Raw genomic sequence first — 63,698 nt, forward strand, 5'->3', positions numbered from 1 at the left:
AACCATTTTAGATTCACGTACAACACTTATATAATTATTTTATACATCTATATAAAATAGATGGATAACGTTATATATTAATTAATAAAGTGGCACGATTGTATTGATTGAGTAATGTGAGTGTAAAATAATTATGGGTATATCATTACTCATTATACATTTAACATCTGGTTTAGAGGGTTGATTACTCAAAATTGCTGGCATTATCACAAATATTAAATCTGACACATTTCTCGCGTGAGGAGTAAAGCACGCACGTGCGATTCTCAACTAGTTTCTAAATAAAATTAGAGATATCATTTCTATTTTTTTTATCAAAAAAAAACTGGGCATCCCAACTTTTCGCGTGAAATAAAGTGGCAGTGGGTCAAATTCTAGGGATCACCCATATTCTCTGGTCTTTTGTTAGGCTTGCTTAATATTCTGTGGTAAATTTTGTGTAGACTTTTACAAAGGTTATAATTAAAAAAAATATACGCGTTGAAATTGATTTTATAAAATTAAACTTATAAAGTGATTTTATGTACGTTAGATTTATGCTGCGTTTAAATGTTAAATTAAGTTGAATTGAGTTAAATTAAGATAATAAAATATTATTAAAATATTATTTTTTAATATTATTATTATTTTAAAATCTGAAAAAATTAAGTTAGTTATTATATTTCGTGTTGAGATTTAAAAAAGTTGTAATAATGAGTTGAAATAGATTTAGGTACCAAACGAAACCTAAATAATAAAAATAATTTTCCAATCTAACATGTCAGATCAAATCACATCAGTACATAAATTTACTTTCATAAAAGGAAACTGCTATGGGTCTCGAATTCGGGACCCAAAATGTGTCCCGAATAACTTTTTTTTTTCATGTATTTTTTTAATCATCATAAATACTTTTTAAAAAATAAAAAATTACAACATTATTAAAAAATATTTTTTTAATCATTTGGTAAAAAAAATAAAAAAATCTCAATCGAGACACATTTTAGATTCCGAATTCGAGACCATTTCCCTTCATAAAATCTCCTCTATGACCAAAACATTTCTCAATTGAAAAACATAGGTATTGGGCTTCGATCATGCTGAATTCTGACAAAAGGACATAGCTAATTTTAATTTAGCATTAGAACGAGGAATATATAGTCATTGAAAAACACTATTATGCTTCCTTTGTTTGACACCTCTATTTAATCGTTGGTCTTTTTTTTATTTTTACTTAAGAAAGTAATTTTAAATATATTGATATATTTTTTTTTATTTTTTAAATATATTTAAATATGTGAAAAAAAAAAAAAAAAAAAAAAATTTTTACGCTGGGCATACCGCCCAGCGGTCAAGTTGGGGCGGCAGAGGACTTTTTACCATAAATCGTATCATTTGTCTCATCAATGTCATAATACCACATGCACAGGACATGTAAAGCACGCACCTTTTACGAAAGAAATTAGCAAGTAGGTTCATGGAGGACGTAAACGTTGTAAGGAAACTTCAACAGATTTGACCATTAAAAAAAAAAGTACAAATACTCAATTTCAGCACTATAGTATCCAAGATGCAAGCTTTTGGCTAGCTTTGTGGAGCACATGGCAGCAACATTTGCATTGACTTGCAAGGCTCGGCTGGAATGAGGTATTTTCACTTATATGTTACCACTGATATACTGCTGACTGACTGCTGAGGTACCGTTCTTATTTTAGTACCACTGAGTGAGCTCCCAATATGCAAACTAACAACCTGGACAAAGTAAATGAGTTCCCAAAAAAATTTGGAAAAATAAAGTCGATCACTGGTCGTCGTCACTTTCATAGTTTTGGCAGAGCGATAGTAGTCCTGTACTTGTATCAGCAATTTTATGCTCTTGGCTATTATCTCCCAGCCTGGCCGGATTGTTACCACCGGAGGTCACAGCCTGTAGTGCACTTGTATTGGTTCTAGCCCCTTGTTTGTTCCCTTCCATTTTCACTAAATTACTGTTATCGGAAGCGGTTTCCTGACCGAAATCCTTACTGCTGAAGACTTGAATACAAACTTGGGATTGTCAGCAGCCCCTGAACCACCTAGATTTTCTGTTAACAATTTATAAACATGAATATAAATTTGTAAGTCTCCAAAGGAAAATATTGTCGAGTTTTGGCAAGCGTCCAAATATAATTTGTCGTGGTGTGACAAACAGGTATCAAATCAATATTTTCCACCATTAATCTAATATTAAAGAATAAAGGGATCAATTTGTTATGTGAAGCATGCCCAATATATGATATATTTTTCTAAAATTTATTACAGCAGGGACTAACGTATAATTAGTGCAATGCCAGGTATTATCTCTAAAATAGATTACTTGAACAAACCCAGAGAAACTGAAAAAGAAAATAACATGAGTTAAACTCGAGTACTATATTTACATTGCCCTTTGGACAACAATGATACCATTTAGGAGCTAATGGCTACAATGGTATTAAGATGTCAATAACAGTGGTAGTGCACTCCAATTTCTATACTAGGAATAGGGAAAGTATCTGATACCTTTGTTGGTGGAGCTGTCAACAAAAGTGGCTTTTGTCAAAGAATCTGTTGGGTTGCCAAGAGGCTCTTCAGAAACCTTTCTCCTCTGCATTGAAATCATGTACAAACACAAGTTCAAATCTTTTCAGCATAATTCTAATTTCATACAACTATTAGCTTCCAGAAGATATTGGCTTACAAACCCTGTAACTTTTTCTTCGCCATCCTATAATTTAAAATTATAGTCCACCACTTAATATAAACAATTTACATGTATTTCAAATCTTTCCAGTATCAAATGACTCCTACTTAAAAAACTATAAGAACCCATTATAAAATTCTGTTCAAATTATATCACGAAGAATTGCACAAGAATAGACGTTTTTTCACCCTCAAAATGACGGATCTTTTTTTTTTCAAAATGATAGATTCAATCCATACTTACAAAACGAACTTAGGAAACACAAACCATCATTACAGCATCACCATACCTTCAGATTATCACCAGATGTTTCACCATTGCCACTTGAAAGCTGAATCATATCTCCATCATCGTCAAAATCTTCATCATGAATTCTTCGAACAAAATCTATTGGCTTCTGCAAAATATTTTCAACATAGTTAAGAGGCAAACATCTCACCTACAAAAGAAAGGAGGGGGAGGGGGTGGCTGACATTGGAGGTAACTAATAGAAGTAAAATTTCTGTACTAACATGAAATATTGATTTTATAAGTGCTTCATCCTCTTCTTCCAACCTTTTCTCCTGCCAGCATAAAAATCAATTAATACAGTCAGAACCAAATGATAATAATACAGAGAGACAGAGAGAGAGAGCAAAATAACCTAGAAATATTAACTACAATATGAACAAATATTTATGCAAAGAGGCCAAAGTTCCACTTCTAGAAAAAGGACAAACTGTAGAAATTTTTTATAAGTAAAAGGACAAACAGTAGAATTAGTTTATGTGAATCAAAAGATAAACCAATTACAGTAAAATAGTCTTATATACTGTTTGAACAAGTGGATTTTACTATAGAATGGAGTGAAGTAAATAATTATGGATGTACGTGAACAAATTTCCCCCAAGAAGTTTACAGTGTAAATACAATTGTCGCAGTTAACTAAACAACTTCTCATAGACAGGAATACTGATGCATTCCAGGCAGCTAAAACCAGTGACCCACAATTGAAGCAACATAGAAGAGATTTGATCCAGTGGCTGGTTGAAGAAAGATACTAGACAGGGAAATCAATCCATTTGTTTATTATGCTTGACCATGGATAAGTACTCACTCACAATATGCATGAGAAAAGTCTTGAACATGCAACTGTTCACCCTACAAAAGAGCCCAACCAACACAATGAAAGTGACTGTGCAGCCCAGTGGGATTTAGTAACGAGAGAGATCCGATATACTTTTGCACTTAAGGAGCAAAACTGATCTAAACACAGAGCGCACATTAATCATACCTTTTCCCCGGCTGTGCGCTGCAAGGCCTCAAGCATGGCATCTACACTCACAGTAGCATGTCTAGACTGCAAGACAAGAAAAAAAGGGGGGGCATTAGTATCAAACTCATATTGACCTCAGGTTCAAACCAGGCGTAAATTGATTAATAAAGCAATAATGTTATACAACATGATGATGATCTAAGGCAATATGTCTACAATTACGAAAGCTATTTGAGCCCTGGATTCCATTCCTCTCACTGTTAAGTGGATACTTGATTAAATAAAACCCATTTACTAAAGAAAGTACCTTCATAGACTTCATCTCATCTAGCGCAGCAAGGATATCCATCTCTCTCTTTGAATCCAAGGTTCTGTTCTCTAATGATTTCATAGCATCTCCCATCTCCTCAGCATCTCTTTTCTGTTTTTCGATCTCTGTTACCTGACGAAAAGAACAATTTATTGACAAAGTCACAAGTTATGTTGATAACAACACTGGGGATCTGGCCACATAATATTTAGTTGTGCACAGGAAGCTCTAGGGCATGTTTGGTAAGTTAATTTCTCTAATTGTTGAAAATTCTTTGAAAGGGAATTTTGATATGTATTCTTGGAAAGAAAAATTTCTATAGAATGAAAAGTTTTTTGTATACAAGCTTTATGACATGTTTATATTGAGTTTGGTCAAAGTGGGTAGAAAGAACAAAGAGTTGCAACGATAAAAATGTTTTGCAATGGATTTTGTATTGAATATTCCGGATTTGTGATTTTTATGTCCCAAAACCGAGGTAAATACTCGGATGACAAAAATGTTTGGGTGATGATTTTTTTTTTTACGATTTTAAAGATGTTTGAAATGAAAGAGACCTTTCTCAAACCAAACATGCTTCAACTTTTTACCTCGTCCTCTTCACGCCAAGGCTCAAAATTCCGTGTGGCACCAGACTCAACAATATAGTCTGAATTTTTTGGATCTGTCTTCATCGCAAGCTCCGCAGAACACTTTGTACATTTGAAGTAGAATCGAAAGATTTGAATTCCTAAATATGTCTGCAACCGATTAAAGATAAGTGATCTTGTTCATTAAACATCACATATTCAAATCTCACATGAAGAAACCAGCAAAACAAGTACAAACCACTATAGAAAACCAAGAAGGAATATTAACCACGAGGATAGTAGAAGGAATATTAACCACGAGGATAGTAGTAAAGCTGAGGCTCATGCATTTAAGACACTTTCTTTGCTCTAAACAAGCTATATCATAAGTATGTGGTACAAAAAATTATAGATCTGTGGTTAATGTCCTCTATCTGGAAAAGGAAAAGCAACATTAACATATTTAAAGCCAGACAAGTTCTTCATATTTAGCTTTTCACACTGTTTTGGGGGAAAATGTTCTGGCAACACAGCAAGTTTCTTTTGAGTCATATCCCATATAATCCTCACTTCAAGGCACTGGACAGGTCATATCATCACACTTAACGATATAGGGAAATTGAAATTAAACAATTTACAACTGCCAACATGGAATACAGGACTAGGATAGGCTGGGTTTTATAGATGATATGGAGTTAAGACTGACCAATAAAATAGTTACAGGTTTAAAAGAACATTAATTAAAAAAATACAACGGCCAAATATTTAGAGCAGGGCATTTTGTTGACTTTCAGGCTTCGTTTGTTTTCACAACTCCTCTCAACTCATCTCATCTCATCATTACAATTTTATCAAATTTCCACACAAAATAAAATAAACAATTCAACTTTTTTAATTTCCAAAACAAAAATAATATTAAAAAAATATATTCTAACAATATTTTATTAAACTTTTAACTTTAATCTCAACTCATCTGTGAAAACAAACAATGCCAATTGACAAATACAAACAAGAAAGAAATAAACTTCAATCTCTTTGCTCAAGAAAACAAAAAAAAAATAGACAATCAAAATAAGCAAGTGTTAACAGGTAAAAAATCTCGAATAATGTAAAACGGGCAGTCCTAGAGTTGACAAGTATAATCCAATATAAGAGTAACATCAACTTTCAATTTAGGTAGGAAGCCCTAAAACAAAGAAAGGGGATACATACCTCGCCTATGACATCCTCTTTACGGGAATTGAACTTGGTGCCCTTGTAGATGTAATTACCGCAGGTGTTGCAGCGAATGCTCATGGGAAGCATCATGCGCACTTTCATCTGCTGGTTCTTCGGCCTCCGAACCCTCGGCAGCTTCGACGGATCGAAGTCCGGGGGATAGTACTTGTTTAGAACCTTTCTTTCTCCCATCCTTCAAACAAATTCCCCAAGCAGCACTTCTGATTAGGCTTCGAGAGGACTACAATCACCAGATGTGAAATACTCAATATATATTGACTATATATATATATATATATATATGACTGCTTTCTCATAACTTTCTATATAGAGTTCTGCAACAAAAAATGTAAAATTTAAATATTTCATAGTTAAGGATCAATTTTTCCCATGGTTTTTTTTTTTTTTTATCGATATATGCAAAAGTAAAAAATAAAAAAAGATTCTCAGTTACACCCAGTAAAAGAAAGAACTTAGGCATAGATTCACAATAGATTAAGATAGCAACAAAAACAACAAGTTTTCAGAAACAAAGAATATATATAAGGCCGAGACAGAGATCTAAACTCCATCTAGCCAGAATGTAAAACTATGGACTTAAAAGAGAATATAAAATTGAACCTCAAACCAATAGAAGAGAACTAAAGTCATAAAAAACTGAATAAAATAGAATGAGAAGAGGGTATATAGTACCAAACTTGAGTAGATGCTGGAATCGTTTTTGTCAGACAAACCAAATGCGTTAAGGGCTTGCAACCAAAAAGGGTAAGTGATCCTGTGATCCTAACCCATTTTGGTCTGTCATGGAAATTACTGTAGATCCAAATACGAGAGGATTGAAGCGAAAAACATCTCATACGCAGTTATGGAGAAGATAATGGCATAAGAAAGATTCTCTTACACGCAGTTATAGCCTTGTCGACGATGGTTCCCTTATCAGTGTGACTAGGGCCACTGGTGACTGGCGACGGGGCCGGGCGATGAGGAGCGGAGGGGGAAGGTAGTTGACAAGTGTCACACGCCAAGAAGAAGAAGAAGCAAAGAAGTCAAATCGTAACCCATTTATACAATCTTGGGCTTCTAATCAAGTAGCTACAATCACGGGCTTCACCCATTTAACTAAAGCCCAGCAAACTAATCACATATGCACGTATGCTTCTGAAACACACCTCACGTGCGTAGACATCATTGGTATGCAACATTACAGAATCACTCTCTTTGTTAATAAATAATCAATCCTGCTAATTTCGAAAGTGAAGAAATAAAGAACTTTTCATAAAACCAAAAATCTTATTTCTTTATTTTTAAATATTTTTTTTCTTTAGGTATGTGAATTTGTTTGGTACACTAGTTCCGTAAGATACCACATATAAATTGAACCAATATTCATAAGAAGAATTATATGCATCAACGACTATTTACTTTCATATTTTGCATCTATAATTTTTTTTCATAGAATGTAAGGGTGTTTCTCATAGGATATATAGTATTTTTTTATAGAATGTGAGATGTGGAGTAGTGAATAGTAACTGATGAGAAGAATTTTTCTATTCATAAATCCGAACACTTCAAAGGTGGCTTAACCTCCAGGCAACAGAGTTAATAAGTTTTCTCGATGAGTCCAATGGCAATCCCTTAAGTCCCTCGTTACCATCTTAATTGTAAAGTCTCTTCAAAGTGAAAAGATAAATATATAAAATAGAATCTACAACAATAAATGATATAAGAGTTACTCATGTATCTATGTCTCGCATTAATCTTTAATTTAAAATATTTTCTTTTAACTCATGTATGTATCTCTTGGAGGTGCTGTCCATTGTAGAGTGGGACTTGTATTGTTACACCTAACTTTGGATTCTTGTGAAACACCTCTTTGAGGTCCTCCAGATTCTTTTTTGATGGAACCACCAGTGTGCTAGGATGTAGTGATTCTGCACCAAATACATACGCATTCATTCTCTTCCATAGTTTCCATGCCACCGTTGCAAACTCGTCCCCTAATGTCATGCATGTAAAAACACATTCAAGCACCTCTCTTGGAAAGCTCCTTTTCAATTCTACTTTTTGAACTCTTCTAGTGCATTGTCTCCAATCATTTTAAATATAAATAAATTCACAAATTGATATAGTTTGATGTAATACATTTAATTGTAAAGATATTTTTATTGTAAAGTAAATATAACTAACCCATAAGAGTTGGCTCAAGTGGTAAAGGTCAGGCTTGGGGGTATGCTCCCCCAGGTCTAAAATTCAAATCCCTTTAAATGCAAATAATCTCTAAGGATCATCAGATTGAGAGATTTTTCTTTTGAATTACTCGATGTGCACTTGTGAAAAACTTAATTGTTATATCTTGAATACGATAAATTAATAGGAAGTCTGCTATATCATATTATATAGACTTTCTAAACATTAAAAACTTGAATATCTTTAAAAATAGAGATTTTCTTGTTGAGAAATTCTATTTATAGGTCGGTATAGATCACACGTATAGTAAAGTGTTTACGTTGCATAATTTGATTTGTAAAAATTTGAATCTTACAAATTAAATGTTATCATCTAAGTGATATAAAGGATGTGCTCTACACACAAACTATTTTAATCTATTTTACAATAGAAAATGACAGAAAATAGCTTGTGCAAAAAAGCCCCAGGTTCGATCCATCCTAAAGATCCAACTGGGCCCACCCTGAAAAAATCGGGTTAAGTCAGATGTCGGGTTTTAACTGTCTCAAACCAAGAAACCAATCACCCTAGGTCAAAACGGTTTGAGCTTCTCTTCTCCTCAAACCCTAGCCACTGTCGCCTCCGTTCGTCGTTGTCGTTTACTCTCTCTCTTTTCCTTTTCTCTTATTCTTCTTACAACGACGCTTCAACAACCCATTTTGGTTGATGTTTAGAACTAGAATGTTATGATTCTCGAAGCCTTAGTATTTAGCTTATGTCCATTGCTAGCATGTTAATATATGAAGAACAAGAGCGCTTGAAAAATGAAACTAAAAGTCTCAAGTTTTTGTAAGTCATTTAAGATAATAAAATAAAAAATATCTAACGGATATTCATGGCATGCATCATTCCTATTTCTCTTCTAAGCATGTTTATGTTAACAAATATAATAGATTGCTAATCATACCTCGTTATATCTTTGATTCAACTGATTTACCAGTTTCATTATTGTCAAGTTTGGTGGATAGGCTTATTGGTGTTCCAATTTCCTTTCCATCCCAAAATTTTTGAGTAATTCTTTGATTTATTTTGACTGATTAATGAATGTTTCAATTTTTGCTTGCTTGATTTGCAATCCGAGAAAGAAGTTAAGTTCTCCCATCATGCTCATTTCAAATTCTTCCTGCATACTCTTAGCAAAAACTTGACACATATTTTCATTAGTAGAATCAAATATTATATCATCCACATAAATCTGTATTAGAAGAATATCATCTTTTTCATATTTGATGAAAAAAGTTGTCAATTTTTCCTCTTGAAAAACCTTTTTCAATTAAGAAACCATTGAGTCTCTCATATCAAGCTCTAGGGGCTTGTTTGAGTCCATATAGTGCTTTTGTGAGTTTGAAAACATAATTTGGAAAAATATGATTTTCAAAACCTGGAGGTTGCTCAACATATACCTTTTTATTTATAAAACCATTTAAAAAGACACTTTTAACATCCATTTGAAAAACTTTGAAATGTTTAAAAAGAGCATAAGCAAATAGCATTCGAATAGTTTCTAATCTTACGATCGGTGCATATGTCTTATCATAATCGATTCCTTCTTCTTAATTGAAATCTTGGGCTACAAGTCGAGCCTTGTTTCTAGTGATAACTCCGGACTCATCTTTCTTATTTCTCAAAACCCATTTTGTTCCAATAATAGTATGATTTTTGAGTCTAGGAACAATTTTTCAAACATCATTTCTTTCAAATTGATTTAACTCTTCTTTCATAGTTAGAATCCAAGATTTATCAAGAAATGTTTCATCAATATTTTTGGGTTCAATCTACTTACAAAAAAAAATATATATATATATATATATATATTTTTTGGGTTCAATCTAAGATAGAAAAACAGTATGATTGCAAATATTTCTAAGAGATGATCGAATACTTATACCTTGTGAAGGTTCTCCTAGAATTTGTTCTGCTGAATGATCTTTCCTGATGTCTCCATGTTGGAGTTCTTTTATTGTGCTCTCTTTGTTAAGATTGAGACTATCCGGTTTATTTATGCCTTATGTTTCTTCATCAACAAATTTCTTAGAAAGTAGAGGATTAGATTCATCAAATACAATTTTACCTATTATCGTGATCTTCCCTTTCGAGTTGTCTCCAAATGTCATGTATTCTTCTTCTTTAGATGTAAGATCAATGAACTTAGTCTTGTCTCCTGTCACATGTCTTGAACATCCACTATCTAAAAACCATTTGCTTTTGTTTATGGAGGAGTTCATAAGAAACAAGATTTTTAGAAGAAACAATTAAAATGATTTTTCTTCATTTATCAGTATTAGAAGAAATAAGATTTTTAGGTACTCATATGACCATAATAGTCATTGTATGTTTTCTTCTAATAAAATAAGCTAATAATTATAACCATTTCTATTACAAAAATTGTAAATAAAATGTGACATATACGAAAACCTTGAGTGATTAATAGTATATTTCTTTGAAAAATTTACTTTTATGAAAAGAAATTTGAATACTGGACTTTAATTTAGAAGGATTATCAAAAAAGTTTTTATAAGATTTCTATTTTTGTTTTGGCATGTATCCCAAGCCTACCTTGTAAAAAACACATCTTTGACTACCAAGAAGTTTTTCAAAATTTCTTTTTCTGTTTGTAAAGTTTTCAACAAACTTTTCTAAATCAGTAACTTTCTTCTTCAACTCATGATTCGCATCTTTCAAACAATGTCTACTATTCTTAAAACATCAATTTCGTTTGTTAAAGAAGAGATTTTCTTTTTCAAAGTAGTGTGTTTGATGTCCAATTTCTCAAGTTCCTCATATACCTCTTCTAAGAAATTTTACAATTCTTCATATGAAAGATTTTCAAGATTTGTTATCTCAATGTCTTTTTTAACCACAAAACAAAGATTTACAAATTCTCCATTACTTGCTTCGCTGTCTAAGCTGATTGAATCATCATCTCATGTAGTTTTCATTGCTTTCGCTTTCACTTTGTCATCACTTTCCTCATCTTCATCACCTTCGCTTTCATGAGGAACAACTTTAAGTGTCAAACTCTTCTTTGACTTTCTTTCTTTTTCTCCTCTTTTCAATGTGTACTCATACGTGGTAAGTGACTTGATTAGTTCATTTATTTCAAGTTTCTTGAGATCTCTAGCTTCAAGAATTGCCGTCACTTTTGATTCCCAGCTTTTTGGCATAGAGTTAAAAAAAATTTCTTACTATCTCTATGTTTGAATAGACTTTCTGAGAGCTGTCAAGCTATTTATGATGTTAGTAAAATGAGTGTACATATATAAATAGATTCATCATCATTCATTTTAAACATTTCATATTCATGAATAAGAATATAATTTTTTGATTCTTTGACTTGCAAAGTTTTTCATAAGTAATTTTCAAGTTATCCCAAATTTCCTTTGTTGTCTTGCAATTCATTATTGTATTGAACTCATTCCAATCGAGAGCATTATATAGGAGATTTATAGCCATTGAATTCAATGTTGTAATTTTATCGTCTTCACGATCGAACTCTTTTTCTTCCTTTTTGACCCTTACTTCACCAACAACTTTTGTTGGGATATAAGGTCTATTTATAATACATTTCTACATTTCTCGACCTTCAGATTGAAGGAAAATTCTAATTGTAGCTTTCCAAAATGTGTAATTGTCTCTGCAGAATAGTGGAAGTCGACTGCTAAATTGACCTTCACCAAAAGTAGCTGCAATGTTTAGTCATAAGATTTTAACTCAAAAAATAGTTAATCTTATAAGATAGACATTGCTCTGATTCCAATTGTTGCCCAGATGACTACCACAAGAGGAGAGTGAATTGGATTGTATTTAAAAATTCGCAATTATAATCAAATACAAAAGATAAATTATGAACAAAATATGAAGCATTAGTAAATATAAAAAGTAAGGGTAAGAGGAAGTGAACTCAGTATTTTAACAAAGTTCAGCCTCACTGTCTACGTCCTCTCCTCAAGCTACCCTTTTGACAATTTTTAAATTCACTATTCATCCTCCTTCAGGTGGAGATAGAAACCTATTACACCTTTGAGCATTACCGCTACAAAGAATTTATGTAGAACACCATCTACACTTGCAATCACCTTACACGTGGTGATTCAACTATTCCCTGTGTAGAACTCATTCTACACACACAAGAGTTGTACATACCATTTTACTAATATAAGAGCTGATAATGGGTAGGTTATCATAAAACACTTCTCAATGAGTAGAATAAGAATAATACAACGCAAACTATATATCTCTCAAAATGAACAAAAATTAAGGCTCAATGATTAGAAAAGAGAGTTTGAAAGTTTCGAATGAATGTTTTAAAACTTGCAATGATGTGTTCTTGTGTTCTGAATTTGAATAGTTCAATTTAGCTATTTATAAGTATATGAGACTTCATTTTTAAATTTAAAAAGATTCATGTCAAAAAGGAGCACCACACACTTTTCAAAATTTTCAAATAAAAGTTTCTCATTTTTGCAATTGTCAAAGACAATTCATTTTTCAAAGTTTTTAAGCCTAATCTTTTACTTTTTGCATATGACAAAATGAGCACGATTTACTTTTCAAAATTTTCAAATAAAATCATCTTCCTTTTACACATGTCAAAAAGAGTATTAATCACTTTTCAAAATTTTCAAACCTAATCTATTTACTTTTCAAATTTTTCAAACAACATCATCTACTTTTTGCATATGTCAAAAAGAGCATCAACCACTTTTCAAAATTTTCAAACAAAACATGCACATGTAAAATATGACAATCATCTTTCAAAATTCATACTTTTTTAATCATGTCATGCACATGTGAAATATGACAATCAATCATCTTTCAAAAATTTAAAATTCAAACATTTAATTTTCAAATATGTCATGCACATGTGAAAATACAATTTAATACTTTATGAGAAAATATCAATTTTGAGTCGTAATCCAATTTCGAATTTTATCAAGAGATGTACAAAATTACTTCAAGAGCTTTATTCATAAGCTTGTTTCATTTCTTGCCCATGCTTGATTCGTTGATATGCTTGGCTCCATTGTATAGACAACTTGAGCTTGAGATTCGTTTATGCTTGAATTCATTTATTATCATTAAAATCTATTTGTAGATATATAATTATATGAAACTTGAAATTTTGGGTTGAACACTTTTGTATCTTGTTTTGACTGGTGTACATTACTAATTTGAGGAATGAGAAGATTTGACTAAAAAAATGAAACACGTTTGATCCCAAGAATAGTATATTATTAAAGCATAATGAAATAAAAAAACCCATATAGGTATTGCACCAAAAGAAGATCTTAAAAGTGGTTGTTCCATCCTTTCAAAAAATATAGACTTTCTACAAGGGAGATAATGCAATAATTACTTATGTACCCACTGAAAGCCATCAAAGAGCTAAGTGAAAAAGTAAACTATAAGAAAACAACTAAAATGTTTTATATGACACCAATATAAGAATATAAAAAATATATCAATAGAATATTATTAATATATAGTGTAAAAAAGAATCGCATACCTTCATTACATTGAAAGATCTTCAATGAGACAGTTTTAGATTTTTAGCAACCTCCACTCCAAGGATTCTTTTTCAACAGTGAATAAGCCACTAAAAACACTTGCATAGACTATATATGACATCAATATAACAATATTATTAAAACATAGCATAATAAAGAATTTCATAACTTGATTGCACTAAAAGATCTTCAAATAGAAAGTTTCACACATTTGAAAATCTCCACTAGTATTCTTTCTCAATGTTAGAGAAACCAATAAATCCATAGCTCTTCATGTTGATGTCGTTTTTCGCAGCCCGAACACTTCCGCGATAACCAGGCTCACACCACCTGAAAACAAGGAGAAAGGGCTCCGATGACGTCTGGGGTCACTCCGATGCCAAAGTCAGTGAACGATTCTCTATAAAATACTCTAATGAATAGCTAGGATAATCAAAAGTTAAGAGAGATCTCCCATAGAAGGGATGCCTATTATTTATACTTGATATGGGTCCTACTGCTGATGGAGGTCGTCGCGTGTCAGGCGTCAGACCTACTACCACTTCTTTCCTGTTGCCACAGTGTGTCAACCCCCGACTCTGGCAGCTGGAGGAGATCGTGGCGTGTCAGCCGTGCTAGGCCTATCTCGATGTTGAGAGGTCGTGGAGTGTCAGGTGTTAGCCATGCTTGGCCTGTCCTGCCGCTTCTAGCCAGAGTTGGGAGTCAGGTCGTGGGCGAGCCGTCCTTCATACATGGGGTGCGATCGCGCCGTTGCGTGTTTGGTTTTCTGACACATGCATTTGAATGCGGCGTCCCTTGAGTCTGACGGGTTTGTGATCGAGCTAGTTCAGCCGTCTGCGTGCAGCTGGACGTTTTACCCAGCGTCCTTCGATAGGTCCCGGTAGGCTGCCAAGCCCCGAGATGATCTCATTGGCACATCTGAGCTTGGAGCTAAAAGGCGTTCCCAGATAGGTTTACAGCTACTAGTTCAGCATGTGATTCACCAATCTTAACTCTTAACTCACGGAAGGGTTTTGCCCTTGGGCCTTGAGTTCATAGGCTTGGCCTCTTCGGGCCTGGGCCTTTCTAGGATGGGCCCCTCCCTCACAGTACCCCGCAAATTCCTATCACGTGCGCGTGGTGGGTATTCTAATACCTTTAATTATGTCGTCCTTGTTCAGCTTCCGACTCTTGAAGTTCCCGAGGCCAATTACTGTTGATGGGTGCCTCTCCCCTTCTCCCGATGATTGATTTGACACGTTGGCGCCCATCCCTTCGTATCCTGGGACCTTATTGGTTCGTGCCCCTCACTCTCCTGACACGTTGCCTTCCATTCACGATGCCTTCCATTCTTGTTGTCGCTCTGGAAACCATGCGTCGCATGGCCCTTGATGACCTCGCTGCTGTCAGTGCCGCTTCGATCCCGCGCACTTTCCATCTTGCCTTCACTATATAAGGCCCACCGCCCCCTTCTTCTTCACCATTTCCTTCCGCCTTATTCTCTCATATTTCTGCCATTTCCCGCGCTCATTCTCTCCAGTCGTCGTGTTTTCCTCCCTTATCTTCTATTCGTCACTACTCTCCCGTCGCTTCCCACCGTTGTAATGCCACCTAAAGTTGATTATGTTCTTCCATATTTCGAAAGAAAATGCTTTCGTCTCTGGCGATGACCTCAGGGCGTTCTGCTCCCAGTATAGGATTCCTCCTACCGTCGTTCTGGACATTCCCTGGGGTGAGCATGCAATGAATCCCAATGGCACGACGACGAGGGTGGCTCTCTTCCAGCTAATGTTTGCAAATGGTCTCCGTCTCCTGTTCTATCGTCTGGTTCGCGAGGTTCTATATTAACTCGGACTGGCCTCGTCACAGCTCCACCCTAATGCGTGGCGGCTCCTGATATCCAGTTGCATCATCTTCTGGATGATACTCAGCAAGACTCTTGAAGAATAACTAGACCTGACGGCCTGAGAGTTCTTGTCCGCTTATCACCTGATATACCGACTAGGAAGCATCGTTAGTTTCCAGGCCCGGTTGTCTTCGGGCTGCAAGATCACTTCGCTCGAGCAACGTCATTTGAGCATAAAGGAGTGGTCCCAGAAGTTTTTCTTTGTGTCGGGTCCGGACTAGGAGTACCCTGAGAGGGAGGCCTCCCACAAGGAGTTCCCAATTCAAATGTGCTAGGGATCGAAGAGCCTGGAAATTACCCTCAATGAGAGGGAAGAGGCTTGGTTGGAGTTGGTGACAGCTTGGGTGTGGGCCCACCCTAACGAGTCACAGACCGATCTGGTCCTTTCTAATGAGAATATCCATTACTTCCTATCTATGCCCGACCGTTTGTACGCTATCAGGAGGAATTTCTTGGGTAGCATTCCCCCTTCTCTGGCACGACCCTCTCCCTGGAAGCGCATTTCGAGCTCTTCTAGCCGCTAGGCAAAGCGACCAAGGGTACACCATGGTTCCTCCCCACAGAATGGTGAGGCTGGGGGTTCTTCTCCTTCCGGCGATCGTTCTGGGGAACTAGGGAGCCAACCCCAAATGCCTCGTGATCGAGAGTTCGCACAAAAGGAGATTCTGGTTCCTTCGACATGGGGAAGCACGCCGTCATTCCCTAGCGGCTCGGGCCCTACCACCGAGCCCTCTACTCCAACGAGCTCTCAGCCAATTCCCACTGAACCTTTTCTTGACCCGTTGCTTCCTTCCACATAAGAATTGGATGCCTGCGATCTTCAAACAATATTTTTTGCTTCTCTGGCACATTCCCTGCCTCGCGCACCTAACCCATTCGAGCCCTTCACATCTTTCGAAGATAAACTTCGGGAGGAGATGGTGAGGATCCCCAAGTGGGGCAGCCCCTTCCTAGGATACTAGCCATGAAGGTGCTGGCAAAGACGAGACGGCTCCGGGGACTAGGTTGCGGGAGGCAGAATCCAGCCCCTCTCGTGCCTCAAGTCAAGTAGGGGTGAGAGCGTAGTTTGTCTATCAAGACAAGGAAGAAGACGAGGAAGAAGTCAGTGGAGGAGGAGAAGGGCTGAGACCCGAAGCTCCTCCTGTGGCAACTCGGAGTTCGGACGAGGCTGCCAGACCTACTTCTCCGCCCATGGGGGTCGTTTCCCCCTTCGTTTGTCGAACCAAGCAAGACCAATTGCGGCCCAAATTTTCAAGACCCTCCGACTTCCATAGATTTGGGTGATGATGATGACTCTGAGGCTCTATCTCCCATGCCGCCCGGGCCCTGCAGCAAGACCTAGGGGTCCTTTCTGAATTTCTCTTGGCAGTTAGCCGTCACAGGCCCCTCATCTTCTTCCGGGGTAGAGGAGACGCAGGCCCCAGCCTCGACTCTGGACAAGGCTCGCGCCACCTTGTCCGGCTACCTTCCTTCATTTGACAAATGTTACAACCCCTATTTGACCAGGTACCTTCCTTCATTTGACATATTTTGCTGTCTGGAATATTGCTCCGCCTTTCGCTTGTTATTTGCCGTCCGGACCGTTGTTTCTTCTCTCCTCTCCTCCAGGACATCTAAGTTCTTGGCTAACCTTTTATTGTTAGTGTTAGGGTCAAAATGTTAGACACAGAATGTGGTGAGTCCAACTTCAACGGGGATTACTGCTTCGCTGCCGTGAGGCTGAAGGGTGTCTCCCTGGTGGGGGGTCCGGACAATGGCCTGGTATGCCCACAACACACTTGGGAGCTCTTCGGCCCATGCTCCTTTGTGCCCCCAATTTTCTTCTTGAGGGTGGAGATGAGAGTTTTGTTAGTTGCCTTGACTTGTCTGTTGGCTTGAGGATGTCCTAGCGAGGAGTACTTCACTTTAATTTCAAGCTCTACGCACCACTACCGGTAATGTGTGCAGTCGAACTGTCTTCCGTTGTTCGATATGAAGTTCTAAGGTATGCTAAATCGGCAGACCACTGACTTCCATAGGAATTTCGTGATGGTTCTGGAGATGATGCTTGCGAGGGCCTCAACTTCGACTTATTTTGTGAAATAATCAACCACGACAATGACAAACTTGGCTCCTCTTATTGCTACAGGGAATGGGCCGATCAAGTCTAGGCTCCATTAGGCAAAAGGCCACGGGGCTGTGATTAATGTCAGCTCCTCCGCTGGGCAGCGCGGAATCGGCCCGTGCTCTTGACACTGTGGGCACTTCTTGTGAAGTCTTCCGCATCCTTGAGGGAAAGAGGCCAATAATATCTGGCCCAGGTCACTCTCGTAGTGAGAGCCCTCCCTCCTAAATGGCTTCCACAAATCCCTTAGTGAATCTCCACTTGGGAGGTGCTGGGGTCATGATAGACACTTCCAGCCCAATGGAGGGGGCATCGACTGTCCTGACTACAATGTATTCCAGGAGCAGGAGTTCTTCTTGCCCCAACGTAGCCCTCTTAGCACTTGTTGGATGATGAAGTAGCGAAAGCAGTTGTGCTCGTTACAAACCAACTAGAGATACTTCTTTAGCCTAGCTAACTACCACTTGGGAATCCGCCCTCACTTCTATCTATTTAGCTCCTAGAAACCGTACAATTGTCATTCCAGTCAAGAGTGCTTCATACTTAGCTTCATTGTTGGTTGTTTTGAAGGCCAGCTTAACTGTATAGTTGTGCTCATCTCCTTGCTTGGCGACGATGTGCACCCCTACTCCCCTGCCAGCCAGGCAAGATGAGTCATCGACGTAGACCTGCCAGGGTTTTCCTTAGGGTGTGTTCGGAACTTCTTTTGGGAAATCAGTGAACTCGGCAATGAAATTTGGCAACAATTGTCCTTTGATTGCAACTCGAGGCTAATACTCCATGTCAAATTCACTGAGCTCAATCGCCCATTTTGCAAGCCATTCCGAGGTGTCTGGCTTCTGCAATACCTTCTTAAGGGGATCAATGAGTACTTTCATCGGGTGGGCCTGGAAATATGGTTTTAATCTCCTGGCCGCAACGTCTAGGGCGAAGACTAACATCTTCGTTCGGGGGTACCTTGCTTCTACTCCGCGGATGGCCCGGCTCATGTAGTAGACGGGCCAATGCCCTTCTTCCACGTCCCAGACAGGAGGTACGACTAATATGGCATGCAGTCATACTGCTAAGTATACCGTCAATGTCTCCCTAGGTTTTGTTTGACTGAGCAGTGGGGGATGACTTAGATACAACTCCAAATCGACAAAGACTTTTTCGCAGGCCTCATCCCACCCCTGGGCTGTCCTTAAGACTTTAAAGAAGGGTAGGCACCGGTCGGTTGATAGGACTTCGTTCCTATCACTACTTCCACCTTTTCCAGGTAGGTGGAACCCGCATTCCTATCTGTTGTTTGAACATTTGGTTCACTAACAGTTAGTAGGTGGACCCCGCATTCTTGAGGCTGAACAACATTGTTTTGTAGTAGTAGAGGTCTCGATCTGTTACGAACGCTCTCTTCTCCTTGTCATCCAGGTTCATCCTAATCTGGTTATACCAGGAATAAGCGCCCATAAAGCTAAGGAGGGGATGCCTCGTCGTCGAATCCACAATCAGGTCAACGTGCAATAAGGGGAAGCTATCTTTCGGGTAAGCTGTATTCAGGTCGATGAAGTCAACACACATCTGCCACTTCCTGTTGACCTTCTTCACTAGAACTACATTAGATAACCATTCCGGATAGTGGACCTCCCAAATGAACCTGGCCGTTAGGAGACGATCCACCTCCTCAGCTATCGCCCCATACTTCTCAGCATTGGATCGATGCAAAGCCGGTGCTCTATGATGGAGTTGTCAATCCCTGGCATATCCTCATGGCTCCAAGCGAACATGTCCTAGTGTTCTACTATGAGGGATATCAGCGCTGCTTTAATCTCTGGGCCCAACTTAGTCCCGATCTGGATCCTTCGCACCGGTGTCAACTGGTCAATTGCAACCAACTCCAAGGGTTCGTTGGGTTCTGCTTGCCACAAAGCCTGTTCATCACGAATCTCTTCATCCCATTTGGTCAGGGGCGGAGGTGAACCTAGCTTGGGCGCTTCTTCTGCCTTTCTGATTGCTGCGACTAGTTTAACCTGGTGCTTCAACTCTCGGTCGTAGCATTCTTGGCCCAAGACCTGCTCGCCGCGGACTTCGCCCACTCCCGAGTTGGTGGAGAACTTCATTTTGAGGTAATAGGTGGACGTTACTGCCCTCAAACTATTCAGGGTGGGGCGCCCCAATATGGAGTTGTATGAAGACAGAGCATTGACGACCAAGAAGTCGGACATGATGGCCGCAATTTTGGGAGCCTTCCCTGCCAATACTGAAATGGTGATGGCTCTCATTGGTTGAACAACGTCCCCCATGAAGCCCTTGAGTGGCATCGGAGCAGGGTGTAGTCGATCCAAGCTGATTCCCATCTTCACGAAGGCTTCCCAGAATAAGATATCTACCAAACTGCTGTTCTCAACTAGGATCCTCTAGGTTTTGAAGTTTGCCACTTGCATTGTTACTACCAGTGCGTCGTCATGCGGGTGGAGGATGCCTTCTTCGTCTCTTGCATCTAAGGTTATCGTGGGGCCTCTAGTGCGCTGTAGGGGCCTGTTTGCAACTCTTTCAGCGACGAACACTTCCTTGTACCGCGCCCTCCGAGCATGTGCTTTATGGGCTAACGAAGTTGTCCTGCCTCTAGCGTACCCCCTGGGGTGATTGTGCTTATCTCCCCAAGTGGCCTATTCTCTGCTGGGGGACTCCTCCGCATTTCATCGAGATCGTTCCTTACCTTCTCTAACTTGCACCCCGCCGGGGATCCGTGCGCCTTCCTCCGCACCAATCTACTCAATTCTCCGTCTAGTGCGCCCGATTACACTGTTCTTCCTTCCTCATCCTCTTTAAGGTGTAGCAATCTCGAGTGTTGTGTTGGTCATTCATGTGGAACTCACAATATGGGCAGTTTTCCTCATCTTGGGGCTGCTCTCTTCAGGGGCTCAGGAGTCGATTACCTTCCACGACCAAGTTTGTGTATGCGCGGCTTTCCCTTGGGGTCGAGCCGGCATTTCTCCCCTACTCTTCTTATATGATGCTCCCCTATTTCCTTGGTCCCAACCTCCTCGCGGGCTTGGCACCTTCCGACTCGCTCGCTCGCTCCATCTCGGACCATCGTGGGGCAGTCAAGGCCTCGAGTGTATCCTTAGCGTTGATGAATCCATATGCCCGGTCCATGAACTCCCTCAATGTTGTAAGGGTCTTTCACGCTATCTGCACCATGAACAGATTTAAAGGCCATATTCCTCCTAAGAAGGCTGCCAACACGTGATCTTCTCGTCTTGGTCATCGGTGGTCATGCACTCTCGATTGAACTACACAAGGTACGACTTTAGGTTCTCACCATCATGCTGTTTGATGATCAGGAGGTAAGCTGTCGGGCGTCTCCTTTTTCAACTCGCCAAGAATCGCATCATGAAGAGGCAAGCGAGCTCCTCAAAGCTATCTATTGTTCCTATTGCCAATGGCCCAAACCAGATCCAGGCAGCTCCCCTTAGCGTTAGTGGGAAGGCTTGGCAGGCGAATTCCCCTGGGAAACCATGCAGAGTCATGTGGGCTTTGAACGTCTCCAGGTGCTCTAGTGGGTCTTTGGACCAGTCGTACATTTCCATCTGGGGAACCTTGAACTTGGGGGAAGTGGCACCGCCATGACCCCCGCACTGTATAGGAGGTTGATGCTGACGAGTAGCTGGTCAACAGTGGATGGCGTGTCTATCTTTTTAGCCATCTCCACGCATTTATCCCCCAAGCTCTTGGATTTGAACATGCATCTTGCGCCTCTCTTCCTCCAACGTGGCATTTGCATGGACACGTCGCGAATCCTCGTGTTCGTTGCCACTCGGTTTTGCACCTCCCACTAGCTCTTCGTTGGTGCGCTTGAGGGCCGCATTCTCCTGTCGTAGCATCCGTTCCTTATTTCTCCTCCATGCTCGCAAGTTTTGCTTCCATCGTCCCTTCTTCGTCATCTCCCCTTCGTGTAGCTTGGGACCGCGTCGTTACCGGAATGCACAAAGTACATACTTTTATAGAAAATTATCCCACAGACGGCGCAACTGTTGATGTTGTATTTCACAGCCCTAGAACTTCCGGACCAAGCTCACGCCACCTGAAAATAATGAGAAAGGGCTCCGGTGACGTCCGAGATCACTCCGATGCCAAAGTCAATGAACCATTCTCTATGATATTACTCTGATGAATAACTAGGACAATCAAAAATTAAGAGAGAGCTCCCATAAAAGGATGCCCGTTATTTATACCTGATACGGGTCCTGCTGCCGATGGAGGTCATGGCGTGTCAGGTGTCAGACCTGCTATCACTCATTTCCTGTTGTGTCAGCCTACAGCTCTAGCGACTAGAGGAGATTGTGGCGTGTCAGTCGTGCTAGGCCTGTCTGCTGCTGAGAGGTCGTGGAGTGTCAGGTGTCAGTCGTGCTTGGCCTGTCCTGCCGCTTCCTGCCATAGTTGGGTGTCAAGTCGTGGGCGAACCGTCCTTAGTACATTGGGTGTGCTCGTGCCGTTATGTGTCGGGTTTCCTGACACATGCATTTGAGTGCAGCATCCCTTGAGTCTGATGGGTTTGTGACCGAGCTCATTCAGTCGTCCGCGTGCAGCTCGACGTCTTGCTCGGCGTCCTTTTGTAGGTCCTAGTAGGCTGTCGAGCCCCGAGACGATCGCATTGGCACATCCGAGCTTGGCACTAAAAGGCATTCCCGAATAGGTTTACAGCCACGGGCTCAGCACGTGATTCTTCGACCTGGACTCTTAACTCACTGAAGGGTTTTGCCTTTGGGCCCTAAGTTCCTGGCCTTGGCCTCTAGGATGGGCCCCTCCCTCACACTCTCCATAAGTATTACATCACAACCTCTATTTCATTGTATACTCATATTATATAAGTTAAAAACTAGACCATGCTAATTCTTTGTTGTGTCATCTAAGATGAGTCAACGTCATGTGAATTGCATATGTTGGGCATGTGGTGTTTTGGATTCGTTATACTTCAATGGTAAGTTTAAATAAATTCGTGACTTTAAATTTTATTAGTGGTGGTGGCGTTGATTTTGAAACTATGAATATTTTGTTTTTGTGATGGAGGAGTTGTGAATATATATATACCCATAGATTCATGGTGGTTCACTTTATTGTTTTGAATATTGTTCATGAATGTGGACTTTTGGTGTTGATTTTGTATATTTTGTATTTTTATCTTTTGTATCATGTTTTGATGGGTGTACACTATTAATTTGAGCAACGAGAAGATTGCACTAAAAAAGTGGAACACATTTGATCCCAAGATTAGAATATTATTAAAGCATAATGAAATAAATATGGTTGTTCCACTAAGATAAAGAAATAAAGCATAATGAAATAAAGAAAATTATTAAAGTTCCAAAAGAAGATCTTAAAAGTGGTTGTTCCACCCTTTTAGCAAAGATAGACTTTCTACATGAACGGTAACTACATATATACCACTGAGAGTTGTCATAAGAGCTGAATGAGAAAGTAAATTATAAGAAAACAACTAGCACGGTTTACATGACTAATATAATAATATAAATAATCAATAGAATATTATTAAAATATAGCGTAATAAAATAACATATACCTTGATTACACCAATGAGATAGTTGTGGACTTTTGACAATCTCCAATGCAAAGATTCTTTTCCAACCGTGAAGAAGCCATTAAAAAAAATAGCATAGTCAATATGACATCAATATAAGAATATTATTAAAACATAGCATAATAAAGAATCTCATACATTGACTGCACTGAAAGATCTTCAATGAGAGACTTTCACACATTTGACAATCTCCACTCTAAGTATTCTTTCTTGACGTTGGAGAAACCACTAAATCCATAGCTCGCTTCATAACTATTACATCATAACCTCTAATTCATCATACACTCATATTGTATGAGGTAAAAACTAGACAATAATCCTTAGTTATATCATCAAGATGAGTTAACATTATGCGAATTCGATATATTGGGCATGTGGTGTTGGATTCGTTGTACTTTAGTAGAAGAGTTTTAAGTAAATTCATAGTTTTGAATATTATTAGTGGTGATTGCAATTTTGAAATTATGAATATTTTGTTGTTGTGGTGGGGGAGTGGTGTATTTTGGATATTGGGTATTATTTTTGGTGTGTTGATCTGATGGATCCATGGTTGTTCACTTGGTTATTTTGAATATTATTCATGGTTATGGTTTTTTTGTTTTGGTTTTGTCTATTTCTTTTTTATCTTTAGTATCATGTTTTTTTACTGGTGTACATTTTTAATTTGAGCAATGAAAAGATTTGACTAAAAAAGGGAAACATTTGATCCCAAGATTAGAATATTATTAAAGGATAATTAAATAAATAAATTTATACCTATGCACCACCGCTCTTTCAGCAAAGATAGGCTTTCTACAAGAGTGATAATGCAAAAATTACCTATGTACCACTGAGAGCCATCATAAGAGGCTAAGAGCTATGTGAAAGTAAACTATAAGAAAACAACTAGCATGATTTATATGATACCGATATAAGAATATAAACAAACTATCAATAGAATATTATTAAAATATAGCACAATAAAGAATCACAACACCTTGATTATTATACTGAAAGATCTTCAATGAGATAGTTTTAGACTTTTGGCAATCTCCACTCCAATGATTCTTTTCTAGCTGTAAAGAAGCCACCAAAAAACCTAACATAGTCTATATGACATCAATACAAGATTATTATTAAAACATAGTATAATAAAGAATCTCATAACTTGATTACACTAAAAGATCTTCAACGAGAGAGTTTCACACATTTGAGAATCTCCACTCTAAATATTTTTTCTCGACGTTGGAGAACCTACTTACTCCATAGCTCGCCCAATAAATATTAGATCACATCCTCTAATTCATTGTACACTCATATTGTATGAGGTAAAAAACTAGATCATACTAATCCTTAGTTGTATCATCCAATATGAGTATATTCTGTGAATTCAATACGTTGGACATGTAGTATTCAATTCATTACTTCAATAGTAGAGTTTTAAATAAATTCATAGTTTTACATATTATTAGTGGTGGTGGCGTTGACCTTGAAACTATGAATATTTTGTTCTTGTAGTGGTGCAGTGGTGTATTTTGATATTGAATATTATTTGTGGTGTGGTAATCCCATGGATCCATGGTGGTGAACTTATTGTTTTGAATATTGTTCATCGTTGTGGATTTTTAGTTTTGATTTTGTCTATTGTTTTCTATATTTTGTATCATATTTTGACTGGTATACATTGTTAATTTGATCTATGAGAAGATTTGATTAAAAAAAGGGAACACTTTTGATACCAAGATTAGAATATTATTAAAGCATAATAAAATAAATAAATCTATATACCTCCTCTATTGCACCAAAAGAAGATCTTAAAAGTGGTTGTTCCACCCTTTTAGCAAAGAAAGGCTATCACCAAAGAAAGGAGAAGTAGAAGAAAATGGAGAGGAAGAGGAAGAGGATGAGGATGAGGAAGAAGATGAAGATGAATATGCATATGCATATGCATATGGTGACGAAGACAAAGACTAAGGGGAAGAAGAATAGGAAGAGGAAGAGGAGAGAAGTGGAAGGAGAACAAGAAGAGGATGAAGAAGAGGAACAAAGAGAAGAAGAAGGAGGTGAGGAAGCGAGCCGTCGAGAGAATGAGAGAAAAAAAAAAGTGGAGAAAATATTAACTATAAATATGTTCTATAAAAAAATGGAGGGTGAGAATGTTTATCAAAAGTATTAAAGGTTTCAAGATGTAACCTTTGAAGGCAATGTAAAATTCTCAATCCTTGCAGGTCAATAAAAGCCTATAACAATTTTGACCTCCTAAGTCTATTTAAAAATATATACCGTATTTATATAAAAGTCTGTAGATAAAATTGCCTCAATAGTATTATATTTTCTACATGGACGATAATGCAAAAAATACCTAAGCACCAGTGACAGCTATCATAAAAGCCGAGTAAAAAAGTAAAGAATACGAATATAACTAGCATAGTCTATATGACACCAATATAAGAATATAGAAAAAAAAAAACCTATCGATATAAGAATATTATTAAAACATAGCGTAATAAAGAAATTTCATACCTTGATGGCACTGATCTTAAAATAAGACAGTTTTAGACTTTTGGCAATCTCTACTCCAAATATTCTTTTCCGGCGATAAAGAACCAACTAAAACAACTAGCATATTCAATATGATATCAATATAAGAATATTATTAAAACATAGCATAATAAAGAATATTATACTAATTGCACTGAAATGATCTTTAATGAGAGAATTTCACACTTTTCACCCATAAGGATTACATTACAACCTCTAATTAATTGTACGTTCAAATTTTGTGAGGATTAAAAAACTAACTCTACAAGACCATGCACTTAGTTGTATGATCCAAGTGGAGTTCAACATTATGTGAATTCGATATATTGGACAGGTGGGGTTGAATGACACCTTAAATTCATATCGAGAGAATAAAGCTTTAGTAAATTTGCATTTGATGCTAGACAAGTGTTGGATTCATTGTACTTAAGTAGTAGAGTTCTAAGTATATTTGTAGGTTTAAATATTATTTGTGATGTTGGCTTTGATTTTGAAGGTATGAATGTTTAATTGTTGTGGTGTTGGGGTTGCCAGAGTATTATACTTTGATCAATTTTTAGTATTGTTTGTGGTGGTCATACCATGGATCCATGGTGGTGGTCTTTGTTGTTTTGAATATTGTTCGTGGTTGTATGTTTGTGGTGTTGGTTTTATCTATGCTTTTTTTTTTATATCATATTTCAATCGATGTACATTGCTAATTTGAGTGACCATAGAGATTTAACTAGAAAAAGAACATGGTTGTTAAATACCAATATTAGGAAATTATTAAAGCATAATAGAACAAATAAATTCATACACCTCTATTGCACTAACATAAAATCTTCGATGGGAGCATCCTTTCTGCAAAGAAAGTTGCTAACCAACCATTTTCGACACAGAACAAAGAAAAACAAATTTCATTTTTCGAAAATGGCAAAGGAAAATGAAGAAACTATAACATATATAATACGAACCCAAAGCATAGTACGCCATACTTGGTTGGAATGAGCATCTAGTAAATTCCACTAAATGGAGTTCCATCCTAAGTAATGCTTTCACAAACAAAAACTTGTATACAATGTTTTCTTCTTTTACTGAATAGTCATATACAATATTTATTAGACAAGAAAGGGTTTCTAGCATAATTCAAAATAGAGATGAACTTCAACAAATTTATAAGGATTTATCCCATCTTAACGTTAATGTCTGGCTGCATAAACTACTCTTATTTCGAACATCGGGCCTCGTCGATGTTATGTTGAATACTTGGGAATTATTTTTGCACCAACAAGCAGCATGAGTTTAATTTACACCAAACAAAGAAAAGGAATAACATTAAAAATCATCAAGCAGAAAGGTTACTAGAAAACAAAATGAACGGCGTATTTTACCCTCCTCTTCTTCATCATAGTTAATCGCCTTACCTCCATGGGGTTGGGTCTCTTCAATACACTCTTTAGAGGTACCACCAATGTCCTTGCAGCACAACCTTTTTCTTCGCACAACCCTGAAACGGCTACGATGTATTTTCTGCAAATTGAAAGAAAAAAACCCAATATACAGAATCAGTGAGATTACAACTCAAGAATTATAAGTGAAATAAAAAATCCCAAGTTGGTTCCCAAAGAGGATGGAATTTTATATTCAATCAGATATTTTCGGTAACACCTCAGTCATAAGTCATGTTTTCTACCTCATGCCTGATGGAGTCAAAGAGCAGAGAAGACAGATAACGCTCTCTGTAGCTAGGAAAAACCACCTGCATCGCAAACAAAATGGACTCAGATTAGTATATGCGGACAGGAAAAGTTCTAAGCCATCTAAGCACACTCAAAAATCTCAGTCTAGGCATAGCAACAGCAAAGCATAAATGACCCGAATGCGAAAAATGGATTAGTTTTAGTCCTGACAGACAGAAAACATATAGCCATTTCCCCATTTATAGTTCTTTCTTGTAACTAGGTGTTCTCATTGTATAACTTCTGCGGCACCTGGGTTATGCCTTTTTCTTTATAAATTTTATTTTACCTATAAAAAAAACATATAGCCTTTTCCTAGGGTCCAAACTGAGGTAGTGACCTGAGCACCATGCACATACTCAACCATAGGCATGAATTAAGTACGATCATAGGACAATGCAATTACCAAATTGTTGTGAATTCTTTTTTTAATTCCTTTCTTAAAAGATTATGTTATTACTTCAGATTAGACTGGAGTCATTTGAAAGTACACCCCCTTCAAGCACGAAATCAACATAGGCACACTATCATAATATGGAGAATGAAGAACATAAGGGGTTGTAATTGTATAGCAATTTGAAGAAGGAAATTAGACCTACAACAATTTGCTTTCCAGCATTTTCTGGCCTCTGTGCCAACTTTATTGCAGCAGCTGCCACCCACCAGATGAAATCCCCACCTGCCAAAAGACAATTCCCCAACGTTCAGCACAGAAGTGGATGCTCAAAAGATAACTGCAACAAAAGGACTCGCAATAGTACTCGTTAAAGCTGATCATTATTAATTACCATACCAACAAGCCTTCTTTCAACGCAAGCTGCTTAGCATTTTCAATAGATTCCTCACTTGATACCTGAAAAGTCACCCAAATATCAAGAGTCAGATAGGAGATTCACATATGCATTTGTAGCTGACAAGAACTTGCAATGTTTCACTTTTGAATCTTCTAAAACTGTAATAATGCAGGTGTCTGCTATTTTGTTTGGATGGCAATATCAGTTATTTGATCCTGTCCAAGTCTTGTTTAACAGAGACACTTAATAAAAAGAAAGAAAAAAAAAGTATTTTTTGATAGAGACAGTATAACAAATATAAACAAGGTCTTCCAGATGTTTTTCTATTTTTGGTAATTTAAAGATTGGCAGATAAAGATTTTTTGGACCTAAACAAAATACAAATCTCGATTTGCTCTTTCATGGAATAGACTTCAGAAAGCAGCCAAAAAGAATCAAGTGTGTACCTTACATTAAACCGCTTAATATTATAAAGAAATTGGAGATGCAAGGCAAGCTTCATACCCAAATGATATGCCTCTTCAAAAGCACTAGTTAAATGATCTTTTTAATGCATGGGATTAAAATGAAATAAACTTGGAAACAGGCAATCCTCTTAAGACTGGGAAAAACTAAAAAACACTCTTAGATTAACTCCTCATCATCCTTTTTATGTAGCCTAGTCCTCTTGCCTTTCATATCAAAATCCACTCGCCATAATGATTACATTATTTATTGACAGTAATCATAAGGAGATGAATGGATTAGAACATTGTACTTGCATTTCCTACAAATTATAGGTTCTGACTGTGATGGTATTTTACTATTTTCCATGAAAAATATAACACAATCATGAAACACCAAGAAAAATGGTTTCCAAACTCACTTGAATAACTTCATCAAGCACATTGACATCCAGAACAGTAGGGATGATACCCAGCACCGATTCCTTGGATCAAATATATGCCCTTAACATGAACATGTATCAAGAGCAAAGACTAAAGTTAGAGAACTATCATTTGAGAATAAATCCAAACCAAATAAGTTATATAGCATTACTAAATTCCAGATATGAAGCTGCAACTAATGAACAAATTAATGGCAGCCAAGTTCTACAAGAGATTTGACTACTCATAAATGCACAACTTCTATCCCAATAAAAGAAATCTCAAAACAAAAATTGATATTAATTTAACTATAAATGGAAAATCTTCATTCTGGTTTTAAAAATTGGATCACTTTTGAGTTTATGAGAATTTGTGATTGAAGTGCTCTCTGAAAGCATGACTTATCTGTGATTGAGCTTAGTGGTGCTGGCTCTCAGAAAAACAGGTACACTTATTTTTTTATATAAGGTACACTTGTGAAATTCCCAAAATCACACTATTCTAAACTGATTTCTGCAATATGTGCTACCGACACCCTAATCCTTAGTCATCCAAAAATACATATAATCTAGGTTTAGCTTTTAAAAATATTTTTGACCACACTCTCTCCTGTTATATTAATAAGAAGTGGAATTTGTACCGATGAATCTCAAAGGAAATCGAAACGCATATGCTACAAATAGATATGGGTTTAAAACTCAAAAGGGAGTCAGGAACAGCTCTAGACTATTGCAAAGGAACAAGAAAGCCCAAAAAACAAACATCAAAAAGAAAAATAAAAAGAAGCCCCAACCTGTGAAACGGATTTGCCGTGGGAATAAGGGACGAGACCTGGGGAGTCTTCTCGTAATGGAACTTGTACCACCCCCATGGGTTCTTGAAGTACGTCTTGAACCCCTGAGCTTGCTCATTTTTCATGGATGAAGACAACGTCGTGGTCGTGGACGTCGTCGCCGCCGATGCCGATGTCAACACCCCGTTTTCGTAGCCGTTGTTCCCGTTATGCATCATCATCTCGATTCTTTCCGTCCCTCCACTTATCTCTTATAGTCTAAAATCTTTCACGCTCTAACATTTTCGTCGCTCTCTCTCTCTCTCTGAGTCTATTAATTCTTCTCTTCCGAGTCGGTGTATTTCTTTCTCCCTATAGAGACGAGAATTTAAATTTTGGAGTATATTTATAAGAGTATACTGATACAACAGCTAAATAAACATGAAATGAGAAATCCAATCGCTCTCTATATCTCTATAGTTAAATTTTAAGGGTGGGTTTGGATGTTGAAGTGAATTGAATTGAGTTGAGTTGAGATGATAAAATATTATTAGAATATTATTATTTATTATTATTATTATTTTGAGATTTGAAAAAGTTGAATTTTTTATTATATTTTATGTTGAGATTTGAAAAAGTTGTAATGATAAGTTGAGATGAGCTCAACTTCCAAAAGAAGCCTAAATTTGATAGCCGTTAGCTTTCAGCAATGTTGGTAAAATGGGGAGAGAAATGCGAACGGTATTCATTTAAATTCATAATTTTCTTGACCGTTGTTAATATTCTTGGATGGGAGAAGCTAGGAACCAGTCGGGTGAAAACCCAAATTTAACACCAGCTAATCAAATGCCGCCATGTAGGAGGTGTAGCAAGTTCCCATTTACCCCACATACACTAGATTCTCTACTTTTTTTTTTTATCTCTTCCCCCCTCTTCTCTCTCTTTCTCCCTCCCCCAACCCGTCGTCTGTGCTTGCTTGCAGAGATTCCTCCAAAGGTGAGACGCACATGGCCATTCCTCCACATTCGAAGAAGCTAACTTGAACTAGAACCAAACGCTCTGTGCTTGCTTTCAGAGATTCAATCTCTTTCGGAAGTACAACATTTTCCGTTGGAGTAGACTAGCACCAATGATTTCACCACGTAAAAGGTAGAGATCGAAGCATCTAAGGTGATGAGGAGTTGGTGAGGAAGGCTTTGTTGCCTCTCTATTGATCATCTCAACTTTGATCTCCATGGCTAGTAGCTATTTGGTTTGCTCACTGTTGTGTTCCTTCATTAATGGTGTTCAAGTCGTACTCAAGCATTATTGGTATATTAATATATATAATAATCATGAGTAAAATGATTTTCAATTATTGAGTTACCTTTCAGAGAAAGTGACTTTTGGTCTCAAAACGTGCGTTTTGAAGATCAGATGACCTACATTTTGAGAAAAAAACCCATTTGAATTCCCGCGTCTGCCATTTCAGCGTCTTCTACCTTCAGAGCGCCCTCTTCTCTTCAGCTTCCTCTCCCATTCAAAATCTGTAGCCTTGGGTTTCATCTCTTCAGCAGTGGCCTGGGTTTCATCTCTACTGTTCGGTCTCTTCTACTTTCAAAGCTTGTAGTAGCCCCTCCTCTGCTCTGGGTGCCGCCGCCGCGTCGCTGTCGCCCATCCTCTGCTCTGGGTGCCGCCGCCGCGTCGCTGTCGCCCATCCTCTGCTCTGGGTACCGCTTCATCGTCACCCCTCCGTCTCTCTCTCTCTCTCTCTCTCTCTCTCTCTCTCTCTCTCTCTCTCTCTCTCTGTGTGTGTTTGTTTTTCTCGTGCATTTTTTTTTTATGAATCTGTGCTTGTGTTGTGTTGTGGAGTGGTAGATCTCCACTTCGTTTGTTCTTCTTTATCTTGTTTGTATCGACAGCCATGACTGTTAATGATTTGTGTTGTTATATTTTCGGGCATTTTGATCTACAAGCTCTCTCTCTCTCTCTCTGTTTTTTTTTTCGTTTCTTTTGGGCATTTTGGTTGGCTTGTAGGCTTTGTTTTGTGGTCTGAGGAAAATTCTATTTGGTGAAAAAGCGGAGGGAGAGATGAAACTATTGCATAACTATTGCATATGTTTGTTTAGCAATGTTCTGTATATAATACGATTTCTTGTTTTAATTTATCTCAATGATAAATCTAAGCCTTAAAACACCAACTCCAGTAATATCTCATTCCTCTAGTACTTAACAGCCTCATACTCTATGTACGGAACAATCGTCAACATACTAAGAATCTTGACAAAAATTCTTCATAAAACTCAACGATAGAGGAGATGGTTTCTAACATCCTAAAATCGTTTATTTAATTTTTTTTTTTCAAAATACATTGAAGTCATTTTTTCTCCTGTAACAATCTATTGGAAGGGATTAAAACACCAACTCTATTTTGCACTTTCTGTTTTCAAAGTTTAGGCAGAATGACATATAGCATGCAGCACTTAACCATTGTGTTTCATTTTTGTATCTCTTGGAGAGGCTATGGAGCTATGCCAAGGCTTTGATCACTAGCTAACATGCAAAGGTATGTTTTCTTTCCTTTTTATTTTGAATCTAAAAAATTTACTGATCTTTAGTAATTTTTTGGAGTACTTTGCAGTATTTAATCATGGGAATTTTTTCTAAAGCGATTAAGGATGTTAGTTATGTACATATTGGTGTAATGATGGTGTTCTTGTCAATCCAAGCAAAGGTCTAAAAAATGCATTATGTTCCTCACATCCCTTTTCCCTTTTACCTAACATGCATTATGTATTTTGACAATATTGGAAGGGAAGACAAGACAAAGATTTTCATTTGCTATGTATTTCGTTCTTGTACAACTTTAATTTGTACATGTTGGAGACTAAGCATGCACTGATCTTTGTATAAGTTTATTTCATGTGAATGAGATGAGGGAATTTGGCAAGATTGCAAAATGGTTTTAATGGTTGTCTCTTGTAGTGTTTTAATGGTGTTTGATCTTATCTTTGAATTGCTTCTGTGATTATCTTTTTGATAATTAATTGCTTCTGTGATTTTTAATTGTGTATGTTTATATATCTTCACTTGGTTGTCCTATTCTATGCATCTTGTTCCAGTAGAGGTATAGAAAGTTTACCTTGCTTTTATTTCTTATAGCTGAAAAATGTCAACAGCTGGTTAGGGAAGAAGCTGCTCTCCATAGCTTTGCCAGTTAATTATGAAAAGTCATATTTTCTCCATAAATTTTTAACAATCTATTGGAACAGGGACTAAATTCCGAGATGAATTAGAAGTAATATATATATGGCTTATAGTCTATACACTAATTGCTTTGTTCATTTTATCTATTACAATATAGGTCGTTGAATTTCGATGCTTATTTCTTGGTAGAACATGGTCTTCTATTTAAGGCGGCATTTATTTTTTTCGTTGTAGGCTTGGATGACTATAAGGATGTTAAATATGTGCAGGATGTTAATTCAATATTTGATATATTTGTTTATGCTATTTTTCAGATCTAAGTTTGAACTTTGGTAAACATTCCACCGAGTATTTTGAATGGCTTTGTGTCACTTCTTTCAGATGGAGGATTTTGACAAGATTGGAAGCGAAGACATGAACAGGATATATTTTCATTTGCTATATATTTAGTTCTTGTGTAACTTTAATTTTGGCATGTGGTTGCTAAGCATGCACTGATTGTAAGTGATTGTAAGAGGGAAATAAAAGGGAAATGAGACTTGTAATATACACAGTAATATTTGTTTACTTTGTGTATAATTTGTTGTAATATTTGTGAGATGAATGAAAAGTAAGCTTAGATTTGTATATCCAGATATCAGTGTACAACATCAGTACTATTAATCTCTAGTTATGAACGATCAAGAAAGGTTAATTTACACAACTTTTCATTACATCGTTATTCAATCCAAACCAATTGCTAAGCTGTTTTCATTACACAATTTTTCATTACAACGGTTAATTTACAAAGGTCATTACAAAGGTCACCACTTGAGAAGTATCATTACAACTGGATGATTAAAAAATTCGCAATGATCGCCTCTCACTGCACACACACAATATGAACATTTCACAACAAACTCATTTAGGGGAGGGACATTTCATGCTATGCAAACGATAATTTTTTGGTCCCCAACATTTTTAGTAATCCATGTCTGCATGTCAAAACTTGAAGAAGAGCTGATGCTTTCACCATTATCAACGTGCCTGTTACGCTTACTCTTACTGGTAGCAATACACCGGAAGTCATGGAGTCCAAAATCACCACCATTGCCACCACTTCCTATATCATTATCAAACACAGCAAGGGAGCGGGCTCCACCTTCACAACAAAAGGGAATGGTTTAATATAAGAAATCGTATTATATACAGCACATTGCTAAACAAACATATGCAATGGTTTCATCTCTTCCTCCGCTTTTTCACCAAATGGAATTTCCCTCAGACCACAAAACAAAGCCTACAAGCTTACCAAAATGCCCAAGAAGAAACGAAAAAAAAACAGAGAGAGAGAGAGAGAGATTGCAGATCAAAATGCTCGAAAATATAACTACACAAATCATTAACAGTCATGGCTGTCGATAAAAACGAGATAAAGAAGAACAAACGAAGTGGAGATCTACCACTCCACAACACAACACAAGCGCAGATTCATAACAAAAATAAATGCACGAGAAAAACAAAGAGAGAGAGAGGGAGGAGCTGGGCAGCGACGCTGGGCACAGAGGGATGGGCGACGGTGAAGCAAGACCTAGAGCAGAGGAAGGGTGAGGATGAGCTTTGAAGGTAGAAGATACCGAAGAGTAGAGATGAAACCCATGCTACTGCTGAAGAGACGAAACCCAAGATTACAGATTTTGAATGGGAGAGGAAGCTGAAGAGGAGCGGGCTCTGAGGGTAGAAGACACCGAAATGGCAGATGCGGAAATTCAAATGAGTTTTTTTCTCAAAATGTAAGTTATTTGATCTTCAAAATGCACGTTTTGAGACAAAAAGAAATACACATAATGCGTGCAATGGCTGCTGCATAAACAGTGGATTCTATATAGACTTTTTCAAAAATAACTAGAGAATCTAGTGCAAGTGGGTGTAAATGGGGATTTGTTTCACCTCTTACGTGGCAAAATTTGATTGGCTGGCATTAAATTTGGGTTTTCACCCAACCAGTTGGAGGTGTTTCTCTTCTGGGATTAAGCATCTGTGTGGTAAAAATTGCAAACTTGGAAAGAAAAACAGTTACCCAAGGAGTTAAAGAGATTCTACTCAAAGCTGCGTTGTTTTGTGCATCCCTCCACCAGTACGACAAGTCGCGGGTGCCCATCTGCCGCTTCATCCGGCTCTACGGCGAGTGCCGGGAGCAAGATTGCGTGTACAAGCATAGCAATGAAGATATCAAGGAGTGTAACATGTACGTGTTCCTCCTTTTGTTCATGCTTCATTTTACTAGGTTGTTGCCTTTGTTTTTTATTTCTCGGAGAGTGATGATGTTATGGTTATTATTTTGCGTGGTGATTGATGAATGTGGGTTTTATATAAATAATGGGATTAATTAAGGGCGGTGTTGCGATTCCTTTTAAGTGGATGGAGGAGTAAATGATTTAAAAAACGAGGTTTTGCTTAGGCTTGGGTTATGCCCAAAAGGTTAGTGGACCCATTTTATTCATGGTGAATGCAGGGCTGTAGCTCTCAAATTGCAGCAGTGTGGCAAACAGTTCTTATTTATCTCATATGGATTGCAAACGGACAACACTATAGGAGCTCAAAACCCTTTTCTTTTGGACAGCCTTGATAGACCTTAAAGGGCTTAATTTTCATGATTTTCTTATTACTTTTTTCATTATAGATGGGAGTACTACTAGATACAAGCTTGCCCCGTTTGGATTTAGAGTTGGTCTCAACTCATCTTATTTCATCTTATCTAATCATTACAATTTTTGTAAAGTCCCACACAAAATATAATGAACAATTCAACTTTTTTAAATTTCAAAATAATAATAATATAAAAAAATAATATTCTTATAATATTTTATTTAACTTTCAACTTTCATCTCAATTCATCTTATTTCAACTCACTATCCAAATCTCACTAAGCCATCTATGAAAAAAGTGGGACCCATCATAAAAAGTGGATTTTTTGAGTGTCTCCTTTTTTTTTTTTTCAAAAGACTTGCACGTGGTTTGCACAAATCATTCCTATAGTAGACAGTTGTAATTCTTCTTGATAAGTGTATTTATTGCACCCTTTATGTGTGTTAGGATTGTGCCTACAATGGAATGCAATTACTTATAGAAAAAGGTATGAAATCTGTTGTATGGTAGTTCTTGTTTGAATATTTTTAATCTTATTTCTAGATTTCTGGATTATATGTCGCGGTCTGATTTTGAATCACAAAGCATATAATGATTGTATTGCACTGCGAAGGTTAGAAATCATTTCGTTGTAAAAATGGCTTTATTATGCACTATGTTTTATATTTTCTTTTGGGGTTAATTTTGTATATAGTGTGAGGCAAAGCATCTTTAAATTAATAAAAGCATGGAAGGTGTATGCACTTAACTGCAAAATTCTGTAATTGCAGGTGCAAGTTGGGTTTTTGTCCAAATGGTCCTGACTGTCTGTATAGGCATGCAAAACTGCCCGGGCCTCCACCTCTGTGGAAGAGGTCCTTCAGAAGATTCAGCAATTAAATTCTTACAACTACAACTCTTCGAATAGATTTTTTCAACAACGGAATGGTGGTTTCCCTCAACAAGCAGAAAAACCTCAATTTACACAAGGTCCCAACACTACCAATCAAGGAGGGGTTGGGAAAACTTCAACGAATGAGTCTGCTATTGTCCAGCAGCAGCAACAGTCTCAGCAGCAGGTCAGCCAGAATCAGACACAACATATTCCAAATGGCCTGCCTAATCAGACGAGCAGAAGTGCTCTACCTTTGCCCCAAGGAATATATAGGTGTGTTCAGAGTGCTGAGGTCTTTAATTAGGCTATGAAACTCAGTTTGTGTATAATTATATGGGCATTGTTGAAGAGCATATTATTCAACTAATAATTGCTCAAAAGAAATTATGTCTATGCTTAACAGCTCTGGTTAGCCTTCCTTGAGCATACGTTTGTTAATTTTTATGCTGATGCACATTTTATGTTGTAATGTTCTCATTTTGACAATTAGATGCATGAATTTACGTTTTGTCTTATGTAGTGTACTTTATCAATTTATTATTATTTTTTTATATTTTGGCATCCAGAAGGAAAGTAAACGCCAATTGATGCGTTGATTTGCTTCTCATCTTATGTAGTGCGCTGTACATTATAATTTATGTTTCCTTGGGACATCTGAAAGAAAGTAAACAACTGTGGTATCCCCATGATAAGTTCCTAGTGTAAATTCTTGCTTAGGACTTGTAAAGAAGTCTTCTTTCTCTCTCTGAATGGATTTCCTTGTTGAGTATATTATTTTCTTTGATCAGGGAAAAAAGAAATGATATAGCAACATTGTATTAAGTTATCAAAAGAATTGGGTATCTTACCTTTACTGACCAAAAACAAGTTTTGGGAAAATGCATCTTGTAATTAAATTGCTATCATCCGAAATTTTATGGTTATTTGGTGCCTTGAGTGTGATTGGAAAAAACTTTCTTCTATTTATATTATGACATAAGATGTATTTTGTTCCTTGAGTATTTGAGTGATGCTCTGCTCATGGAAATGCCTAAGCACTTGCAGCAGCTTTTATGACTCAGGTTGCATTTGGGTAATAAGGTGATCTCAAATATTCTGTGAATAGTAGTGAAAAAGTAATGATAGAATATTAAATAGTAGTGAAAAATAAGTGAAAAGTAATAATAAAATAATGAATAGTTGTGAACTACCCAAACTAGCCCTCAGTTCTAAGGTTGACACACCCAAAAAAATAGAAAATTCTGTGGCCGACACCTTTGGTGTCTTAGTTGTCTTTCCTTGCAGTTAAAATCCTTGTTGATCAGAATTACATTTTATTTCAAGCAGTGTGCATCTTTTTGGTAGTTTGTTATCAGCATTACCATCGAAGTTAAGCTAAATTATCAAACTTTTTGTTGAAGTACCTCTTTTCCTTTTTTGGTTTTTTGGTTTATCTATTAGGTGATTTATGTTAGTCATGCCAATAGTCTTTGGACCTAGTAACATCTCCTCTTCCCATAAGCATGTGGTAGACAGTGAGGTCATTGGTTCAATACTCTATGGCATGAGGGTTGTATTTCCTATGTTAAAAAGTGTCTTTTATGCCAATGATGCATTCTTTAGCCTTTGTGTATGTATTTTTGGTGAATTAAGTAATGAATAAATATAAAATATATATGAACATTCACGTGTGCATATAGGTGTTGGTGTTCGCGTGTGCATAGTATAGGTGTATATACCTATACTCGGAACAAAGAAAATAAATTTAGTATCATGTAGTACATTAACTATGGGACCTATATATTGTGTAGTGAAAGATGGGAGACCTTTTGCAAAGAAATGATCTTTATGTACTTAGTGGAAGTGTATGAAGGTTGCCCAAGCACATGGTATTGAATATCCTCCCCTTCCATTTAGGCCATAATCCTTGTTATGAATATCAGTGTTAAGAAAAATATCATTGTAATAACTGCTCGGTCAACTGTATGCTCTATATAATAGAAGGTTGACAAAGAAGAAGGATCATCTTTTTCCTCTCCTTTCTTTATTCCAAGACCCATGTTAGCACTAGTGAAATATTGTCGAAAGTAGGGCATTACTCTTGGCTCATCCATTCCACTTTGTCTTCCTTGTTCATTCCCATCTCCTCTTGCATCTAAGCCATCTTCTGCTTTTAGCATCTTTTCCCCTGTGCCCTACACCTCCATTACAGGTGTACTCCCTTTGTCGACAATTATCAATCTCGATGTCTATACCATCTTTATCTCCAACCTTCGATCCATGTTCACTCAGGCCCCATTTGGATTCAGAGTTGATCTCAACTCATCTCATATCATCTCATCTAATCAACATTTTTCAAATCTCAAAATAATAATAATATTAAAAAATAATATTTTAACAATATTTTATTCAACTTTCATCTGAACTCATCACATCTTAACTCACCATCCAAACGGCACCTCAATGTGTGAGACTCGCTGCCTATTGCTCTGGAAATGTATCTGTCCACTATTGTGTTACTGGCCATCCTATTAGTAAATTTGTTTCTTCACATATATTGCCTCCTCCATTTTAGGGGTGTTACCCACCCTACACAGGTGAGCAACCACCCCTCTCGTACCCCGCCCCCGCCCAACCGGGGGAGTCATTTTTGCCCCTCGCAACCCCGTCCTTGCCTCTGTATACTCCCTAGCTCCAACCATTTGACTGGCGGATGCGCGGCTTAGTCCACTAGCCACTAGCCACTAGCCACTAGCCGTATCCCCACCCCTATGTGCTACCGTTAATCCAAATTGGCTCTCCATGTGCGGAAAGCACTAGATCTGTCCGGGTGCTCCCAAACTTGAATGAACCAAAATCCAACCAAACCAAAACTAACCAACCAACCAACAAATCAACCAACCGACCAAAATCCATATCAATTAACCAATGAAAATTGAACAAAACCTAGCCAATCATGTGGTTGTGGTTCTCTAAGCAAAGTCATAGCCACGTTGTGGCCTGTGGCTTGGAGTAGAGAACCACGGCCAGTCGTGGTCATGAGTTTGAGCAAAGAACCATGGCCATGCCTGGCTATGGGTCTGCGCAAAGCCACAACCATGCCCTGGCTTGTGGCTCGAAGTAGGGGTTTGAGCAAAGAACCACGACCACGATTGGCCGTGGGTCTGCACAACAACCCATGACCCGTTGTGGCCGTGGTTCTCTGAGCAAACCCACGGCCACTCCGTGGCTTGTGGAGGAGGAGGAGGAGACGTGTTACACTACTGAAGGTTGGGGCTGGCGACGAAGGAGGAGATGCATAAGAGAGAAGAGATTGAGAGATGGGGTTGGACGCGGGAGGGATTGAGAGAGAAGTTGAGGGATTAAAAAACCTGCCCGCCCTGCGAGGGCTCGCCCAACAAGCCTACTTCATTTTCATGCTTCAGTTCCCAATTGTTAGCTATTTTTTTCTAAGATGGTCAAAGATGCGCTGAAAAGAGAACTTGATGTTGGGATACTATGCAAACCAACTAGACACCTTAGAGTATAATTTTATTAATGCATATAGGGCAAGATCTCCCTTAGATAGAGGGGTTTCTATTGGATATTGTACACTTGTAGGCAGTGATATGATCATTGGAAAAAGTAAGAATCAAACGGTGGTGGCATGATCTACGATCTAGTGTGGAAACAATTATAGTGCAATGACTCATATCGCTACTAAGTTGACGTGCTTGCTGCATTTTCTTCAGGAGATTCGGTTTTCAGCTCCTACTTCAATTTCATTGTTTTATGATAATCATGCTTCTGTACATATCACATTTAATCCTGTTTTCCATGAAAGAAGTAAGAGCATTAAAGTGGGCAGTTATTTCATTTGAGACGAGATAGGGAGGGGTTTGAATTTTCCAAGTGAAGGAACGACTAAGCCTACTAGCTAACTCTACTGATTGAATATTTCTTTCTGTGTGCATTGATTACAATTGATTTAACCATGGAAATGATTTTTAAGTTGTGGACCCATGGATAATGCTGAATTTTATGTCTTGTTTTTTCTTGATAAAAAATATAAATAACTACATAGGCTAGTTTCTTGTAGATTTTTTAGAATATACATTTCCAGGTTGGCGAGGCAAGAAATATTAAGCTGCATTTTTATTGATATATCACATAGGAATGTGAGGATAACTAAAGTTGATGGTTAGAGATTTTCGAGGATGATTATTTTGTCATCTTACATATTTCGTAGGGGAGAAGAGATGAAGAAAATGTTGATAATATAATATGTTGGATACATATGAAGCGAGTAGTTGGCAGTTGCTGTTTAGTTAATTTGCTTACACCAAATTGATTAGGGAATCTTATCAAACAAGAAATGTTATCCTTTTCCTTGGCAATATTATGAAGGTAATGAGATGAGTTAGTGTAAGGTGTATAAAGAAGAAAATTATAATTAAATAAATTAATACATCATGTCAAACACTAGGGGCTAGAGTATTTTAGAATTTTGTGAATAGTAATGAAATAGTTTGAGTTAAGATGTTTTATTGGGTTTTGGGAGATAAGAGAGAAAAACTTGAATAAAAATATTATAAAGTTAAAAAAAATTGTTTGAATATTATTTTTGTTTTGAAATTTGTAAAAGTTGTTTTGGTTTTTTTGTTTTGTTTTTGCAGTTTTTAGAAGTTGGATTGTTTTTGTGTTTGGATAATGATTAGGTAATGATTAGATGAAAAAGTTGAAGATTTAAAATTGAAAAGTGTTTTGTGTTTGAGTGATGTTTGGGACTGAAATTATGAGAAGTTTTGAGAATTTTGTGTCCAAATGTCCCCAATGTCATCGGCTTTCATCGTCAAGTGATATTTTTACTAGAGAAAAGAGGAAAAAAGCGTAGTGTTCGAGTTTTCTTGAATGCTGAGTAGCGTGCTTTATTTGGAGAAGGATGATTATGCGCCTTAGACTATATGTCCACACATCTTTGGGATTCTGCAAAATATGTAAAAGTCAGAGTAGACAGTATGGAGTAGTTAGAAGCAATGTAGAAAACATGAAGATATTGCTTTACAAATTGGAGATATTGTTCTATATTCCTGGCTGTCTGTTGATCTGAGATCTGGTTATTCTCTTACCTTTTATCAATTTCTTGGAATCTCACGATTTTAGGAATTGCCTATTAGACTGTAGTTATCAGCTCTGCTATAGACAACCGGGGGTGGGAACCCTCAGGGAATCGGTATGCCACGTAGCAGATATATTAAAAAAAAAAACTACTGAAACGTAAGAATTCGTGGAGAAGCTTATTTTCTTCTATAAAATGATGGGTACAGTAAAACGAAGGGAGGCAGAGGACGGAGGTACAGGCATCCCTCCTTTCCATGACAACTTTGAATTTGTTGAACAAGAGCTTGCAGTTATCAATATGAAAGGGAAACAAGGAGAACATTTATAACTTGTAATAGTTAGGAATCAATACTTAGAAAAAGATCCAAACAGCACCTGAAGGTTGTCGGGATGATATGAGCTTGCTATAGTGAAGACCAACGTGTTATTTCCTTTACGGCCATGAAAAATGGAATCAATGGATTTTTTTTGTCGTTTTTTTTTTAATATATCTTAGCTTTTGGGAATTTGAATTCACTCATTTTTCACCTAAATCCCATAAATAATAAAACTATTGTTTCTTTCTGCAATAAAACCGTGTGAAATCTCTCTCTCTATCTGTGTGTTTCTTTCTGGGTTTCTTGCAAGCTTTTGTTTGCTGCATGCTCAAATATCATGGCCCCTTGTTCTGAAATCATGGAGATCGGATCTAAGAAATAGAAATCTATTGGCCTTCAAACTACCCACGGTGATGTCCCCGTGGAGATGGAGAGGGATGGAATTAGGGTTACGATATGGAGAGTAAGAGGGAGGAGAAAACAAAATGGAGAGGGAGAGGGAGAGCCCCGACAGATATGGAGATGGAGAGAGAGAGGGAGGGAGGGAGAGGGTGGGCGAAATGAAATTTCGAGGGAGAGAGAGGGGGGAACAAAATGGAGAGGGAGAGGAGGAGAAAAATAAAATGGATGAAAAACACACCGTTTTATTAAATGACATGGACAAGCCGGCTGCACACCGGTTGCATCAGGCGGTTGCATCCATCATTTTTGTGTAGTTATATACTGCATGGGTCCGTCCTTGGGGATTACCTTTTCTTTCGTACTAAAATACTTACAAGGACTGGAAAAACTAATGATTTAATTCCATGTCTATTGAAGAATGCAATTGTTCCAAAGGCCATTGGATAGAGGATCTTCTCCAGTGCTGGGAGTTTGGTAAACAATAAAATTGGGTTTCTAGATGGCTTTTTCATGCATTTTAAAGAAACTTAGAGGCACATTATTTGCATTCTTGGTAACAAAATATGTAGGTTGGTTATTTTTTATGCAGGGATACGAAGTTAGTGGAATTTTGTTCTCTTGATAAAGCTTGCCAAATTTTATGTGGCATTAACAAGTATCAGTATCGGTGTATCACATTACAGTCAATGAGCTTGACTTAAATATCACCTCTGCACCTATATAACAGTTGCTGGTTAAGTCGTGGCATCATCATCACTAGGTTTATTATAGGTAAGAAATTTTTTATTGAGACAAGTAAATAGACATAGCCCAAGTACACTAGAAGTATACAAATGTGGAAACCTAGTCACAAGTCAGGAACTATGAAAAGAAACAAGGAAATCATGGACATTAATTCCATTGAATACAAGGGCAGAAGACCAAAGAAATTTATGTTTAACTTACCAATAAAAATAAAAGATCTGTAATCAGTTGACTGTAAATTTGAAGCTACATGATTGCTAGCCACATTAGTTACTAAGTATCACCTACTATCTTGCAAAATTTCCCTGCATCTTACCTCCTTACTTTTGTATGAGTGTGTTTCTGTTATAGGAATCATTTTTGTTGGTCCTGCAGTGAAATTCAGTTTATACTAGATTCTGTGTGACTGAAAAGTTAAGTTCGCCTGTACTTTGGTGGACCATCTAGCCAGAGTTAGGAAAGCATATACCTTCTTTGGCTAAAAGTATGCTACTTGACTATAATGCCATTCCATGATACCAGTTTTATTTGTTTCCAGTATTATGATGTAGGCTTTGTGATTGAATGCTGGATCAAGCTCCCAGAAGGCATTTCCTTCATGCTATTCTTGGCTCATTTAGTAACTGTTAGTTTCCTGCTGAACTTTTAGTCTGATGACCGTACATTATTTTATTTCCAGTTAAAGCTACTTGTTATGTTTATTTAGGTTGGACTTAATGAATGGTGATGTAATTTGTTTCCAAACATTGAACCTCAGGTATTTTATTGTTAAAAGTTGCAACCGTGAAAATTTGGAATTATCTGTACAGCAAGGAGTATGGGCAACTCAAAGGAGCAATGAGGCTAAACTGAATGAAGCTTTTCACTCTGCTGAGAATGTGATTTTGATTTTCTCTGTCAACAGAACTCGGAATTTCCAGGTATACTTTTGATTTGATAACCTATGAAAAGCTATTTAATCTGTACTCTAGATCTATGTGATTATCGATGACCCCATAGCTTACTAGATTCTAAATTCCACCATCAGTCCGAATCTCTGGTTTCGTCTGTTTGAGGTAAATGCAAAGACATCTATATTTTGTCAGGGTTGTGCAAAGATGACATCCAAGATTGGTGGTTCTGTTGGTGGGGGCAATTGGAAATATGCACATGGAACTGCACATTACGGGTGAAATTTCTCTGTAAAATGGTTAAAGGTGCATCTTTTTCTCTTATTGGTAACAAATTTTGTCAGGATGTCTGTAGTATTTCTTTGTTACCAGGTTGTTCTTGCTTCCAAAAGTTCATGTTGCAACTGATGACAAAAACCATGACCCTGACATGGCTGCTGTTCAACTTACTAAATGACAAACATTTTTATTGCCTTCCTCTTTCCAAGTAATGAATCCCGGAGATTTGGTAGGGGCATGTTAGAAGAGCGTGGTTCTATTTTTCTTTTCTTTCTTGAGATTCTGATTGCAGGTCACGGGCTTGTTTTGAGAAATGTAATTGTGTTTTATACAAGCGGCTGATATGCACATTCCATACCAGAGTTGGTTTTCCTGAAGCTTTAAAGAAAAGAAGAATTTACATTGAGTGTCTGAACTTTTGGCATTTTTTTGAAACTCTTTTTGAAATATGTATACTATTATGGATATAGGGAAAATTTTTATTTATTTATTTGGCTAAGTAGACAAGGTAAAATTGATGGAGCAGAAAACTAAATAGTTTACATATATTAACAGTTTTATGTGCATGCCTACTTGTTATAAATAAAAAATTTTAATGGCTACTTGCACATTCCTATATGCAGTTATGTGAATGGTCCTTCCAAAAATCTCGCCATCTACGGAATCCATTCAACGAAAATTTACCAGTAAAGGTAATACTTTGGGCCTTTATAAGAAATGTTGAAGCTCCAGCATAATTTTGAGTTGTTTTGTGTTCTTTTTGTTGCGGCTATTGATTATTTCTTCTTCATCTTCTCTCTGCTTCCTTCAGCATCTCCTTGTTGGGCGATGTTCACCACAAGGTGCTGATTCTCATCGACACAGGTAGTACTCCTAGCTTTGTGGATCCTTATGTAGCAAAGAAGTCTAGATTTTCAGTGGGAGAGAGCCAACTGTCGGTCAAAGTGGTTAATGGAGATAGCCTTCCATGCAGTGGTTTTTATAGGGCAGTTCCTATCCAGCTACAAAACCTACGGTTTAAGGCTCATCTCCACCTGTTGACCCTAGGAGCTAGGCTGCAACGTGGTGTTAGGAGTGGACTGGCTAAGGAGTCTTGGCTCTATTTTGTGGAATTTTACTGACCTTACGATGTGGTTTACTTTCATGAGTTTTTGGTGAATGCTCCATCCACCTTTCAAGAGTTGGTGAATGAAGTTTTCAGGCCCTACCTAAGAAAGTTTGTCTTGATTTTCTTTGATGATATTTAAATTTACAGTAAATCTTTGAAGGAGCTTTTACAGCATTTACGTACTATTCTGGAGACTCTAAAATCTCATCAGCTTTTTGCAAAGAAGTGGAATACTCAAGGCACTTAATCTCTCAGAAGGGTGTCAAGGCCAATCCCCAGAAAATTACTGCCATGCAGAAGCTTTTGCCCACAAATCCTAAGATGTTGCGTGGATTTTTGAGTCTTATAGGATATTACCATAAGTTTGTACAGAACTACAAAACAATTGCAGTACCCTTCACAGCACGACTTCGAAATAATTCTTTCATTTGGACTAAAAAGGCACGAACAGCTTTTGAGCAGCTCAAGGAAGCAATGATGAACCCACCAGTTTTGAGATTACCCAATTTCTCAAAGACTTTTGTGGTGGAGTGTGATGTTTCGGGAGAAGGCCTAGGGCAACCAATTGCCTATCTCAGTCAAGGGCTAAAGGGAAAGAGTCTCACAGTATTTACCTACGAGAAAGAATTCCTAGCATTGGTGATAGAAGTAAGGAAGTTGCGACATTACTTGACAGGACAACATTTCAAGATACGCGCTGATCAACATTACAAATTGTTTTTTTTATTTGGTTCCCTCTCGTGTATATGGATATATTGTTTTAATGATTTTATAGAAATTTCAACATATTGTGTTTGGCTTTGAATTTCCTTTCTTCTTCTGTACATGTGTATGAATTTGCTTTGTTGTTTCTGGAATCATCTGATGGAATTTCTGGTATCAGCTTATGCATTTATTTTTTAGATCCAAGTATTCAGTCTTAGCAAATTACTCACTTTGTAGAGAATTTAATATATTGAACTGAGAAAAAAAACCAAAACAAATCATATCCACATGATGCTGTGATTGACAAGCAAAAAAAAAGTTGAAGGATCGAAGGCTCTCTATGAAGATTTGTAAAATACAGGACACTGGAAATACAAATCCACATGAGAAAAACAGCAAACACTGTTGGCAAGAAGCAAAAGAGAAAACAATTGGGAATTTCGTGAGAAAATAAGGGGCATATTTAGAAAAAGAAGAATTTACACATATAGACCATCGGTAAAAAGAATAACAGGAGGAAAGAAATGAGAATTTAATCACAAAAAAGGGACAAAATTGGACGAAAATACTGTTCATTCATCATTCACGCTTATTTAATAGAGGCGTATATATATATATAAATAATCATAATTATAATCTTTTAGTTTGAGTACTGATCTTAAGCTCTTAACCCAAGTCAGTATTTATCTGAAGTCATATACAGAAGACTGTTAACTATACTTAGCGATAGAGTAGAATTGGATGTAAAGTACAAACAAGCTTACTATATAGATCCACACTTCGGATTGGATTATTCTTAAAATAAAAATAAATAAATAAATAAAAATTAAAAAAAAAATTCGGCCGACCCTGTTTGGACGGACCGACCTGGCTTGGACGGGTGGGTCAGGTTGCATGCCTAAATTGTCAATATCTACAGAAATGTCGATTGGAATAACTAGCATGATAAACACGTTTATATTAACAGACATGAACTGATGCATATTAGACAGACAATAGGTTGGTATACATCTCGCGACTGTCAGCTCTATAATAGCACCATCAAGTCCAGAAGAGTCGACGGCTTTGCTATTGATATCTGATAGGCCACGTCGTTCCGCAAGACTTCGTAAACCAAATCCCAAATATTTGGGATAATCTGTTACGGAAGATAGCATGCGGCGTGACGGGGTCAATGGGCAAGACTGGGTCCGTGAGCATATACGCGTGAGGCGCGCATGAATTGCGCGCGAGCGTAGCATGCATAACTGATCAGCGAGTTTATACGCATGAAGCGCGCATGGCGTCCGCACAAACGCACGAAACGGAGGGTTTCCGTTTAGTGTCACTCTATGCTTAAGCTTTCTATTTTTACGCTCTGTATTTATTCTGTTTTAGGCTCTGTTTTGTGAGCTGCAGTCTCGGTAATTAGTCCGCAAGTCAGTCCGCGTCTTTCCATTATTGTTCCGCAAGTCAGTCCGCAAGTCTGTTATTTTTTTCCTGTTATTTCGGTGCAATTCTGCTATTTAAGCAGAGGAGAATTATGAATAAAGCATCTAATCATTGTTGAGTCAAATTGTGGTACATTCTCACCCGAAGAGAATACGGCTTTCCTTTAATATTTTCTGTTCTATTCATTTGGGACCTATCAATTGGCCTCAGAGCCAGGTTCATTTTACTATGGGAACCAATAAAGAGAGAATTGAACATCTGGAGGCTGGACTTGGTGAAGTTCAAGAGGGGCTACACCGGATGGAGCTGGGCATGGCGGATCGATTGCGACACGTTGAAGAGACTCTTAACCGTCTCTCTGATGTGCTCCTTGCCAACCAAGAACCTCCAAACCAGGGTAATCCAAACCGTGAAGGTCACAATGGGGGACGACTTGTGGTATCCTCCAAAACGGCAAAATTAGAATTTCCTCGATTTTCAGGAGATGATCCAACGGAGTGGTTCAACCGTGTGAACCAGTTCTTCGAGTTCCAAAACACTCCCGACAACCAAAAGGTTACATTAGCATCTTACCATTTGGAAGGAGAAGCCAACCAGTGGTGGCAATGGATTCGCAGGACGTTTCAAGAGGAAGGTCGAATTCTTTCATGGATTGATTTTGAAGAGGAACTATGGGCGCGCTTTGGGCCATCGGACTGAGAGGACTTTGACGAGGCTTTATCCCGAATTCGGCAGACGGGTTCCCTACGTGATTACCAACGGGAATTCGAGCAATTAGGCAACCGGGTCAAAGGTTGGACACAGAAGGCTCTGGTGGGCACCTTCATGGGTGGTTTGAAGACAGAAGTTTCGGATGGAATCCGTATGTTTAAACCACAGACTTTGAAAGATGTTATCCGTTTCGCAAGGATGAGAGATGATCAACTAATGAGACAAAGGAGGTTCTTACGACCTGCACCACCATTACGAGCTCCCCCAGCTCTTCCACCAGCGAATCGGGCAGCACCTGTCGCTCCAGTGCGACGACTGAGTTGGGAGGAAATGCAGCGACGACGTCTCCAAGGTTTATGTTTCAATTGTAATGAAAGTTTTACTACAGGTCATAAATGTCAAGGCCCACGGATACTCCTGCTGGAAAGTTGTGAGGATGACGACAACTTGGTGTGCGACGATGTCACCGACGAACAAACAATTAAAGAAAACCACGAAGGAGCGCCAGAACCAGAAATTACACTGCATGCATTAACGGGATGGACAGCTCCCAAAACCATGCGAATCGCTGCCAAAATTCGCAACCACGAGGTTATCGTATTAATCGATAGCGGATCAACTCACAACTTCATTAGTGAGCATATGGCCAATCTGCTGCGTCTTCCAGTGATACCTACGGAAAGCTTCACGGTCCGAGTCGCCAATGGAGAAAAGCTTAAATGCCAAGGGAGGTTTGAGGAGGTACCAATCAACTTACATGACACCAAATTTTCATTAACACTATATTCCTTACCACTCACAGGTTTAGACGTGGTCTTGGGTATTCAATGGCTTGAAACTCTTGGTTCTGTGGTGTGCGATTGGAGAAAATTAACTATGGAATTCACATGGAAGAACCAGACCAAGAAGTTGGTGGGCATCGACGGGCAAAATATTCAAGCAGCATCAATTGAAGAGCTAACCAAGGGAATTCGTCCTAGCCATGCTCTATTCGCAGTGTGCCTCCAGGTTGCCCATACGGAACTGCAACAGAACATTCATCCAAGTTTCCGTGAGTTATTGCAGGAGTTCTCAGACTTGTTCATTGAACCTTCGAGCTTACCACCCACAAGAGAGGTTGAGCACAGCATCACCCTCAAGGAAGGGATCGAACCAATTAATGTGCGGCCTTACAGATATGCACATTATCAAAAAAACGAGATTGAAAAACAAGTCCAAGACATGCTGCAAGTCGGGCTTGTGCGAACCAGCACTAGCCCCTTCTCCTCACCCGTATTACTGGTGAAGAAGAAAGACGGAAACTGGCGATTCTGCACTGATTATCGCGCGCTCAACACCGCAACCATTAAAGACCGATTTCCGATTCCAACAGTGGACGATATGTTGGATGAACTCTACGGGGCTTCTTATTTTACCAAGCTCGATCTGCGGGCAGGATACCATCAAGTCCGAGTTAAACCAGGTGATATCCATAAAACTGCTTTCCGAACGCATAATGGACATTACGAATACTTGGTTATGCCCTTTGGCTTATGTAATGCGCCTTCCACGTTTCAAGCTATCATGAATACCATCTTCCGAAAGCAACTCCGAAAATTCATATTAGTTTTTTTTGATGATATTCTGATATATAGTCCAGACTGGGATCAACATTTAGTGCATGTAAGACAAGCCTTCGAAATACTGAGGCAGCACAAATTTTTTGTCAAAAAAAGCAAGTGTGCATTCGGGCAGCAGGAGTTGGAGTACTTGGGTCATATCATCACTAACCAAGGAGTGAAAGTAGACAAACATAAAATTTCTGCTATGGTAGATTGGCCTCAACCTACTAACATTTCGGAATTACGTGGGTTTCTAGGCTTGACAAGTTATTACCGGAAGTTTGTCAAGGACTATGGCATAATAGCACGGCCTCTCAGTAATCTTCTCAAAAAAGGCCAGTTCGGATGGCATGCAGAAGCTGAAAACGCTTTCCAGAATCTCAAACAGGCCATGACGACCACACCGATTCTAGCTATGCCTAACTTCAATGATGTTTTCACCATTGAAACAGATGCATCAGGAGAAGGGATTGGAGCGGTACTGTCTCAACAAGGCAAACCAATTGCTTACATGAGTCGAGCCCTCGGAATGACAAAACAATCCTGGTCGACGTACACAAAGGAGATGTTGGCTATCATCGAAGCCATACGCACCTGGCGGCCTTATCTTCTAGGCCATAAATTCTATATTCAGACCGACCAACGCAGCCTCAAATATCTGCTGGAACAACGAATAACAACACCGGAGCAACAAAAATGGGTTGCTAAGCTCTTGGGCTACGATTATGAAATTAAATACAAACCAGGACGGGAGAATTCCGCAGCAGATGCCCTCTCCCGAAAGCAGGGTAGTCCCACTCTTCTTAACATTTTTTTTCCGCAGGTTAATTTATGGGAAGAGATTAAAAAAGCTACAGCAACAGACCAATACATTCAGTCCAAGAGTCGCGAGGCAACAGAACAGCCAAAGGGATCCTATACGTGGCGTCAGGGTCTATTACTATACAAGGGGAGGGTCATTATACCAAATAATGCGGACTTACGGGCAACCCTATTACATGAAATGCACGACACGAAAACAGGGGGTCATTCAGGCGTTCTCCGAACATTCAAGAAGCTGAAACAACAATTTTATTGGCCGGGGATGCATAAGTCAGTGCAAGACTACATAAAAGGGTGCGAGGTATGCCAGAAAATAAAATCCGAGACATTAGCCCCAGCTGGTCTCCTTCAACCGCTGCCCATTCCATGCCAAGTGTGGGACGATATCACGTTGGACTTTATTGAAGGCCTTCCAACGTCGCAAGGAAAAGACTCTATCATGGTGGTTGTCGACAGGCTAAGTAAGTCCGCTCATTTCATCACTTTGAGTCATCCTTTCACTGCGAAAATTGTAGCAGAAAAATTTGTGGAGGGCATCATCAAGCTTCACGGCATGCCCAAATCAATTGTTAGTGATCGGGACCCAATTTTCATCAGTAACTTCTGGAAAGAGTTTTTTAAACTATCAGGCACCAAATTACAACTCAGTTCCGCATACCACCCCCAGACGGATGGCCAAACGAAAGTCATCAACCGCTGCGTCGAACAATACCTTCGCTGTTTTGTCCATCAATGGCCACGGAAGTGGAGCAGCTACTTACCTTGGGCAGAATACTGGTATAATACAACATATCATATTTCCACTGGGATGACCCCGTTTCAGGCACTATATGGTAGATTACCACCAACCATTCCAACATACCAAGAAGGCCTCTCACCGGTAGAGGAAGTGGACAAGCAACTGATGACGCGAGATGAACTCCTACAGCAATTGAAAGTAAACTTAGAACGCTCAGTAAACAGAATGAAACAAATGGCAGATAAAAAAAGAAGGGACATTACATTCAATATCGGCGACTGGGTGCTGTTGAAGCTACATCCATATCGCCAGCAAACGGTCTTCAAACGGGTCCACCAAAAACTGGCTAGCCGTTTCTTCGGACCCTACCAAATTCTCGAAAAAATTGGGCCAGTTGCATATAAATTAAAGTTGCCGGAGGAAGCACGCATTCACCCAGTGTTTCATGTATCGCTACTTAAAAGCTACCAGTTTAATGAAGACCTCAACCGAGAGGGGGTTGAAGCTAAAAGTTACCACCTTTCTCCGATGAGGGGGAAGTCATCTTAGAACCTCAAACTATTTTAGACTACCGATGGCTCAAGCAAGGGACTCAGATGGTTGAACAAGGCTTGGTGCAATGGAAACACCTTCCACCCGAAGAAGCAACATGGGAATCAACTGCCAAGCTGAAGGAAATGTTCCCGCGTCTGGACCTTGAGGACAAGGATCTGCTTGTTGGGGGGAGTAATGATAGGCCACGTCGTTCCGCAAGACTTCGTAAACCAAATCCCAAATATTTGGGATAATCTGTTACGGAAGATAGCATGCGGCGTGACGGGGTCAATGGGCAAGACTGGGTCCGTGAGCATATACGCGTGAGGCGCGCATGAATTGCGCGCGAGCGTAGCATGCATAACTGATCAGCGAGTTTATACGCATGAAGCGCGCATGGCGTCCGCACAAACGCACGAAACGGAGGGTTTCCGTTTAGTGTCACTCTATGCTTAAGCTTTCTATTTTTACGCTTTGTATTTATTTTGTTTTAGGCTCTGTTTTGTGAGCTGCAGTCTCGGTAATTAGTCCGCAAGTCAGTCCGCGTCTTTCCATTATTGTTCCGCAAGTCAGTCCGCAAGTCTGTTATTTGTTTCCTGTTATTTCGGTGCAATTCTGCTATTTAAGTAGAGGAGAATTATGAATAAAGCATCTAATCATTGTTGAGTCAAATTGTGGTACATTCTCACCCGAAGAGAATACGGCTTTCCTTTAATATTTTCTGTTCTATTCATTTGGGACCTATCAATATCGCTCGCTAAAAACACACGACTCTCACAGGATGGCAGCCAGGGTCTCATCGATTTTTATATACCCAGTAAAGTCGTGTCGCGGAATCTCACTTCTCCGAGCACCGATCACTGCTACCGGTAAGATCAATATGACCCTTTTCTTCAATTTTTCTTTATCTTTTTCTTTCCCCATGGTTTCTACAACCCATTTGACTGTTCTCTCTGCTCTCTGGAATTATTTTCTTTCATCAGTGCTTGTGTATCTCTGTTTTTTCAGTTTATTTGAAATTCAGGAAGAATAAGTACTTTGAGGTTGGGTGTTAAAACTGTATACTTTCTGATTGATTATCTATGTTCTTGTAATGTGAAGTTAGTAACCGTACGTTAAAAACTTTGAGTATTAGTAAGTATTTTTTAAACGGTGGGAGCTTCTTCGGAATCTTGAAATTGATTGGGAGAAAACATAACGAAGATTTTGGTGGACTGCAGGATATATATATATTTATATATATATATATATATATATATATTTATGTATACTTCTTAGATTTAAAATCATAGGAAGCATTTGTGAAACTCCTCATATGAAAAATGTTATTCAATGGACTGGTGCAGATAATTCTGAGGATTATACTAACCCTTCTAAACTATCACCCTTCTTATAAAAGTGAAATCCAAACTATCAATTTGACTCTTGATTTGAGACTTTAGTTCGAGTTAGGACTGTTCATGATTCTTAGAAATCTGAGCCAACCCACATGTAAACTTCTACGCTAACTATTCTACTCTTTTGTACATCTTAAAAAATAATTGCTAATTCTCATCATATATTGATAAAAGGTTTTCAAAATTTCCACGTAAACAACTAGAACAGCCAGGACTAGAGACATGGGTATTTTTGGTTGTGAAAGATTTTTAAAATTTTTGAGAAGTTTTTGAGATTTGGTGTTTATTGGGTTTAGGTAAAGGAGAAAGAAAGATTTGAATAGTTTTTTTGAAATTAAATTTTGTATTGGAGTTTGTGAAAGTGGATAGGTAGAGTTTAAAAGTTGTGAGTATAAGTTTTCAAAGAGTATTTTTGTATTGGAGTTTGTAAAAGTTGTATTGATTTGTGTTTGAGTAATGATTGGATGAAAAGTTGAAATTAAACATTGTTTAAGATTTAAAGATGTTTGGTTTGGTTTTAGAAAAGAAATTGAAAAATTTAGAGAAATTGTGTGTAACCAAACAAGGCCAAAACTGTGTCAATTCAGCTTATTACTTTTCCCTTTCTGTTGGCTATGGATATTGCAGGGTTTCGTTGGGATCGGCAATGGGTTGTTGTAAATGCCAAAGGGAGGGCATGCACTCAAAGAGTTGAACCAAGACTTGCTTTAGTTGTGGTGGAGTTGCCAAGTGATGCTTTTATAGAGGGTTGGGAACCTACTCAGAGCTCATATATGGGTAAATTCTATGTTCATTTTTTTAGAATTAATAAAATTTCCCCAAGTCAATTATCACCTCATTCTCACTTAATATACTTGGTGCAATTCAGGCCCCAATTTGATCTTTTGATGTCAGTTAAGCCTTTTGTCAAAACCAGTCATTAATTTGAATGTAAACATATATAAAAAGTAAAAAAAAAAAGCCGATTTTTGTCTCTTTATATGCATTTTTGTCAAAATTAACTGTCATTTGTTATTGGAAAGAATTGGGGGGGGTGGGGGGGGTACTGATGCTGAAACTTCAGATTAGGGTTCAAGTTACAATGAATCAAAATTCATGGGTGCAACTGAGAATCGTGTGGGAAATGTAATTAACCCTTGTAAAAATTATATTTTCTTCTAAACAAAATTTCTTAGAAATTCTGGTGAGGACATGCCTCCTTTCAGGTGCCATTTTACTCTTTATATTGATCTCTCACAATAGAAGTGGGTTTAGCATTACCAATTATTGAATTATCAAATTGATGTATGTTCCTTTGTTCTCTCTTCTGTCTAGGTATGTGCAGGCACGCATGTCCTATATGTATATGTATGGGCCAGATTGTGTGTGTGTGCCCTATATGTATATGTATATATATTGGCCAGATTGTTTATAAAGCTATATAAAGCTACTAGCTGTTAAGATGTAAACTTAATCCTTTGTTTCTCCACTGTATGATAATATTTTCTCACTAGTGTATACTTCCATCTGTAACTAAGCTCTGCATTGTCATTTTGCCCTCGTATTTCGTAGAGTTTTCATAGCCTATTAGTGGGAAGAGAAATGATATATACAAGCTCCAAATGCACAAGCCTTTTATAAAAAAGTGAACCCACCGTGAAAAGTGTGAAAAACTCACTTTTTCTTGATGAGGCCCACATTTTTATAAACGACTTGTGCAAGGCTTGTACATTTTGGACTTGTACCTAGATTACTCGGGTGGGAATGATGAGCTTGGAGATGGGGTTGTGATTCAATGGCCTGTGCTAATGGGCTAGAAGGAGAAAGTATACTCTAACCCCCCCTTAAATTACCTTTTGTAATATGACCTGTAACTTCTAAATTTGCTGTTTAACCCTCACATTTGAAACATTAGTTGTAATTCGGCCTCTCTAGAATTAGACCGCTATGATTGAGCCACATCACCTGTATTTCATTCATCGTAATGAATAGATCTTTAGGGCAGATTGCAACCCATATTTCATGTTGGAGGCTGGATGACAACTTTGATATGGAGGTTATATTGCAAAAGGAGTGGTATTATATCTGTTGAACTTATTTCCCCTTTCATTCCACAGGAAACATGCAAGATGCTCTACTTTTTTTCCTTTGTGGATCTTAATTACTATTTACCACTTATTTTTCTTTACAGTCTTAAAAGCACCAGGGATGAATGTGCTCAAGGTTTCTTTAAGTAAACCACATGAAACAGCAGATGGTGTCTCAGTCTGGGAATGGTCTGGCTCTGCATTGGATGAAGGGGATGAAGCATCACAATGGTTTTCAGATTTTCTTGGGAAGCCCTACCGGCTAGTTCGATTTAATACTGGTAGGGCTTGATCAAAGGAATTTTATAACATTATGATGGTGAAAATTAAAATTAAAAAAAAAAAAACATTGGGACTTTGTGTCCAATGGTTGTTGGTACCCATGAAAAGCAGAAATTCCTTTGTCTGAGGCATTAGTGAAAAATAAAAACTCTCTTGAATCAAAGCATGAATTTGCACGGGAGGCACATGCTTTGACATTGTAACACACATGCACACGTGTTTGAAGAAAAAAGCATCGCAGACAAAATGCATACAGACTTTCATTTTCCTCTCTTGCCATTTCCGCCTCCATTGATGATTTCCAGTCATTATGAACCTCTGGGCTTGTTTCTTCGTTCACGTATATTTCTTATATTTACTTCCCTTTATCATGGATTCAATCATTTTCTAATGCAGCATCAGAAACTAGGCCTGTGGAACCTGAATATGCTCCTGGACACAAAGTCTTATTTTCTGACATGTATCCATACTTGCTGTTGTCTCAGGTTGGTCTTGTTGAGAATTGTAAACTAAGTTTTCTTTGCTTTCACATAGAATCTTAAAAGTGGATCTCAACATATCTTTTGCAGGGATCAATGGATGCACTAAATGAGCTTCTCAACAATCCCATACCAGTTAACCGTTTTAGGCCCAAGTATCTACACTTATCACATCTCTTAATTTCATGATCTATGAGCATCACTGGACTCTGCACTACTTATATTTAGAGGCATTCACTACTATAAAATTCAATACCAGCCACTAATCATGACCAAATGTCATTGAATCCGTGTCATAAACACTAGTTCTAGAATCTTTAAAAGGTTTTACTTGCATTTTTCAGCATCCTGGTAAATGGTTGTGATCCATTTGCTGAAGATCTATGGACAGAGATCAGGATAAACAATTTCACATTTCAGGGTGTCAAGCTATGCTCCCGCTGTAAGGTAAAGAGCTACCTCTTTTCATTTTCTACCTATCTCATGGCAGTCAATTATATTTTCTATAATAATATCAGTGTATTTCATGTTTGGTGTTAAAATCCCTTTTTTCCAAAGAATTAAACAAATGTGACTTACAAAATATCTAAGATGAGCTCTAGAGATGCCATTTAATGGAACAGATACTAGTACTACTTGCAGTTTAATTTAGAGATGAAGCATGAGTACATTTTCAAGCTCAGAGGTAAACAAGTTGAACATATTTAGTGTTGATGATATCCAAGTAGATACCAATGCAGATGCTTGAGCTGCTTGGAAACTAAAAATCTTATAATTAAGGCCAAAACTATAGAAATCCTATGATAATGTGGAAGATCTAAAATTATAGTCAATCAAAAGAAAAGAAAAGAAAACTTTAGCCACCTCTGTCTAATTGATGGGGAGATTGTCCTACATCAATATAACATTCTCACCATATGTCATTTAAATTAAATCTACAATTAAAATGTTAACATTTCATGTTCCTCTTAAATGTACCTTGTTGCAAGAGATACATGATATCCTGTTTGCAGCCATGAGTCTACTATGGGCTTTTCTCGTACAGTAGTAGATTGGCATCGTCTGAACCTTCTAAAATTCATTGTTTCCCGATTGACTGTGTTATGTCTCCCAATATTTACATAGACACTTCTGTGTTTTTTAAGGTCCCTACAATCAATCAAGAGACTGGGATAGCAGGCCCTGAGGTAAGTGAAACTCTCAAGGCATTCCGGTCAGACAAAGTCTTGCGTCCAACTCAAAAACAGAAGGGAAAGGTGACTCCTAATTCCCAGACTTCCAACTATGTTATTCCGTCCCAGATGATTCACAAATGGCATGTTAAATGATTCTGCAGGTCTACTTTGGTCAGAATTTAGTCTGGAAGGACTCTCAAACTGTAGCTGAAGGGAAAGGAAAGGTCATCGAAGTGGGAGATCCTGTTTATGTTCTCAAAAAGGTTTCCTCTGCTAATGAAGCAGCAGCTTGAACTATGTACTTGAAAATTAGAAATGCCAACGTATTATGGAGACACAAAAGACCTGTCGTGTAGCATATTATAACGGAATAAAAAAGGCAGGCGGCCTGCTAGTGCACAAAAACTCGTGTTTTTTCCTACAACTTTTTAAGGCATGATTCCAAAAGTGAATAATAAGGCGATGAGAAAGAATATGTATGAACATGCATGATTCGATCTTTATGACCTTTTCATCCCATAAGTAATTATAACTGATCATTTTCATCCCTTAGTGGATAGTTAGATGAGATTAGATGATCTATGAATAATAGTAAATTAGTTTGTGAATAGTATTGAAATGATTTGAGTGGAAATGTTTTATGGGATTTTGATAAATAAGAAAAAAAAATTGAATAAAAATATTATAAAGTTAAAATATTGTCAGAATATAATTTTTTAATATAATTTTTATTTTAAAATTTGAAAAAGTTAATTTTTTTGTGTTTTATTTGAAATTTTGAAACAGTTATAGTGATTAAGTAATGATTAAATAAAAAAGTTAAAAATTTAATAAAGAAAAGTGTTTCTATTTGTAATGTTTAGATATTGAGATAAGATGGACGGGACGGGACGGGACGGGACGATATGGAAAATTCATGTTGTACAAACTAGGCCTAAAGCGTTGATCCATAACTTGATAATATAACCCCTAGCAAAATTTGGGCATTTTGTTTTATTTGTAACCGATTTAGAAAACCATTCACTTATAACTTTTATTTATAATTGTTTTATAACTGTTGATCTGGCTTATTAGTAACTACCATTATCACTTATTGAAGGAGGATAAAATATTACAGGCCCAAATAACTAAGTCCAGCTTATCATAGGGCTCTCACTTGAAGACATAAGAATAGAGAGAAAGAAGAGACAAAAAGAAAACAAAGAGTGGACAAGAAAAAAAAGTGTAAAAGGAAAAAAAAAAATGAGGAAAGAATGAAAGTAAGTCAGGCACGCCAACGAGAAGTTGAATAAAGCTGTCATCCATCGCCACTCCCAAGGCCAAGGATAAAAAATGGATATGAGAAAGGGTCTCCTTCGACTGGTACTTCGACTTCTTCCTCTTCTTCCAAATTACGATCAAGGCCCAACCTTGCTATTCGATGGCACTGAGATGCCACATCAACAATAATGGAATCAAGGAGATCCCCAAAAAAATGAGATGAAAGCTGCGAGCAAAACCAAAGAAATATGACTAATTCCACACAGAAAACTTTCTACACATACTAACAAGTTTCTAAATTTTTATTATAATGAGACATAAGGAAAGAGTCTGAACTATCTTTACTTCTGGTCAATATATGAAACCAATCTGCAGTATTTAGGGCCATCTTTCGTTGGGCAGTTAAACCAACAAAAGATAATGACAGCTGCTACCGCGCCTCATATCTGATATATCTAATTCAGTTGAGAACCGAAATATCACAACAAAAGAAGGGAAACGAAAATTAAGTGAAACAAACTCGTAAACACAGATGCAAAAACACACAAAAAAGGGACGATAAACAGGAATGAAAAAAGAAAATGTTTAGTTCTTTGCAGGCATCTTTCACAAGAGTAGAAAGGGAGGCTCTTAACAACACAATCCAGAACACACCCTTTTTTAGACCTGATTTCAGCCTAAGACTGTGTATTAGCTCAGGAAACTTGAGGCCTTCAATCTTGTTGTAATGGATTGCCTTAATGGTAAGTTCCCAAGGAATTCCTTGCAATGCAAGAGAATCCAACCAATTCAAAACTAAAATCCTGGACGTTCTCATAGCATCTTCCATTGTTCAACAGTTAAGCCACAAAATAGTATGTTTTTCAATGCATGAAAGGAATACCTGAGCATGAGAAGCCATTTTGTCCTCGTTAGGCACTGACATGAGTCGTAAGAGCAGAGTTGCTAGGTCCAATGTGATGCCTGCTAACCTAAAATTTCAGATGAAGGCAGAAACGCTATATTCTGTCGCAACTAGCAGATGATGAAGATAAAACCAATGATCACAATTATTATGATAAAAGCAAGCAAAATGAAGGTATGAACATAGCCATAGTACAAGGGAAGTATAAAAGAGAGATGCAGAAAGAAAGAAGGGAAAAGCTAATCTCAAATCTAACTCTACCCGATGTGCTGCCATTGTGAGATGCTAGTTAACTAAAAGAATATTATCAATTCTGCTAGAACCAAAAAAAATTTAAGCAACACCAAAAACATGTGCCAGTTAGTGCTGCTGTCTTTGAAAGGAGTGAAATTGCTCTCAGATTTCCAATTCAACTATCAAGTATGCCGCTGTCTTATATGGGAAAATGAATCATTTGACCGATTCAGAATCTCATGAAGTAGGCATCTGATCATAGAGATCATGATCAAGATGCATACATCCTTTCAATAGTTTTCACGATCCATATTGCTTATACTTAAAAAAAAATGATACATATTATTTTTATTGAATTTGTGGGCGCTCCGGCTCCTTCAAACATAGGTTTGGTATTAGATCTCCTTATTTTGAAATCCTATCCAGAAGTTGCACACATACATTTCAAGTCAATTACACAACATAAATAGAACTTTGATTTTATGTTTTTAGTTAGGCATTTAATATTTTTGAATTTTTTTTCCTTTTGAAAAAATTTGCACATGAACCAAATCTTAGGTGGCCATAGCACATGGGGTGTAGAACCATGTTTACCTAAAAATAATTAGGGTTTGGGGTTTTAGAAGTGTAGAATTTATACTTTAGAGTTTTCCTTTAAGGGTTTTTTTTTTAGAATTAGTAGAACTCTAGGGTAGGTTTGGAGGGTGAGATGAGAATTTTGTGTTTTGTTTTAGTGTTTAAAATATTATGTTTTGATATTATTATTGTATTGGGATTTGAAAAAGTTGAATTGAGATTTAAAAAAGTTGAATTGTTTATTATATTTTGTATGGGGATTTGAAAAATGTATAATAATGAGATGAGATGAGATGAGAATTTTGTATCTCATCCCACCCTCCAAACCTGCCCAAGGCTCGTTTGTTTTCAAGAGTGAAACTCAAAACTTTGAAAACCTCCAATCACATCATTACAACTTTCTCAAATTCCCACATAAAATAAAATAAACAATTCAATTTTTTCAAATCTCAAAACAAAACAAATATTAAAAAATATATTCTAACAATATTTTATTCAACTTTTTAATTTTAATCTCAACTCATCTCATCTCATCTTTGAAAACAAACAAGCCCTGGTAACTTGTAATTGGAGGGTAAAACATGAGCGGAAGCGCTATGACAATCGCTTACTGCAACTACTCCCATTTATAAAAAGTCATTCTACTACTATTCTACAATCTTATACCACACACTTGCTGATGTGAATTTTTATTTTTTATCTTTTAATCTTTTTTAGTTTAGCAAATGAGTGATGTAGGGATGCTGAGTAGAATTTTTATTTGCAAAATAGATTAGGTTAACATACCTTTAGACATTTTAATATAAATATAACTTTTATTTCATGTTTTACTTTGATATTTTTAGGCATTTGGGTTTTTTTTTTCCATTTTTTAATATTCTAGAGCTTTCTGAATTTTTTTGATTTGTTATTATCACAAGTTTAACATAAGAAATGTTGTTTAAAAACCGTACCAAATTGGGGACTAAATATAATAAATAATTCAAAATTTTTAAATTTAATAAATAATTCAAAATTTTTAAATTTAATAAATAATTCAAAATTTTTAAATTTAAAATAAAAATAATCTTATAAAATTATATTGTAATAATATTTTATTCAACTTTTAACTTTTATTTCATCTCATCTGTATAACAAAACGAGGATGTCAATAAATTCTTCTACATGTTCGCCGATACATAAACCCACTAGATGATTACCGTGATGAGATGGCACAAGATCAAGAATCCAATCTTTTATCTATATATTATCATTGCCGGTGCCTACTCCAGCTTTAATTTTTTGCTTAATTCCTCCATCTTTTTGTGTCATTTGTTGGTTTAGGGCTTAGATGTTTCTGCCTTCCGTGGCGTCAATTGTTTCCACCAATTTAAATCATGCAACTTAGACTACGACTATAATAAGGGCAAGAGATTTGCTACTCATCATCCCTACACATCACATAAACAACACTTATTTTTATTTTTTTAAGTTTCTATTTTATTTTATTCTTCCTAAACTAATTAAGTTTTTATACTCATCATCTGTACATCACATATTTGATAAGAGAAATAAAAATTAAAAATTAAAAATTTATATGTGATATGTGGTGTAAAGATGATGAGTAGCATTTTTTTACTTAACAAATAGTATTCGTAGCTCGCAATCGACGAATACAATCGTCGGTTCAAGGTTTCTCTTTCATCGTGTCGTCATCATCATCATCCATCATCATCATCTTCTTAAAGAGAAAGTTGGCAAAATTCGTGATGGCTTTGGTTGGTGTGTAGGATGCCAATGCAGAGTTGGAGTTTGTTAGGGCCTTGAAGGTAATGGGTTAGGCTACCCCCGTAATCATGTATTATAGAACTTTCATGGCCACGGATCTTGGCGATGGAGGTGAGATTAAGACGTATCAAGCTGTGGTATTAGATGGGATAGACTCTAAGACAGCGAAATCCTTTAGGCTAAAGCCCCCTGTGGATGAGCGAGGTAAAGCAAATTGATTCCATTGATTCTTGAAAGCTTTGAGCCACTGTTATGGCATTGTAGTTTTCATATTTCTAATTAATTCATTGGTAGATAGATGAAACTGTTCATTATCTTACACATATATTTAGTTGACCTTCTATGAGAGTATAACTCAAATAAATTCAATTAGAGCCTTAATCCCATCTAATTGGACTAATTAAGCTACTTGATCCTCTTATGCCAGTCACAAATTTTAGGGCCATGTTTGGTTTGGTTATGATCTCTGAGGAGATTTGTAAACTATATTAAGAGTGGTAGCTCAATGGGATCTGAAAATCAAAGACTCATAATTAGTTAGGATGAAGTTGATACTCAATATTAGTGTTGATTTTTATTTATTCTTTATGTTTGTACTATTTCATGTAGCTAGATTGTGCAGGCAGTCATGGGAGATCAGAATGGTTAGTTAGTATATATATGTTTATATTATATCACGCGCGGAAGCATGATTTGTTTGCTGAAATGGTAGTAATGATTTTCACTAATTGACTACTGCTTGTTATGTTGTTGGCCTGTGCAATGATGTGCAATACTGAAAACCTTTGTTGAGAATTTATGACGTTGGGACTAATAAAAAAAAAATACACAAGATTACTGTCCTAGTATATCCTTAATTTGTTGCTCAGACCAACATATTAATGTATGTTGGAGTAAATTGTTCCTATCTTTTTCTATTTTTATTTCATTTTATGCCTAGTTAATGTACTCGTCTAGATTAATTATAACTGGCGAGAGAAGATCGGATGTGTTGGGAAAATGACTCATTTGATACTACTTGTCGAGAGCTTGTACACACTCTCGGGATTACTCCGAACTTTGTTCCTTGATATCTGGTGCCAATAAAAAAAACATTGATATTATTAGAATAGTTGGAAGATATTTGTCACAAACCTCCTAATTTAGCTACTTGAATAGTTTTTTTCTTTTTTTTTTAGATCATTTTTACCTGGACCGATTAGTTGATGGTAATTAATTCTTTTTTTCTTTTTTTTTTTTTGTCAGACCACTGACCTTTTTTCCTTTTTTTTTTCAGGTGAAATATTTTGTATTTGCGTGAAGCCATCAGCCGAATGAGTGTAAAACTTCATTTTACACCCGCTAATAATAGTAAGACACGTAGAAACTCTAGAAAAATGAACAATGGAGGTGCATGCAATGTATGCCCCCCTTCCCCCTAAACGGCCAAACCCGATCTTCACTTTGTTCGACACACCTATCGTCATCACCCCCCCCCCC

General features: G+C 37.5%; 3 protein-coding genes, 1 long non-coding RNA gene and 2 pseudogenes across 6 annotated transcripts; 2 read left to right on the forward strand and 4 right to left on the reverse strand.

Moving 5' to 3' along the window:
• Positions 1 to 1,348: 1,348 nt before the first annotated feature.
• On the reverse strand, positions 1,349 to 7,094 carry LOC109011793 (splicing factor YJU2-like). Of its 3 annotated transcripts, none has more exons than XM_035689558.1 (10): positions 6,955 to 7,094; positions 6,752 to 6,866; positions 6,048 to 6,294; positions 4,857 to 5,006; positions 4,264 to 4,398; positions 3,975 to 4,040; positions 3,214 to 3,264; positions 2,991 to 3,098; positions 2,521 to 2,605; positions 1,349 to 2,063 (listed from the first exon to the last, which is right to left on the reverse strand). In XM_035689558.1, the coding sequence occupies exons 3-10, from the start codon at positions 6,243 to 6,245 to the stop codon at positions 1,960 to 1,962; spliced, it is 897 nt and encodes a 298-aa protein (XP_035545451.1). In that variant the 5' UTR covers positions 6,246 to 6,294; positions 6,752 to 6,866; positions 6,955 to 7,094; the 3' UTR covers positions 1,349 to 1,959. The 3 variants fall into 3 exon arrangements, with proteins under 3 accessions (XP_035545451.1, XP_035545450.1, XP_035545449.1); XM_035689557.1 differs by having other exon boundaries at positions 6,747 to 6,866; XM_035689556.1 differs by lacking the exon at positions 6,752 to 6,866.
• A 12,450-nt stretch (positions 7,095 to 19,544) lies between these two features.
• On the reverse strand, positions 19,545 to 20,111 carry LOC109011826. Its single transcript, XM_018993168.1, has one exon. The coding sequence runs from the start codon at positions 20,109 to 20,111 to the stop codon at positions 19,545 to 19,547; it is 567 nt and encodes a 188-aa protein (XP_018848713.1).
• Positions 20,112 to 27,527: 7,416 nt separating this feature from the next.
• Positions 27,528 to 30,271, reverse strand: LOC109011825 (annotated as a pseudogene).
• A 4,624-nt stretch (positions 30,272 to 34,895) lies between these two features.
• On the forward strand, positions 34,896 to 46,340 carry LOC108985039 (annotated as a pseudogene).
• Positions 46,341 to 47,253: 913 nt separating this feature from the next.
• On the forward strand, positions 47,254 to 58,026 carry LOC108985035 (mitochondrial amidoxime-reducing component 1-like). Its single transcript, XM_018957182.2, has 9 exons — positions 47,254 to 47,319; positions 52,831 to 52,948; positions 54,104 to 54,253; positions 55,647 to 55,823; positions 56,221 to 56,309; positions 56,394 to 56,458; positions 56,648 to 56,750; positions 57,449 to 57,559; positions 57,640 to 58,026. The coding sequence occupies exons 2-9, from the start codon at positions 52,861 to 52,863 to the stop codon at positions 57,769 to 57,771; spliced, it is 915 nt and encodes a 304-aa protein (XP_018812727.1). The 5' UTR covers positions 47,254 to 47,319; positions 52,831 to 52,860; the 3' UTR covers positions 57,772 to 58,026.
• Positions 58,027 to 58,602: 576 nt separating this feature from the next.
• Positions 58,603 to 59,878, reverse strand: LOC118348308. Its single transcript, XR_004801398.1, has 2 exons — positions 59,622 to 59,878; positions 58,603 to 58,964 (listed from the first exon to the last, which is right to left on the reverse strand). It is a non-coding gene; the product is annotated as an uncharacterized LOC118348308 (long non-coding RNA).
• Between the last annotated feature and the right edge of the window lie 3,820 nt (positions 59,879 to 63,698).

The sequence above is a fragment of the Juglans regia genome, chromosome 4 (genome assembly GCF_001411555.2).
Source record: "Juglans regia cultivar Chandler chromosome 4, Walnut 2.0, whole genome shotgun sequence".
Taxonomy (NCBI): domain Eukaryota; kingdom Viridiplantae; phylum Streptophyta; class Magnoliopsida; order Fagales; family Juglandaceae; genus Juglans; species Juglans regia.

Excerpts from the sequence above, each read along its gene's own strand:
- LOC108985035 (XM_018957182.2), top strand. The coding sequence starts at position 52,861 with ATGGCAGCCAGGGTCTCATCGATTTTTATATACCCAGTAAAGTCGTGT. Across the intron at positions 55,824-56,220 it reads GCTAGTTCGATTTAATACTG|CATCAGAAACTAGGCCTGTG; the intron begins GTAGGGCTTGAT and ends TTTCTAATGCAG. Across the intron at positions 56,310-56,393 it reads CATACTTGCTGTTGTCTCAG|GGATCAATGGATGCACTAAA; the intron begins GTTGGTCTTGTT and ends TATCTTTTGCAG.
- LOC109011793 (XM_035689556.1), bottom strand. The coding sequence starts at position 6,245 with ATGGGAGAAAGAAAGGTTCTAAACAAGTACTATCCCCCGGACTTCGAT. Across the intron at positions 4,041-4,263 it reads ATGAGATGAAGTCTATGAAG|TCTAGACATGCTACTGTGAG; the intron begins GTACTTTCTTTA and ends CTTGTCTTGCAG. Across the intron at positions 2,606-2,990 it reads CATCTGGTGATAATCTGAAG|AGGAGAAAGGTTTCTGAAGA; the intron begins GTATGGTGATGC and ends ATTTCAATGCAG.
- LOC109011826 (XM_018993168.1), bottom strand. The coding sequence starts at position 20,111 with ATGGGAATCAGCTTGGATCGACTACACCCTGCTCCGATGCCACTCAAG.